The 60,948-nt window shown below is 41.5% G+C and overlaps 7 protein-coding genes across 14 annotated transcripts; 2 read left to right on the top strand and 5 right to left on the bottom strand.

Annotated features, from left to right (window-relative positions):
• Positions 1–1,436: 1,436 nt before the first annotated feature.
• LOC115676800 (uncharacterized) lies at positions 1,437–5,719 on the top strand. 4 transcript variants are annotated; one of them, XM_030599806.2, is made up of 7 exons: positions 1,437–1,621; positions 2,360–2,600; positions 3,124–3,462; positions 3,550–3,596; positions 3,957–4,019; positions 5,056–5,188; positions 5,361–5,719. In XM_030599806.2, the coding sequence occupies exons 2-7, from the start codon at positions 2,489–2,491 to the stop codon at positions 5,375–5,377; spliced, it is 711 nt and encodes a 236-aa protein (XP_030455666.2). In that variant the 5' UTR covers positions 1,437–1,621; positions 2,360–2,488; the 3' UTR covers positions 5,378–5,719. The 4 variants fall into 4 exon arrangements, with proteins under 4 accessions (XP_030455666.2, XP_030455668.2, XP_030455669.2 ...); XM_030599808.2 differs by having other exon boundaries at positions 1,438–1,621; positions 3,124–3,459; XM_030599809.2 differs by having other exon boundaries at positions 1,438–1,621; positions 3,550–3,584.
• Positions 5,720–5,841: 122 nt separating this feature from the next.
• Positions 5,842–10,300, bottom strand: LOC115676799 (ankyrin repeat-containing protein At5g02620-like). The gene is made up of 3 exons (XM_030599805.2): positions 9,613–10,300; positions 7,216–7,733; positions 5,842–6,677 (listed from the first exon to the last, which is right to left on the bottom strand). Exons 1-3 carry the CDS (start codon positions 10,238–10,240, stop codon positions 5,949–5,951), a joined length of 1,875 nt encoding a protein of 624 aa, XP_030455665.2. The 5' UTR covers positions 10,241–10,300; the 3' UTR covers positions 5,842–5,948.
• Positions 10,301–17,906: 7,606 nt separating this feature from the next.
• LOC115676801 (ras-related protein Rab11A) lies at positions 17,907–20,270 on the top strand. The gene is made up of 2 exons (XM_030599811.2): positions 17,907–18,180; positions 19,609–20,270. Exons 1-2 carry the CDS (start codon positions 17,948–17,950, stop codon positions 20,051–20,053), a joined length of 678 nt encoding a protein of 225 aa, XP_030455671.1. The 5' UTR covers positions 17,907–17,947; the 3' UTR covers positions 20,054–20,270.
• Positions 20,271–21,194: 924 nt separating this feature from the next.
• On the bottom strand, positions 21,195–32,083 carry LOC115676798 (uncharacterized). Of its 3 annotated transcripts, XR_008814897.1 has the most exons (16): positions 31,718–32,083; positions 31,533–31,621; positions 30,900–30,966; positions 30,682–30,797; positions 29,217–29,283; positions 29,025–29,073; positions 28,117–28,202; positions 27,705–27,970; positions 27,565–27,620; positions 27,015–27,100; positions 25,803–25,895; positions 24,698–24,992; positions 23,956–24,467; positions 22,299–22,533; positions 21,924–22,218; positions 21,195–21,669 (listed from the first exon to the last, which is right to left on the bottom strand). XR_008814897.1 is itself a non-coding variant. In XM_030599802.2 (15 exons), exons 1-15 carry the CDS (start codon positions 32,036–32,038, stop codon positions 21,992–21,994), a joined length of 2,565 nt encoding a protein of 854 aa, XP_030455662.2. In that variant the 5' UTR covers positions 32,039–32,083; the 3' UTR covers positions 21,787–21,991. The 3 variants fall into 3 exon arrangements, 2 of the variants coding, with proteins under 2 accessions (XP_030455662.2, XP_056161160.1); XM_030599802.2 differs by lacking the exon at positions 21,195–21,669 and having other exon boundaries at positions 21,787–22,218; XM_056305185.1 differs by lacking the exon at positions 21,195–21,669 and having other exon boundaries at positions 21,787–22,218; positions 31,728–31,848.
• Positions 32,084–34,125: 2,042 nt separating this feature from the next.
• On the bottom strand, positions 34,126–41,806 carry LOC115676802 (40S ribosomal protein S6-like). 2 transcript variants are annotated; one of them, XM_056305230.1, is made up of 6 exons: positions 41,786–41,806; positions 41,625–41,689; positions 35,346–35,403; positions 35,148–35,256; positions 34,713–34,985; positions 34,126–34,571 (listed from the first exon to the last, which is right to left on the bottom strand). In XM_056305230.1, exons 1-6 carry the CDS (start codon positions 41,789–41,791, stop codon positions 34,333–34,335), a joined length of 750 nt encoding a protein of 249 aa, XP_056161205.1. In that variant the 5' UTR covers positions 41,792–41,806; the 3' UTR covers positions 34,126–34,332. The 2 variants fall into 2 exon arrangements, with proteins under 2 accessions (XP_056161205.1, XP_056161204.1); XM_056305229.1 differs by lacking the exons at positions 41,625–41,689; positions 41,786–41,806 and adding exons at positions 36,728–36,792; positions 36,899–37,001.
• Positions 41,807–47,006: 5,200 nt separating this feature from the next.
• Positions 47,007–48,671, bottom strand: LOC115667330 (histone H3.3). Its single transcript, XM_030588926.2, has 5 exons — positions 48,578–48,671; positions 47,947–48,018; positions 47,759–47,835; positions 47,579–47,669; positions 47,007–47,477 (listed from the first exon to the last, which is right to left on the bottom strand). Exons 2-5 carry the CDS (start codon positions 48,016–48,018, stop codon positions 47,307–47,309), a joined length of 411 nt encoding a protein of 136 aa, XP_030444786.1. The 5' UTR covers positions 48,578–48,671; the 3' UTR covers positions 47,007–47,306.
• A 3,956-nt stretch (positions 48,672–52,627) lies between these two features.
• LOC115666343 (uncharacterized) lies at positions 52,628–57,955 on the bottom strand. Of its 2 annotated transcripts, XM_030588079.2 has the most exons (9): positions 57,192–57,953; positions 55,967–56,173; positions 55,620–55,865; positions 55,102–55,168; positions 54,820–55,011; positions 54,587–54,678; positions 53,664–53,846; positions 53,453–53,589; positions 52,628–53,220 (listed from the first exon to the last, which is right to left on the bottom strand). In XM_030588079.2, the coding sequence occupies exons 1-9, from the start codon at positions 57,678–57,680 to the stop codon at positions 53,034–53,036; spliced, it is 1,800 nt and encodes a 599-aa protein (XP_030443939.2). In that variant the 5' UTR covers positions 57,681–57,953; the 3' UTR covers positions 52,628–53,033. The 2 variants fall into 2 exon arrangements, 1 of the variants encoding a protein (XP_030443939.2); XR_004003892.2 differs by lacking the exon at positions 52,628–53,220 and having other exon boundaries at positions 54,583–54,678; positions 57,192–57,955.
• Positions 57,956–60,948: the final 2,993 nt, after the last annotated feature.

Below are 60,948 nucleotides of genomic sequence, written 5' to 3'. Positions count from 1 at the left end.
CCATTCAATTTGAAACTAAGTTAAAAAGAGAAATCTATCATAGCTACGTATATAATATACTAGAATACATGAATTTATGCATGTAAGCTAACGTTAGTAAAATAATTTGAAAATGATAGCTTATCTTATACGTACATAAATTTCACTTAATATTCACTAGCTTTTCTTGTTACGACAAAAGTTAATTCCTAAAAAATAAAAATAAAAATTACAATGATGAAACCTGTATAATCGAAGGGTATCCCTTGCCCACGTCGCCATCCTCCAACCTCAGGCATCGCGTCTCTCTCTCTCTCTCCCCACCCCGCGCCACTGCCTCTCTCCTTTCTCTATAGCTTCCTTGAGTTCACCACCTTGGCCCCGTCGGCCCCATCTCGCCATCAAATCCTTCCCCCTCGCTAGTTGGTTGTGAAATTCATGAAGATATATGCATTTGTTCTTACCGACTAATTGTTTTGCCCTGTGCATTTGTGCTCGTGTTGATGTTAACAAACTTTTATTGATCTTGACATTGAGGGAAATTTCAAATAAAAGCTTAAAATAAGGCCATTTTCTTAAAAGGGAGTTCAGAGTGGATTCTGTCTCGTACAAGAGCTTGGAATGGTCAAATTAGTTTCAAATAAGAACCCGAACTCACAGAGCGACCAAATCTTCACCAGCCGGCTTATTCAAGCGGACAACATCAAAAGCCATACTATTCGAAATTTTCTGCTTTAACCCAATTTGAAGAAGCCCCAAATTGATGCTAGGGTTCTTAGAAGTTTTTTTTTTCGGGCAATTTTCCTCCTAATATCACTAAAGTAGCTTCAATTTAAGGCTCTTTAGTTCATATTCAATGATCATTCGACCCCGACAAGACCCTTAACCTTAGATAAGAGTCGCCAACATCTAGCTCGAATTTCGAATTTTATTGAGGATCAAAATTAGACAGCCAGGAAAATGGGTGCCAAAAATTCTCCTCAGCACCCTCCAGTAGTCACACCACAAGGAGCAAACATTATCTTCCATTTGGGCTTCAAATCATAAAATTTTTCACGTAAAATCGCCCCATTTTGCTACTGGAATAAGCCGGCCGGTGAACATTTAGCTGGCTGGTGAAATCGTGCCCCTATTTGATATTAAATTGGTCACTTCATGCACTTATTTAAAACAAAATCCACTTTATATTTCTTTTGAGAAAATGCCGCAACTTCATATCCTTACTTGAAACTTTGCTCGATTTAAATCGTCCCTCGTCTCTCTCGCTCTCGGTTTTGTTGGTTCGCAGCCACTTTATACGTAGAAGGAAAAGAAAAAGGAGGGAAAGTGAATAGAGCCAAAAAAAATTCAAAATTACTCACGTGGAATGGCGATTTTACCCTTTTCAAGGGAAAACTGCACAGCAACTTCTGGTCTCCTTCTCGCTCGCTCTCTCTTCCCCGAATTTCCCGACCAAACATCGCCGCCTACGGTGGTCGGAAATTCGCGAGCGCTCTGCTTCTCCTCCTTCCTATCTTCTCCGAGGAGGGAACTGCGTTTCAGAGAGAGAGAGAGAGTGAGTTCACGGCTGTGGAGGCAACGCTTCTCAGCCCAAGGTTCTTCCATCGTGGACCCTTCGCCGTCAAACGAAGTTTCTTTCGAGGTTCGTCTCTCGTTCGCAATTTCTCTCGGGGAAAACTAGCGAATTCTCTCGTTTCTTCAGCGACCCAACTGATAATGACGCGCGGCGGCTGGGGTTTTTTCGTTTCTGGTGATTGGGTGATTTAGTTTTGCATTGTTGGTGTTTTTTTTGTTTCTGGGATTCGACCATTTTAGTCGCCATAGTTTGTTCATTGAGATGGCTGTTACTGATCGATACCCTTTTTCTGGTATTGGTTGGGATGTTCTTTTCTCCTGTTGTTTTGCCTTTTGGTGAGTGATTTCGCGATTGAGATACATGATGGGACTGATATTTGATTTAATTTGCAATCTGGATGTTCGGCTGTGTAAGTAGTAGCTGCAGGATCGAGCCACTGCATATATTTATCTTTTCCAAATCGTTCCGTGGCTCGAAGTTTCTCTAGACATTGACCGTGAGATCGGAGAAATTCCCTTTTGAAAGCTGATTCTGAAATTAACAAACAGAGAGAGAGAGAGGATTTTGTATAGAAATCGCGGGTTTGACAAATTCTGTCCCTGATCACAAAGATCATGGGCTTGAACGATGGATACATTTCCACAGTTCTTGCCTGCCATTCTCCAGCATTCGATATTGTGTCCCTAATGGCGCATCAAATTACTGCTTGACTTCTATAGTGTGACGAAAGTGGGTGTATTAGACGATTTTGAGAGCGCTTTTGTTAGTGTCAACTCACATTGTTAAATGGCTATGTTTCTTCAGGCTGTGGCACCATTCAGTGGTGATGTTCCTATAGCACTCTATTGAACAGCTGCATACAAGTCCATTTTGCTGGCGGCTAGTCCAATTTGCCCGTACGCGCGTGTGTGTGACGCATACTAAAATCTCTAAATGCCAAGAAAGAGAGCAAAGAGAGCTGCTAAACAACCTGCTCCACCACCCGGTGGAGATGAGGAAAGGCCATTAGAGAAAGCCCAAGACGATGCTTCGACGGACCCGGAAGGTGCATAGTTCATATCTTCAGCTGCATCGCATCTATTTGTTATGATCATTTTCGCTGTTGTATGCAGTTAATCTACTTGCAGCTTTTCTAGGCCTTCAATTTGAATGGCCATTATGCTTCTTTGATTTTGGAACTATTTGGCTTGTAAGTTCTTGAGCTTTTGACGACTTCAATATGTGCTTAGTTAAGTTGCCAATAGTAAGACTAGATATATGTTAAGTGTGGGCGTAAGGATTTTTAATCCAAAGTACATCGATCAATCGTATATGTTTACATTCAGCGGTAAAATACAACTGAGTTTTTCACTAATATTTAGGGGAAACTTGGAACAGCAGTAGGTAGTAGCTTATATCAGTTTAGGCAAAGCCAAACTGTTTAAGCACCTATCCTGGCAGTTTTTTCTTGGCTAAGTGGTTTTTCCATGAGAAGTTGAGATGGGTTGTCTTCAAATATTTAAGGTTGTGTAATTGTATTCTTGGGTCTTTCCTTATGTTTTTGTCACCTATCTAATGAATGTCCACAGTGGAAAAAAGAGTTGCAGCAATCAGAGCTATTCGTGATGTACAGATTGAGCATTTGCTGACTGAGTTATGCCTACTGCGCTCGTGTATGACTGAGGAACAGATGGGAAGTCCCGTGCTCCAGTTTTTCACAGAAAATCTTCCACATCTATCATTTGATCTAGACAGAGAAGATGGGCAGTTCAAAGTCCATTGGGGAAATAAAGATGGAAAATTATGTCTGGACAATACTGATGGAAAAACTCTACATGCTTCACTTCTCCACCGAATGTCCATAGCTCATCCTGGAAACTCTGATGCAGTTCCATTCTTTGGTGGCTTTGAGTTTTCCACCAAAGGTGGTTTGTTTGTTCTTGAAGCATACACAACATAGGAAAGATATTTAAAATCCGACTCCTATACTCAGTGGATCTACTTGATTATTGCAGGGAAAGCAGGCCTTCTTAGTTCGGAAAATTTGCAAGTAAGGGACTTTGTATGTTCTTTCAAAGCTTTCATCCTCTAGCTTTTGGCCCTATTAGATGTTGGCTTAAAGAGTGGCACCCTTAAGAATCTTTCACCTCTTATAGCTGCTGTCTTCTCCTTTTTTTATGGACAACCAAAAGATACTCAAACCAGTCTGCAATGATTATTCCTTCTTTGTTCTTGTTTTAGTTAGAGACTGTTCCTGGTATAGTAATCTCATCTCGTTAATGATGAAAATTTCGAATTTTACCCTTTTACTAATATCAGTTCATTGAATGACAGTAGGGCGTCTAAAGAATCTTGTACCTAACCTGACTTTGCTGCTAACTTCACTGATGAATTTCTTGTTATGCTTAAAAAATTGTTATAGGTTTTGGATGAGCCATCAGACTGTCAGATGCTTGGGCTGCCGGATACTCTTAGAACTCCTGGGGTTAGTTTCTGAATAACTATTCAGTACCAACTTTCTCCCCACCCCATCCCCACCCCTCTCCTTTCTCTTCTCGAATTTTGGCTATTTGAACAATTTTGACAAATAACAAATGTAAGGCTCCGAAGTCATCATCTCGGTAACTTAGACATATCTATCGTTTCAGCATGGAGATGGTTGAGAAAACAAAATCCAAGATCTTTCTTCATTTAAGATGAAGTTGTTGTGATTGTCACATAAGCTTGTATTGAACAAAATAGCAAGGAGTTAAAAAGTATAAGTCATAAATTATTTAGAACACAAATAATTGCCTGCCTAACTTCCAAGCGTTATGTTTTGACCAAAAAAAAACTTTCAAATGTCATGAACAACCCACCTTGTCATGTCTCATAAAAAATTCATCTCCTCGACCAATTTTGACAGAAGATTTCATGTGTTTCAAGTTTCATGTATAATCTATGTCACATTGCAGCTATGTAGATATTATCATTTATATCCAAGGCCAGTGAGCCTTTTCCAGTTCGAATTGTAACCTTAAATTTATTTTTCAATTTGAACGTAAATTTTTCTGCCAAAAAAGCCTTGATGTAAAATTGAGGTTGGCACTCTGCATCATTCTAGAAGTAAAGCATATAAACTATGTTTCTTAGGAGGTATGATAGAAACTGTGGACCTTACTGGAACTTTTGAGGCTGTTGCAGGATGTGTATTATGTATCAGAGCTTTGCAGGGATTTTATATAACTGTGGTGACATTATTGCCCATGTAAAACCTATCAGTAAAAGATGCACCAAGTTTTTATGTTCAGCCAAGACTTGTAAGGTGTACCTTTTCATATGCTTTTAAATGGTTTTTTTGGTGAAATTATTCAGTTAAATAGTGACGTTTAAAATAATTAAATGTACAGAATTACATGAGTTCTTTTTTCAGCACTAACTCGGTCTTCAAATAATTAGTGCCCTCTGTTACTTTGTAGTTGGAATTGTTCTGCTTCATATGGTATGTAAATCTCTTTCACCACGTTGCTTGTCCTCTGCAGCTGAGTAGCCAAAGGCTCTCCATAGGGATGACACCTAAAACCTTAAGGTTGCCTAAGCCTGGGGAGATGCTTCTATCTGTTCGTGGTTCTCCTCTCGGTGTCTTCAAAGAAGAGAACATGGAAGTGATAAACGGTATGATTGGATCCGTGTTAGAACCTTTTTGCATTAAGATGTTTAGACAAGGAATCTGTTTAATCAGAAGGGTCAACTGGACTACCTGCAGATGGAGGGATATTGCTTTCTTAGAGCGGGAATTTTTCTCTCTCTCTCTCTCTCTGACTTGTTTTTCTTTCATCATTTGCAGAATCTGATGAAGATTGACTAGATCCAAATCTGTCGGGAATCATGCTTTAAGAGTGGCAGCAAAATGTCGATTCAGTCTAATTGCCACTGCTATAACAGAGAAGCTTTTGCCATGATAAGCGAATCTGAGCTTGTATTGAAAATTGAATTGCTGCTGCTTATACATCGAAAATAGGTGCTGGTCAACTGCACTGTCTTGTTTCTAGGGATGTATTCTTCCTTTCTATGTCGATGGGTCAAGTAGATCATTGAGCTTATTCTGTTACATGCACCATGAAATGTTTCTGTGGCATAGCTAACTCGGGTTTGCTGATCCATTACTTTTGCTTGCCAATCTAAAAAAAAATTTCAAGCCTGAAACATTTAAATTGCAGTTCTTTTTGCGGGGAAAAAAACTTTTGTGCCATGATTGGAAAATCACGACTTCCCATCTAGCATGTGAGCCCAGTTGTATGATGTGCTAGTTATTCATGAATGCACCATTTGCTAAATTAACTGGGTCAACGATATATGATAAATTCCATTTGGACATACATGATCAAGAATGGAATCAATAGGTGTTATATTATCTGTTTTCATTCCTTACCCATCACAACTTGCACGTATATGAAGATCGAAGACTAGATTCCCTATCAATAGTCCTAATCCTCCCATAACCAGCCAACAAGTTCCCGATGGATCTTGCAGGTGGACAAGTTCGGAAACCAAATCTGACCTCTGGGTTCATGAATCGACCGATCAAGCAAATCATTACCAGTGACCCTGCCAGAGCATAACCCATGATCGCCAACCCAATGGTTTTGGCCAACACGATGTACATGCCCGAAGCAAAGGCTAGTACCATACCTAGAACAGCAATGTAAATACTGACTCCAGCAACATGCACATATCGCATTCCCACGGGCTCAAATTTGCCAGTTAGAGACAAATCGAACTGGAGGTAGATTGCAAGGACCGAGAAACAGAATGCTGTTGTGTTAAACACCACAAAGGCTTTGAAAGCCGCTTGTCTCGCGAAAGTTGCTGTCCCTTGGTCGGGCCCGTTGTCATTGTAGCCACCAGGCATTGTGAATGCTGCCGCAAAGGTGACCGTGGCAATAAACATTGCGATGAGCAGATAGTTGTCATGCACACATCCTTTTGATTTTTCGAATTTCTCTCGGTAGACCATATTCCCTGTGGTCATGGAAATGCTTGATCTTTCCTCACCATATTGCTTCTCAAGTCTCTTCACATGTTTAATAACCCGGTCTTGCATATCGTTGACACAAAACCATGCTTCCAACAAGTACTGAACTTTTGCAGCTTTAAATCCAACCTAAATGCACAGAATAAATCAATCGATCAATTATGGCATTTGTTACATAGGTGAAGGCAACATTTGATCAACCACATACAAAATGATCGTTGAAAGTGGACATATAGATGTTCCTCACTAGTTTTTCAACATGTCAAGACCCTGCTATGCCTTCCATACTTGAGATGAAACTGTTTAAGTTGTAGAAATTGAAAGTTACTTCAGTGTAAGATCAGTTTAGCGTTAAGGTCAACTCCGCACATTGGCTCAACGAAGTATGAGGTTGATGGGAAAGAAAAACCTACTCGGCACTGCATCTAAGGATAAACTCAAGGAAGAAAAGTGAGCTCATTCTGGTTATTGTTTGCGCATGCTTCATGACTGACCCTCGCCTTATGCCAAAGGCCGAGGTTTCGCCTAAGACTACAACGTGCAAATCGATTGCAAATAGAATGCATATGATGTGAAATATTTCTCGCTCCTATTTTGAGTGGATCCGACATAGAATGCATATGATGTGAAATAAATGCAAGTTGCATCACCATGCAAGAAAACGTACCTTTTCATGACCATCGAAAATGCCTAGGGCTGTCAAACGTTCCTTATTCGTGGCTGTGATGTCGACCCTCTCATCACGTGCTAGGATGTTCATCATGTCGTAGTCTCGGCAAAGAGCAGCCAAATGGAGAGCAGTGTTTCCATCTTTGTCTCGTACATTTATAAGATCCTCCAGTTTCGGTGTCTCCAACATGTGCTTGACGACCTTTATCTGTCCGCCTAATACTGCAGAGTGAAGAGCAGTTTGTCCTCTGCCATTTATCGAATCACAAGCGTCGGGACAGAATTTAATTAGCTCGTCCAGTACATCGATATGGCCAAGGAGCGCTGCAATATGAAGAGCGGATGCGCCGTCTTTGGCTAACAGGTATGCAGCGGAGACCTCATGCCGCAATAGTATTTGAACTGCTTCAACTTTGCCGAAGTGAGCAGCATAATGAAGAGGAGTCCACCCAATGTCATCTCCTTCACTGATCATGTGCGGTCTCTTGTTCACGATCGTTCTTAAGCAATCATGTCCTTCACACAGATCATAACCAAGAGAACCATCAAAATCTATCAAGACAGCTTTCCTGTGCCTGTAGAATAACTTTCATTTCAAAATGCAGCTTGATAATTTTTTTGCCTTCGGGCTAAGTACAGATTTAGGCCTTTCAAGTTTCAATGTTTGTGCAGTTTGATCCTCTAATTTTACTTTGCTCAACTAAGTTCTGTAACTTTTTTAACTTGTGCAATTTGGTCTTTTAAGTTTCACTGCAATCAAGTGCTTTAACTCTTTGGATTTGTGCAATCACATCCTTCGGTCAACCACTCTAACTAAATCGCCAAATCAGTTAACGACGTGGCATTGCTCATGTGATAGAAATGACACGTGATGTTAATTTGCTATCGAATGAGTAGAAAACAAATGGGGAAAAAGATCATAATATGTTAGTATTAGTTATTATTGGTAAACCTGCACTTGATTGCACAAATCAAGAAAATTAGAAGATCTGATCGCACAAAAAAACCTTAGAAGACCAAATGCGGATCAAGATATGTAAAGGACTTGAATGCAAAAAAAGTACCGAGTTTCCCAATGGCCTAACACTTAAAAAAATAAATCTATTCTTAGACCTTTCCTTTTGGGGGGAAAGATAGGCAACGTTAATTTACTTGCACATGGCATTGCTAATATATCTAATGCTAATAAAACTACCCAATTTGCGGCCGAGGCATACTTCATGCTTATCAACATTTCCCAGATAGACCCGTGCTAGCAATACACAATTACACGGTAAACCCGATAGTGGCCCGAGTTTAACATACGTAGCTTTTAACAAAAGTAGTGTTTTCATCGACGTGACTTGACACGATAACAAAATTCGATTGTGACATGTGAACACAAATCGTTAACCCTATCAATGGTACTTCGCTTCTTTGAAGACTCTCTTATTCAATTCTAATATGAGACGAGGACTTACACGGATACTGTGTTGAAGTGGTAGAGTTCACAGGAGAGTTTAAATGACTCCCAAGTGCTTTTGCATGGTTAAGCAATCCTTTGTTTTTGCTACATCAATGCCTTCACAACAAGTTATCTGATCAGGCTAAAGAAAAGTACAGAACCAGCCAGCCCGATTTGCATTAGAAAAGCTAGAGGTGATCGAACTGATCCCATGGTATGAGGAACTTACGTCCCATGGCTAAGTTAGCTACAACTATGGTGAGATACCAAGCTCTTTGGCCATGGCCTGCTGCTCTAGTTTCTTCTCCACTTTTTTCTCTCCTCTTGCTTAAGCTCTTCAAACTTCCAAGGATTCTTTTATCAAATGCCACATCACCCTTATACGCAAGTGATCCAATGCATGCAAAAAATCAGACTGTATAGTTCCTGCCAAGAGTATGGCCCAACTAAGATACATTAACTACTTCACTGCATTCCAAATTTCCGATTCGACACTTTTCTAACACAACTCATAAAGACTCTCACGGTTCCAAACACTGCCTTATTATGTAACTGTTACAATTGTTCCAAGTTAGCTAACCGCCTAGACGCCTCCACCCCACGCAGGAAACTTATGGTATTAGCATATGGATCAAGGAATAGACTTCTGCATGGATTAGGCGTACTGCACTTGTTCGATTTCTCACAGCATCAAGTGCGGACAATTTCCTGTTTGTGGCAACTATCCAGGCTTTTGGCTCTCATTTGATATGCTCGGCAAGATTAGTGGAACATTCGACGGGGATAAATTATTGAGTGAACATAATACATATACTAAAGTAATTCGGCTGAACCGCCAAGCCTGATAGATTTTTCTACCAAACATAGGCTTCCTCGCAAGAAGGAAAACATAGAGCGAGAAAGACTGCACGCAACTGAATTGTAAATTGCGGGAGAGACAGGCGCGCATACCTTGCGGAGTGTAGTAGATGGCCGCGTGCAACGCTGTCATGCCTTTGGGGCCTTTGGTAGAGGACGATGACGACGGCGACGGCGACGGCGGTGGAGAAGCATCTAATATGAGTTCGGCAATATCAAAAAACCCCTGCGCAGCAGCGAGATAGAGCGGGGACTCATCATCGCAGTTGGAGACATCGCACAGTGTTGGATCGGCTTCAACCAGCAACTTCACCGCCAAGGAATGGCCGTTCCTCACCGCTTGGTGCAGCGCGGTTTCCTTGTCGTCGTTCGCCTTCCGAAGAAGATCGACCAGCCTACCTCCTTCGATGTCGCCGTGCGGTGAACTTCTCAAGTAGTCAATTACGACTCGAACTATGTCGACGCACCCGACTCTTGCAGCAGTATGCAGCGGAGTGTGACCTTTGTAGTCCTCTTGCCAGAGGAGAGAGCCTCCTGAGGGGTGCTGATAGATGAGCTGCTCAACGAAACTCGCCTGCTTGTGCCGCGCCGCGATGTGGAGGACATTGTTGTCCATCGGCGTCTTCTGGTTCAACATGCATTCGGAGTGATCGTTATCCAACAATTTCATCAGTGAATCGAAGTCTCCCGACATTGCAGCCTCATACAGTTCGGGCTGCATCTCTCTCTCTCTCTCCGACACCAAGTATTCCTTATCTTCTGCCTGAAGGGATGAAGATATTGAGCATAATCTTAGATGACCAAGGAGAGAAACTTCGAAGTGTTTTCCATGAAACTCTCAGGAGTCAATGGCTCTCGGTCGACCCAGTTGTGTATGATGGGACAGGTAACAAGCATTCAAGGTGAGATCGCAGAAAACTACCATCTTGACTTTGACATGTACGGACAAGGGCCAAGTTTGGTTCAGCTTTGGGAAGGGGCCGCCCTTCCCAAAATGCTGAACCGTTTTGGTCCTGGCTTTCCGAGTCCCAGGAAGAGTCAAAGTTCAACATTTGGAATGCCGTTGGAATGCGAAGCCCAGTGGTCATGTTGGCATGTAGTTGAATCGGTTCTGAAAGCTAGTCCCGAGACCTCGCTTGAGGCCTTTACTAAGCATTCCACAACGTACTAAAAGCCTATTTTTCCACTTCCCAAAGTCACCTCTCTCAAATTTCAATTTTCCGATTTTGCGCACGTTCTCATCTTCTTCACCATGAGGGGTGGCCGGCAAGAGACCGGGCCGTGGGCGGATCTGGCCGAGCGAAGGGCCGGCGAGGTCGCCCCGACCTAGGGAGGCCCCTCTTCGCCGATCAACATCTCAATCTTATAAGGCAATTAAACATTTCGAAATGAGGAGGCGCCCTTCGAGAAGTCTGAAGACAAGCGTTGGCCATCCTTCCTTGGGCTGATCCGCGTCCAGTTTGACCAAGTGCCTACCGGTTTGGTTATTTTGTCCAACATTAATTGGACTATCTTCATTGTTTTGGCTTTGATTAGAGGAGTCAGGCTTCTCTGCATTACAATTACTGGGAGTTGACTAATCTGACCAATATTATTGACATTATTAAAAGCAAAGGAACTTTGGAAGGTACCTTATTTCCACTGGATTAACTTGGGATGGTGGTGGTTGATTGGAAGAACCTGACCTTGACAAAGCATAGTTGACAACATTAATGATTATTAGCCTCATCACATTCCACATGTGACTCAAGATATAATTAGCCAACTTAAGAAAAAAGCGGAAAAGAGAATTGGGGAATTTTTGTATATTTCTCTATGTATAATATTGATGATACATGAGCCTATTTATAAAATGTTCTAGATAACTATCTAAAGTAACAAAATATTACGATATCAAATACAATCAATTAGAATTAATCAAGAAAGATAATAGTATATCTAACATCCCCTCAAACTCAAGGTGATGTTTTTCTTCCAAAAAAAAAAACTCAAGGTGACATAAAAGAGGTCAACTCAAGTTTGGAGAAAAGATTTTGAAAACATCCAGGTGGATGGGCCTGAGTGAAAACATCAGCCGTATGATCAAGTGGGAACAAGAAGAATAGTACCACGAAGCACGTGAGAACGTATGAAATGACAATCTATTTCAATATGTTTGGTACACTTATGAAAAATATCATTATGTGCTATTTAGATAGCAGTCCGGTTATCACAACAAATGAACGTTCCACCATTATGATGGACTCCCATGTCTTTTAATATTAGCAACAACATGATGTTCTACTTCCTTACTAGATCGAGCAATAGTAGTCCGTTTCTTGCTCCGCTAAGAAGAAGAAGTAGCCTATAGTATAGCAACGATTAAGAGGGTCACTAGCTCAGTTAACATCAGAATAAACCGTCAACTCTAAGGTTGAATTAGCAGAAAAGTGAAGACCATGAAATATGACAACGAAGTATTCGAAGAACAGCAAAAAAGTGAGCCGTTCGCGGTGCGGTCATGAATTGACTTACAATATGAAGAGCATAAGCGATATCAAGACCGGTATACAAGACTACCAACCAACTGTGAATAAAGTGTAGGATTTAGAAGAGGAGTCACATCTTTGTCATCAAATTTGGCATTAGTCTCGGTGGGAATTGTAACAATCTCATTATCAACAAGTCCGGCCCGAGAAAGAAGATCAATGGCATATTTCGCTTGAGAAAGACAATAGCCGGAGGAATCTAAAGCAACCTCCAAGCCTAGAAAATAACTAAGTTGTCTGAGATCTTTCATTTCAAACTATTTACTCAAATATTGTTGTACTTTTTGTAATACCATTATGATCAACACTAGTAATAACCAGTCATCCACATATAAGAGTGGCAGAATATACCCGCGAGATGTTCGTTGAACAAAGAGAGCACTGTCATAGGGACTAGATGTAAACCTAAGGCCTTCCATGGTAGAACTAAACATGGAATACTATGCACGAGGAGCTTACTTCAATTCATATAATATTCGGCATAATCGACACACTTTATTAGGAGTTTAAGTGTATCCAGAAGGAGGCTCCATATAAATTTCTACGGTGAGATAATTGAGGAATGCATTTTTGACATTCATCTTAAACAGAGGTCATCGCTAGCAATGACAACAAGGAGGCTGCAAACAGAAGTAAGATATGCAACCGGAGCAAACTTCTCATTATAGTCAATGTAATAATCCTAAGTGAAGCCTTTTGCTATTAGTCTAGCTTTGTAGCGTTCCACAATACCATCTTCCTTTGTTTTGATCTTGTACACTCATTTACGACCTATAGCCCACTTTTCAAGAGACAAATCAACCAAATCCCAAGTGTGAGATTTTTCTAATGCTAGCAACTCATCTGCCATTGCTTGTTGTCAAGGAGGATTAGAACGAGATTCTCCAAATGTGTGAGGCTCATGAAAAGAAACAATGGTAGAATAACAGTGAAAATCACGAAGCCGAACAAAAAATTGACTTACACGGGTGGAACGATGAATGGGAGAAGAAGGATCGTGCAAGGGTGGAGAATCCGCGGATGGCACAGACATGTCAAGAACTGCCAAAGTGGGATAACCGGAGATACTTACATCAAGATTAGGAGAGGACAATTGCAAAGAGGAAGATTCAACTGTGTCATCTTCAGGAAATAAATCGACAGAAGGATTGGCGAAGAAGCGAACAGTTGGAGAGGATGCAAAAGGATTGAGAGACGAGAATATCTTATGTCCCTAAAAAGTAACATGACAAGAAATGCGAAGTCAATTAGAGACAGGATCCCAACACCTATACTCTTTATGCTCAATGCCATATCCAAGGAAGCAACATAGACGAGCTCGAGATGTTTATCCGATGGTGAAGAGTGTTTTTGGGACAATCTCAATAAGTTGAGCCATGTTCATGCGCTTGATATTCTTTGCTAGTCTCTCATGGTGAAGTAGGCAGGGATTAGCTTTCCTCTAGGTTCTGTTCCCAGATTGGAGATGTCTTCATGGACCACTAGGGCTCTCCCTGCGACCTTTTTTTTTTAAAGGTTCTTTACTTTTGTTGAAAGTCCCTCTGCTCATTGGACCACAACGTGGGGTGATAAGCTGCTTTGGTGTGTGCCTGTGGTTTGGCTACATGTAGCCATGCGTTATTCAAGCCAATTCTTGTGCATGACCCCTTACAGTAATCAGAAGCCACAGGGTATATAAGAGTCTGCACACCAAACCTCATAGGCCCGTGACTATCTCTCTCTCCTCGGCTCGAAAATTTCTCCAATGATGCAATTTTGAGTGGAGGGGAAGGCCAAGTATTGTTTTTTCGGGGGACAGGCTGTGACCTGTCTCTAGTGAATAATGTTCTTAGTTTTGTCATTCAACATGCAATCAACCCATTTGCAAGCGTGAACTGGAGAAACTCCAGTACCTTTGTGCAAGTGCTCTTGATAGATGCTTGTCCTTGAGAAAGTTTAGCAGCTTCCACAGAGTGGCTAAAATACCCATAAGCCATAACCCTATGTTATGTCCTTCAAAAATAATGGTTTTGCGGTATTGTCTGACACCGACGCTTTTTGTCAAGCACTCTGCAAAGCACACTTAAATCGCTACATCATATCGAGCAAAACGTTCGCTTAACTATATGCATAATGTGCTTCCCAGCTACAACTAGAGATGGGCAGAAGAAAAAGGTCTCCTCCATGTCCCGGCTATTTTCTGGAAATGAGAAAGAGATGCTAGCTACCGACAATTACGTGATAGAGAAGGTCCAACATTAAAAGATCGAAGGGACATGATACACATGCTTTCTTCTCTTGCCTCAGGCACGTAATTCACTCGCTTCTCAATAGACTTGACCTGATATCAAATTCACTGGTGCAGACAAGTCGAGAAGAATATGGTTGTGGAGGCCCTCCATATTCATCAGCTCATTCCTTTGTTTGGTCAAGGGAAAAGGAAAAGAAAATTCTGGGGCTTGATTCATTAGTCGTGAAATCAAACAATCATTCTTCATACACCAGCCAGCTAATGGTCCGAGAATGATGTCAGAATATGGAAGTCTGGTCTTAGTTATCTCCACTCCTCACACTTTCAATAAAATGGCGTCACTTGATACTTAGGACGCGTTTGGCAACCGGCCAAACAGTACCTATTTCTATTTTTTTTGTTCTCAGAATCAGTTTTGGAACAAAAATCCGTTTGATAAATATTTTGTTCTCGGGCACAAATTTGCAAAAATTTATTCCCAGAATCAAAAAGCAAAACAAAGTTGCTTCTTGATTCTGGAAACAAGAATCAGAAATGAAAAATAAATTTTTTTTTCTTCTTCTTCTTCTTCCTGGCCTGTAGCCGGTCGCCGACCGCCGGTAGCCAGCTACCGACCAAAGACAAGGGCCGGCGAGGGCGTCGCGACCCTCGCCGGTGGCCAGCGAGGGCCACCCTTGCCTGATCTAGCGTGGGCGACCCTCGCCCAGGCCGCCAAGGGTAGCTCTCGCCCTTGCCGCTAGCCGCCCTCGCCGCTAGCCACCCTCGCCGGATCTGGCAAAGGCAGCACTCACCTAAGCCACGAGCCACCCTCGCCTGTGGCCAGCGAGGGCCGCAACACCCTCACCGGCTTGGCCTGTGGCCGGTCGCCAGCACCGGCAACCTGGCCATGGCCAAGGAAGGGGAAGAAGAAGAAATAAAAAGAAAGAAATATTAAAAAATTCAAAATATTATTAAATATTATTATTAAAAAGAAATTTTGTGCAATTACCAAATGCATTTCTATTCTTTTTCTATTCCAAAAATATAAATTTTGGGCAGTTACCAAACACTTTGAAATGCTTAGAAATTATTCTTGAGTACTGAATCAAAAAGAATCATTTCTGAATAGAAATTATTTTCGGGAATAGAATGGTTGCCATACGCATTCTTGTTAATTAGAAGGGTCATCTTCATCCTATTCTTTTGGGTTTGCGGTCCCAGATTCCAAGTCGTTCACTTGCCTGTCAACTCTTTTCCTCTAGGCAATCAGACCCAATGAACACAGACAATAAAATAACATCTCAAGCAAGCTCATCCACTTAGCCTAGAAATAAACAAAAAGATGCAAAGGATAAAAAGAAGAATCGCACAACAACTTTGCGACAATGGACCCAATCATGCATCAGTAAGAATCGAGGATGGACCCTCACTCGCCTCCGCCACAATATCCCTCGCAGATATCGCCGATGTCGCCGGAACCCCAAATTTCAGCGCCGCCACCGGTATATCCAGCCTCGTAAGCCTCTTCCACTTCAGAATCATTGGCGACATACCCGAACCCGAAATCGGGACCAAATTAAGATTACAAGACGAAGAAGAGTTCGAGAGGCCAGTCGGCGGTTTCTGGAGCCGGAGCCGGAAAAGCGACGAGGACGAAGGCGAAGAAGGAGGAGGGGAGAGCTTGAGGTGAGTGAGGGATTGAGAAAGGGCCTCGCGGGAGGCAGAGAGAATGGAAGCCTTTGCTGTAGAAGAGAGATATCAAAACGCATAGGATTTCATCGAGTTTTGTTACGTAGAAGAGAGAGAGAAAGCAAGCAATCAATGTCGTCATATATTGTTGTTTGTGCTCAAGCCTTTCCGTAGAATACGAGAGAGAAAAGAGAGCATATATCGACGTAACCTTTTGAGTGTAGCTGACTAGATTCACGCACATCACGTGACCGGATGACGTGATACCTTGAAACCACCAAATATTTTCTCAATAACACGACCCAAGCTAGATTTAGTCTAAGGTCGTGCGATCCCCGCCAAGCAAGGCAGAGGATCGCGTGACCCACGCCACCAATTGCTAGGGTCGCGCAACCTTCGACTTTTGTCTCAAGGAGGTCACATGACTCCCGCCGGCGACGCTAGGTCAGGGATCACCAACCCCAAGTCTGATTTGGCCTGGGTTGAGATCTTTCTTTTTATTCAAATTTTCAGTTTTCGAACAGAAAAAATTAATATATGTAACTTAGAGGCTCAATTATAATTTTTTTAAAAAAAAAGTTCAAGCACCTTAAATGGACAATTTTAAAAAGTTGAAGAACCTTTCATCTCTTTTTCTCTCTTTGACAAAATAAATACTGGTCTTACTTTTTTATTCTCTCTTAATTTTTGTGGAGCGAAATTTGAAACTTGTTAATTGAGCAAAGCAACCCCAAAGCCTTCCGACAATGTCGAAAACAGGAGACAGCTACAAATACCAATCAAGCAACATGCGCAGAATTTTCGTCGCACGCATCCCCATGCCACTACCCACCCCTTAAATCTCCTCTGTTAAAACACCAACCCCAACTCCCTCTGCTTTTTCGAACACCAATCCTAACTTTAAAAATATATATTAAATATTAAAAAAAAAAATCAATTTCGAAAAGAAAATATGGGCACCGAACAAATTTTCTATTTGAATTTTTGAAATTCTACCTTTTTTCCACGTGTCGCCGTCGCGCGCGACGGACTTTAACATACGAAATAGCGGGAGGCTACGATGTGCTCCCGGGCGCGAAAAGCTACTATGCATGCCTAATCGAAACTGATGTCGAGTCTACCTTTCCATTCCCACCTGGAGCCTCTAAGTTCCCTCCTTATCTTTTTTTTTTTTCCAGAAAGAGAAGGAATACGAAGAGAAATTATGAGGAGTTCCTTCCTTATCTTCTCTCGAGTCTTTTAAGATCCTGCTCGGGATCATCAAACGAAATTTTCTAACTTGAATTTTGAAATTCTACCCTTTTTTTCCCCACGTGTCGCCGTCGCACGCGACGGACTTAACATACGAAACGCTCCTCCGTGGAACGTCGAGAGCACGGATCTAATTTCCACGACGAGAGGACTCGCGATTTACAGCTACATATGCTGCGGTTTCATGTCGACCATCGCCATCGGAAAAAGAGAGGATGTATTATTATTATTAACAACGAGCGTTTTCACGAAAGAAAAACGCATTTTCATTTCCGATGTGCCAATTATATTCGACACGAGAATAACTCTACTTATAAACCGCAAATTTATTTATCGAAACGCTCATCGGTGTTCGTCTCCGTAAAACTCGAGTCAATTTTCGTCGGAAATCGGTCGATTAAATTCCCGTTGAATTGAAAAAACATGAATAAAAGGAAGAGGCAAATCCGCAGGCCCCGCAGTTATCGGGGGTCATTCGAGTCTAATCATCTTCAACATCTCACCAGAAAAAGCTGCTCTCCTTCTCTCTCCTCCTTTCGCTTCCCCCCCATCAAACATAAAACACAAGAACAGCAAGCAGTTCATCTCCCTCTCTGTCTACCCCTGTCTCTGTCTCTCTCTCTCTCTCTCTAGCCTCGGAGATCTCCACAGTGACAACAACTTAGAGAGAGAGAGAGAGAGTGTGTCTGTGAGTGCGTGTGACGTAGAGAGAGAAAGGAGGGCGAGCCCCGGAGTTTGTCGTCGGTCGTCAATGGCGAGCGGAGGAGGCTACGGGGATGCGAGCCAGAAGATCGACTACGTATTCAAGGTGGTCCTCATCGGCGACTCCGCCGTCGGCAAGTCCCAGATACTCTCCCGGTTCGCCCGGAACGAGTTCAGCCTCGACTCCAAGGCCACCATCGGCGTCGAGTTCCAGACCCGGACCCTCCTCATCCAGCACAAGAGCGTCAAGGCCCAGATCTGGGACACCGCCGGCCAAGAACGGTGATTCCTTCCCTTCCTTCCCCTCTTCTTCCCTTTTGTCGTCGGTGCTCTCGTGGGTTTGTTTCTAATTGCCGGATCTTGATTTGAATGAGATCTGAGAGGGAAATGCGCGTGGGCTTGGGCTTGTGAATCTTGTGGGTGATGGCTGATGATGGGTTCGGTTGGCTTTTTGCTGATGCACTTGTGGTTGAAGCTCGGGCAATAGTTGTGGCACTCGGGTTAGTCTGACGAGGGTCTCTAAGTATATGCTGTTGCTAAACGAGTGTTGTGGGATCTGAGTGTTTTTCCTCTTACATCTTAGTGTTTGAATAATTTCGCGAAGTGAAGCATAATCTACTGTTGTTCTTAGTTCGTGAGTGGATTCTTCCAACTAGCTTAACTGGTGGTGCAGTCATTCTGTTAGTTTGCAGACATGAATGCGAAGAAATGTTCGAAGTGGGAGAAGTAGGCATGAATGGTCTTGAAAGATACGTATCCATAGCGGCTTTGTTCGTGGGTGTAGATTCCTATGTTTTCTCTTTCAAGATCAGCAAGTAGTGGTAACTTTAACGAGTGGATGACAGGGGAGGCTGTTTGGACGAGTTTTCTCCATCCCCCACCCCATAGTAATAATTGTTCATTTTTGTCAAAGCTGCTTAAATGTCCATAGGTGTGTATGATGTCACTTTTCTGTAAAAAGACAGACATTGCATAGAGGTGGTGAATAACTGGAAAGGCGAACAAATACAGTAAATTTGATGTTGTATCTATTTGTGGCTGGAGTAGAGCACGGTCTAGTCGTCTTTTAATGTCATTTTTTATGGCAAAAGATGCTATTATGAAGTATTATATGCTAGCGCACATGGTAGGATTCAGGAATTTTGTGTGGGTTTCTTGGGTGCTTTGTTTTCTTGAATTAGTAAGTACTTGATAGGCCGGAAGTCAGAGCATAGATGAATTAGTTCCCCGTTTTACTGCTTGAGTCATCTTGAGATGCTGTTTCAATTAGCAAACTAAACATTTACTTCATATGTGATCCACATCTTCAGAAAAGAAGGATGCTTGATTGAGTATATGATGCTATTTTGACCATGACAGGTTGTGTATGCGTTACATATAAGACTCTCCTATCAATTTTTTTTTTTAACATATGCGAAAGGTATACAGATTACTAAATGTCAAGTTAGTCTCCTAACAAGGTTTTCAAGCTTCAAAATCACCCAAATGCATTCCCCAAGTATCAAGACTTGAAGACCGAATATAAATTAAAAATGGAACTTCTTTTTGTTGTAATCGTAATAGCCATTGGAACTGATGGGAAGACTCTCTTTTTCATTCAGTGCTCTGTTAGAGCTGGCACACAATAACTTCTTCGCATTGTTAATTGTGTGCACTAAAGCGATAATATTTTTCTGCTGATCACATTTTTCTTTTGCGGGTAATGAGCAGATACAGAGCTGTTACGAGTGCATATTATAGGGGTGCCGTGGGGGCAATGCTTGTTTATGACATAACCAGGAGGCAGAGCTTTGATCACATACCTCGCTGGTTGGACGAGCTGCGTAGCCATGCTGACAAGAACATCGTCATCATTCTGGTTGGTAACAAAACCGATCTTGAGAACCAGCGTGCAGTGCCCACTGAGGACGCCAAAGAATTTGCCCAGAAGGAAGGGCTCTTTTTCTTGGAGACCTCTGCATTGGATGCTACCAATGTCGAAAGCGCATTCTTGACTGTCTTGACCGAGATATTCAACATTGTCAACAAGAAGAGCCTAGTTGCTGGAGAGAGCCAAACTAATGGCAATCCTGCATCTTTGGCTGGCAAAAAGATCATCATCCCGGGTCCTGCCCAAGAAATCCCAGCCAAGAACAAAATGTGTTGTGGATCATGATGGTACTTCGATGTGATTTTCCTCTTATGCTCTAGCAATTTTTCCTCATATGTGTCATGTGTGCTTTATATTCGATGTATATCTACATATTAGAAGAGTGGTGGGGTTATACTGCTGATTGTAATAGTGTGTTTCGTGAGGTCACAGAGACAATAGACCTAACTGGGGTGCATATTCATTGAATGATTTTTGTCTTCAAAAGTGATATTTCATGCAAGCTCCCATTTTGGCCCTTTAGGGGACTTTGGACGTAGTAGTGGATTGTTGATGCATGCCGAGCACGGAATATCTTCTAGAGCAGCTTATTACCTGAGAAAGTTTGGGATGTTATTGACCTTCTCTCTTATTTGTGTTTAATTTTCTTCTTTTTTTTTAATTGAAGAGAGATTGGTGGTTTGGGATTAAGTTTGGGATTAACTAATCTATCGGACAAATTAAGAAGATCTCTATCTCACTCGTCGATTGTTTGGCATCTGGGAAGCTCAAGTTACAAGATTGACGGATTAATTACTTTTCCGACACAATATTGGGCAATCAGGTGGTTGTGATAAATCGAAATCATCATTTAAAATGCGGCGTGACAGTTTATAATGTATCGTTTTGGGCCAAAGAGTTAATCTCATTCTCAAATGTGTGGTGCAACCCACATTCAAAGGAAATGCAGGTGAGTTGTCAATTTGGATGTCACATCATCGTTCATCATTATACACAAAGGTGGATAGCTACGTCGTGCATGACAGACAAAGACATGTTTCTCATGCATTTAAAGGAAGTGTGGTACAGAGGCTATAGATTAGATCCTGTTCCAAGTTTCTCATAGACTGAGGCAATGTCACCGACGTTTCTCACCACCCCCTATTCCCAAATCACTACCAAAAACCTATGCACAAAATGTTTATTGATTGTTTTGGCCCCCAAAAAAGAGAAATTCCAATTGTCCATGTACCGTTTCGACATTTGCTCTCAAAACTCAAGGACACGAACATAGGGACCCAAGGAACTCGGAACGGAAAACTCATGAATTACCTTACAAGTCTCATAAACATGCCAAGTCCGGGTTTTTTTTGCCCATGCAAATGACTCTGACTCATAGCAATTTGCATATAGCTTGTGGATTTGAATAATTGAATTGAATATCTCCTTAAGTTCAACCAACTAGAACCAGGGTCTCATAACTCTTGAAAACAAAAGTTGGGCTTTTCTTCTTCTTTCGAGAATTTTGCCCATTCTGTGTATGTTACATGTTTTGCTTCAGTCCATATATTTAGCATGATAACATGTGTATCTTAAAAATCAAAACCTACGGTGTGTTTGTTTGTTTGTTTTGGCCTGCGAAACCTACCATGTGTTCATTTACTCTCTTTTCTAGAGTCTTCTCTTGTGGAAGGAAAGAAAGGTATTTCAAAAAAACTAGTTTAAAGTTTTGCCCTCTAGCATTCTTTCTAAAGCACCGTGTCCTGAAAATGGAATAATCACTTTCAATTTCCCGGCTCTGAAACCTGTAATACTAACGATTTGCCGAAGCAGTTGACATGAAATCCAACGGCCAAACCAACGCCCCTTCAATCTGTTTTTGTTTAACCCTTTTGCTTGCTTCCAGTAACAACAGGGCATGCCTATGAAAGTTGAAAAGGGAGTTAAAAAGATATTTCTTGCTATTGCCATCAGGAGCAGAGCATAGAGGCATCAGAAAAACAGAACAGATATGATGCGGCCGACTGATGAGACGTAAATTTTGAATGAAAGACGAGATTAGTTATGATTTGTCCTTTATAGGGAGGCAAATGATCAATAAATTGTATCCGAGTCAAAAGAATCATCGCCCAAGTGGCTAGAGAAGTAATATAAGAAAACACCAGGACTGACCGACCTTGTGTGATCAATAGGTAGGACAAAAATTAGCAGAACCAGAGTAGATGGTCCATGAGTTCAATTAAGTCAGCAGAGTAGATCTTTCTTTTCATTGTCTCCATCTGAATTTTCAGAAGGCTTGTTAACATGTAGAGGAGACTCCTTTCCGCTTCCTTCACACAGTCGAAGCCTTTGTAGTAGTTCCTGGCAGTCATTATCACTGGCCATCACATTCAAACTGACTTTACCCTTCCAGCATAAAATTGCTATCATGGATTCATCCACCCGAGTGTCACTGAATGGCAATTCACCATCTGCACAAAACGGAATGTTCAAATACTACATACGGACATTTCGAATACTAAAGCATGAACGGTGAATTGATTCTACTGACCTTTCTTCAGGACGACCACGCAGCAACCCAGCTCTAGCTTTGATGCCTTCTCCCCAAACTCAAAATTGACAAAATTTTCAAATTTCCTGCTCTTGTAGAGCAAAAGATGCCCAAAGTCTGTGGGCGAAGCATGCAGGATTTGTTTAGTGACGTGTGGGAGAATAATAGGCAATCCTTCAGAAGATATCCGGAATGGGCACGAGGCAGAAGGATCTTCTTTTGACTTCTTTCTCTCCTGTAGTTTAAAAGAAAAAATCAAATTGATGTTTCTGGAAATACAGGTACCTAGTTTTTCTTTTGTTTGTTGCCAAGCAGGTACCTTGATGTACAAGCACAGATTGAGAAGAGACTCAAACAACGGACCAATATTGCATGACACCAAGCACATATTCAAATCATATTGGAAGAAGAGACATCTGCTAACTCAACATCAACCACCAAACTAATAACTAAAAGGAAACAGAAAGGTTCCATCTGATCGAGGAAAAAATTCAGTTTTCATGTAGAAAAAAATCCAGTTTTCACGTCTGATTTCCTCGAACAGATTAGGTAAAAGTATTATGGACATACTTTTCGTAAATGAACATCATGGAAAGTGTAAAATGAAAATCAAGAACTTTTCTTAAATGAGTCTTCACTTTCTGTTTTCCTCCAAACATATTTGGTACCTGAATCATGGACATTCTATTCGAAAATGAAAATGATGAAATGTAAAACTTAAGAGTCAATAGATCTAAAATAATTCAATATCTATGTTAGCACATTCCGGTTGGAGAACTCAAAGAATGATGAAGTAGATTGTTCATGTGAATTGTTATCTTCTCAAGGACTACAAAAGCAATGAAAAAGCTTATCCCACTAAATTCTGATTTCCAATTTCTTAGCTCCACTGAGGTTGTCAACAAAATTATCCACACTAGAAGGGGCTAAAGTCGATAATTTTGTAGGAAGCCTCCTATCATCACTAAGCCAAGCAACTGGAGTTTATAGCGTGATAAACTCAATAGTTAGAAGCCATAGTTGAGATGAATTTTTCTCCAAAGAAAACATGAGGTCAACAACCCTCAAAAGCAGTTCCAGTTTGAACCAAAAGGGGAAAAGTTATGTGTGCCCACACATGTGAGAGAGAGAGAGAGAGAGGTAGGGAGAGCACAGGGCTTTTATGTGTAAGTTTGGTCTCACAGTCTGTATTGGGAGAGTAGACATGCACAGCACGAAGACGAAGTGGGATCATACAGATAACGAGAGGCTTGGTCATACATTTGGTCTCTTAAGATCATAATGAAAACATGGAAAACGGGTTTCAGATGCATGCCAATACAAAGCCAGTAAAAGTGAACCTTCCGTGCTTTTCCATTAAAAAGGTTTCGAAATTTCCAAGAAGCGTGTTCTCTACGTCATTTTCCATTTTCCAATGGCAATGAGAGAGAACAGAAACCCAGCCAGATACCACTTATTACTCAGTGGATGCATTGGATTAGATTTAGAACAGTCTTTAGAAGAAATAAGATGAGTTTTATCTGGAGTAGACCCCTCAAGGTGACCATTATGTGTCAAGCTGTAAAACCACCTGAAAGGACCTGCTTTCATTTCATGATATAAGCAAAAGCTGCAGACAGATTAAGCAATAGATAAAGAACATAAAGTAGATACTTACAAACATCTTCTGGCCTACATAGGCTATCTTTAGTTGCTGCCCAACTTGAAAATTCAATTCCAGAAGATCCTTGACTGACTTAGAAACATAGTAAATTCTCTTCACAAGGTCGGACTCAGCATTTCTTGTCACAAGGTGGCCACTCAATGGGAATGATTCGTCAATACCATAAAATGTCCTGATACTGTTGATAACAACTTCATCTTTTAAGAAAACAACCGGATCAACTCCATTCCACTTGCTTTGATTCTGGAACATTCTTTTATCTTCTGCTTTTTCTTGGTCAACAGGAGCCTTGATCTTCGGAGGGTGCTGCTCCGTGCAAGGATTGCAATGGCCAGACTTGAGAGCAGACTTATCAGGAAAATCAGTGAAATCAGTCTCCAAAACTGATTTCGAAAATACTTTAAGCTGCAAACTCTCTTGAAGGACCTGATCTGGAAATTTTTTTAGCTGCCCAGTGTTTTCAGTGAATAGTGTGCCTTGTGAACTTGTTGATTCTACATGTATGGCTGCAGAAAACAAGCGAGCTCAAAAGGTTAATCAAAGAAACACTAATTTTTTCTTAAGATCAACGAACAGATCAGCTAACAAGGGTAGGCTATCAGCTTTGAAAGCCCGTTTAAGATGTCTGAATGGCCTCAAAAACTTAGAGAGGCAACTATTATATGATGCTAAAATCAAGGACTTAAGTTTTAGCTATTCCTAAAATTAATAGCTTTCTTTAATATAGTACAATTACCTGGTGAGGCAGCAAGTTTTCGGAAGACAGCAATGAAGAAGGCACCACCATTCTGATCATGAGGCATTATTCTCATACAGCGTTCCAAAGGAAAATCAGAAATTTCATTATCAGCGGTGAGGCAATTCTCCACCTTCCGAAACCCATTTTTAGAATTTTTAATGTTGCTAAACTCTCGTTCAATTGCCTCATCCATATGTGTTCTACCAGAAGGAAACATACTGGAAGCAACTCCACCCCTGCGAGCTTCAGGAACATCTAGGAAGGAATAAAACCAAGAGAACTTGTCACGTACCTGCAATCCAAAGCAAAATATATGAAAATCTACGGAAGCGAAAAACTTGTTACGTACCTGCACTACCACAATAACTTTAAATGTTTGGCTAAATGGACATTATCAGATTTCAAAGCCTAAAACTACACTAAGATTGCCTAGTGCATTAACTAGTTCACAAGATTTCTTTTAGTCAAGTGAGACAAAGATTAGAGTGAAAAATTCAACAATGCATAAATAAGCTTTCCTCTGCACTTCATCCAAGTTAAAGATCACGTCAACTCAAAGTAAAGAGCCTTCCTTCTTAAAGGTTTCTGTTAGTCAACACTTTTCAAAATAATCTCTCTTCTGTTGATCGACTCAATTATAAATTCCAGCTAGGTTCCAACAACCTGGAAAAAATAGAGGATTGTGGCACGAACTACTCCAATATTAACAGCAATTTCATGCAGTGAAACTCGACCAAATAAGCTTCTTCTGCTAAGAAGATTGTAAGCAGGCAATTATCCTCTCTTTATGCTTAATTGGATGCAATATACATCCTGTTAACAACATAAACATTCTCCATTAACAGCCGATGATGAATGTACATTCAATATCTGTGCCACATATTCATAAATTATGAGAATGGCAAATTTGCGCAATCATCAGCCGTCAAAAGATCTGAACTATCTTATCTACTGATCCCCTTGAATGTGAAAATTCAAGCTTGTATGGCATGTTCAACATTTACAAACCACCAGAGATCTTTTGAGACAAAGTGATGCAGTCAAAATGCAGATTCTACAACTATAGCACACAAACAAATAAAGTCTGATTGCAACACCTAACCTTCCATTTTCGAAGGCCAGGGCGGCGAACAAGCTGGGGGAGCTCACTGGAAACATCAGCAAGTTCAACTGAGTCTCCACACCTTCTTAATATCTTCAACATAGGAGATGAAAATAAGATCACACCTTGTGGAAAGAAAAGTGGTTACACAAATACCAGCAACATGAAAGACAATTGGTTACATGCTCATTGATCAAAAGACACAACCCATATAAGCAGAGCACGAGAAATAAAGAAGGCATAAAAGCACATGTTGCGCATAGCACAATCAGGGATAGAATAATTTAATGACGCCCAAGAGCTAGAAACACTCCTTTGTCTATAAGCAGGGAAGCAACCCTTCCTCTTAGGGTCAGGTCAAATAGGAAGATGATGGATCGTCTATAAAAATAGTCAAGCTGGATCCCGCATTATAAGGAAGCATCTCTACCACGTTACAGCTCCCCATATAAAAACTGGAAGCTAGGACATGCAAGGAACCTTCCCATAGTAGGAAAACTCATGCTTCATAAGGAAGTATGCTGGGTAGCTAAACTTCAAAGTTGGGCAATGTTAGTCAATAACAACGACACCTGAAAATTACTTTCTTATGCTGCTGTACAATTTATATCCATCCTTAACTTAGTTAAACTTGCAATTAGGGCATCTATTATGGCTTCCTGACTGCTCACACACTTTGCTCAAGCATAAAGTCAGATTTCAAGTTTCTCAGTAGAAGTTGCTACTATCACGGGCAGTATAAAGCCCCTTATACACATGGACTCTTAGCTTAAATCCACTAAGTCACTGTTTCCAAGCTCATTTATGGCCATGAGATAATATGTATAATCTTTCACGTAGAATACCATATTTTTCTGGGAAAGCCATGACAAATACTTAGACAAGCAACCCTCCTAGCCAATTGCACTTTAAGATGGATTAACCCAACCTTATCAGCCACTGAAGAGGTTTCGGTCAAGTAATTTAGTTGAAATAATATAATTTGAGTCCAAGTACACCCAAAGTGTTTCCCTGAATCGTAGTTGAAGACCTACTTGAGAGAAAGTTCTACATAACTATTACCACAGCTGATCATTATAAGACAATAAAACCAGCCACTTGAAAATCGAAATGGTAATTCCAAAAACAGAATAATGGCTAAATATTAAGGATGTCATCGAGAAAGATTTTTGGTTTTAAGAATTGGGCTCTTTCCCATAAGTGAGACGCTACCTCTGCAACCACTGCCTCGTTCTCAACCGGATTCATGGAGCAGGTTGAGTAGACCATACGGCCACCAACTTTAAGTAATGATATTCCTGGCACAACCAATATGAGTAAACATGACAGGATTGGGCATCTACGAGGACAAAATAATTATAAAATCCAGGGAACTTCTCAAAGAAGGAACGTGTCAGTAAAGAAACAAGACCATAAAAACCAGAATAATGACCCGGTATTATAAAAGATATATATAATGTTTTGCTCTAGAAATAAGCAGATCCAACGCCATTTACAAAAGATAACCTTGCATAGACCTTTCACTAATTAATTCAATGGGAATTTCAACTTCTGGACGAAAAATTTAACAGATGCCTACATGAGAAACAGAAAGTTCTCTGGAGATGAATGACAGTGAAAGAATCTAACAGAAACCTCAAAGAGGAAAAAAGATCTCAGGATTGCTAACCACATTGAAACAACAATATAAAATACCATTAACTAAGAAGAGAAACAGAAGGAAAGAATGGCGTTAAAGTATCAAGTTTCCTATAGCATGTACCTCGCATGACTATCTGCACTTGTAGGCCATGAAGTCCATTGGCAATTCCTGCCTTCCTACAGGACCACAGAAAGGATTTTAACAAGCTGTAAGAAACTAGGGGACAGAACGTTAATGAACCTGAAGCCCCAGATAAGTACCATCTCCACCAAATATTTGGAGCTTTCCTAAGAGTACCATCTCCACTGCATGGCACATCACATAGCACACGATCAAATAAAATTTGACTGATTTCCCGATCTGATAGGCTACCCTTTTCAGAAGCATTAGAATGACTTGTGCTTGTAAGGCAGCCTGGGAAATTTTGAGCTTCATGGTTTGTGACCATTAAGTTGGCAGTGCACATTCTTTTCATTTTGTGAATGAGAACATCAGATCTTTTGAAACCAACATCATTTGCCACAATCTAACAAAAAGAACACAGACAACATTGAAATCAAGTCTAAGTTTTTTAAGCTATCAGCATGCAGTTCATCACAGATGAGAACAGAAATTACTGCAGACTACCAGGTTCTATGAGAGTGTAAGACACCATGTTGTAAGGAAGCCTACCAGCCCCTCAGGTAGCAATCTTGAGTTGGTGGACTGATTCATAATTTCAAGCATTTGGTAAGTTTTTGAGCCAGGCGCAGCACACACTGCATAGAATTAAAAGAAGTTATCAGAAAGAGCTCAGGTTTGGCACATTATCAAAATGCTTGAGAATAATTTTTATTCCTTAAAATATTTTCTTTTGGGGGTACTGAAGTACATTTTGCTTTTAACATTTCATCTTTGTGCTTTACATATGCTTGCTCTCGTACAGAAGAAAATACTTTGATTTCCCTTTCAAAACCTCCTATTCAGGAAGAATGTTTAGGGACCCTATAGAAGCTCTTTCAACACTCCTAGTATATTTAAAAATGCTTCCTCCTATAACCATTCAAAAAGAAAGCGGTACAAGATTTAAAAATGAAGAATCTATAAACTAGTGAAGGAATGACAAAGTAACAATAAACAATATAACATGACAAACAATTTACATGGGTAAACAACAAAAGCATAGAAAGTACTAGATTTTGTCTTAGGCTCTCTCAGGGGTGTAACAAGAAGGGAGGAAGTGGGCGATGCAATTTGAATTCACAATGAGGTTTAAAAAGTTCTTCAATCTTCAAGTGTGAGACGCTGCATAGATGTATTGCTTATTGATCTTTATATATTAATTGCTATCAATTAACAAGGTTATCAGTTTGGTTAGGTTTTATTGGATTTGCAAAACAGCAAGAGCCAAATGAACACCCTGGTCAAATTATTCTCCACCCCAAACCAAACAAACCCAAATTATCAATCGAGTTCAGTGCAGTCTGATTGGGCTTTATGGTTTTCGGTTTTCTTTTTTCAACACCTATCTCAATATTCAGAGGAAAAGTCAGCGGGATGGAGGGAGTATGAAATCTATCCATGCATTGTAGATCGCTCACTGTCAAGTACGAAATGCTCTGGAGATATATCCAGTAAAAGAGGAGGTACCTGCAGAAAAAAGAGACCATGAACCAGAAGTGAATGCAAAACTTTACAGTAGAATATCCCAACAAAAGCAAGCAAAAAGAAAACAAGAAAGGCTAAGAACAATAACAAGACCAACTAAAACTGGAAGGCTTCTGAAAAGTTACCATGCTGACTGCCTCCTGTCGAGTGATGTTTCCAATTTTGTTTTCTAGCTTTAAAAACTCATGAAACCTGAAATTTGTCAGAGAGAAGTGCAAATGGCCTTACTCGCAATATAATGAGTCCATTCATAATATGGAGATAAGTAACTGAACTTGTAATATCATGACAGATGCAGGTGACAATTCCAGATTGAGTAATTTAGCTAGAGAAAGAGAACATAATATGTTTCTGTGACGGAAAAGATTTGAACGAAAGTAGAGCAGGACGAATGCAAAGTTGAATATACAACATAAATTTTAATATCCAAGGTCAAGACTTTTAACTCAAGAAGGCCGAAAACAGAAACATTACATGCAAATTCAATAAAAAGGAGGTTGGAATGGACGAGCATGAGTTTTGGAGACTAAGAAAACACCGAATTCCACACAATCTGGTGTCTTTTCTTCCTTCTAAAGAAAGATGCCGAGATAGGTGAATGGATCATCCACAGAGCATAAGCACGACGTGTGCAATACAGAGATTGATCACAAGAAGGTAAACTTAAAAGACTAGACTAACAAAGTTTTTGGCAGCAGTTCTAAAGTCACAGCGCCCTAAGATCCACAGTGCAATAGAAGCCACAGCACTCCACAAACGGCTTATAGGAAGCACCTCATCAGTGCTTTTGGAGCAGTGGCTTTTATGGCTTTCGAAACTTTATTCATATATTGACAAAAATATTAAATCTCTCACTTAAATAATTTAAATTAGAACGCCCATGAACATATGCCAGAAAGCACATTTAACAACCACAGTTAGAGCACCTCGCAACACAAGATAGCTACTGTACCAAAGCAATTAGCTAGAAGCTAACAAGCTCTAGAAACCTGCACCGGCAAAGATCTGATTTTGTTGTTTCTCAAGTCAAAAGGAAGGCCTAAAAATTGGTAGATTGACTATTTCATTTAGAAAGATTTACCACTAAAAAGAGGACCACTATCACAAGACGATAATATCTAAAATTAAGAGGTCTTTTTTAATGCACATACTTAAGAGAAAACCATGAATTTCTACTTCTTGCGCTGCTGCAATTTGGATTCATTTTCACCAGGCGGCACTTTACCAGTGAAATGTCAAGACCGATATATAAAAATAGGTTCCAAAATTCCAATGAGCTCCATCAGCAGAGAAAAGTAAACCTAACATTTTAAAACTCCTGGACAGGCATCAAAGATGGAAAGTCTGCTAAACTAAACTAAACATTTAGGAAATTCCCAGGATCACTAAGATTTACACTAATTTAAAGTAAATCATGAATAGGGAACATGCACCAAGAATCTCCACTATCAATTATCTGACTATGAGAAAATGGTCGGCACATGCTCCGCCATGTCAATTCCTGGGTGAGTGTATAATTTATTGCCTCAGACACATTCATTTCTACTTATTTCAATTCCCGCTCCTAATTAATTCAGTATAACAGATTACCTTTCAAGATTTGGGTTCTTCCTCAATTGCTTTCGACAAAAATTTGATTGCCATGCTAGATTGTCAGAATACCAAGGCAATGGTCTGACAGCCTCTACTTCATTTCCATCAATGAACTGGAAGAGAAAAAATGGAAAAAGGTAAGTAGAAAATAAAAGGAAAAAGGCCCAAATAGTCGAAAGGGTGGCAAAACATTTTCGCGGGTGAACGCAGCTTACCTCTGCTTGAAGATTATTTGAGAATTCACTCTCCAACTGAGACCGGATATTGAAACAGAATCGGCTACTGCAAAAGAAAACAGGCTGATAAAAAATGGATAATGAATCTCACTGCAAAGAATTTACAGTGTCACATTGACATAAACGAAATCAGTTTGAACAAAAACAAGTGAAACAGAAAAATTGGAGAGATCATGCCTCAAAACAATGAAAAAAATTGGTTTTAACTGTTCAATTTGATCCCAAAGAACCAAAGGAATTGACAGCCGACAATGAAGCACTGAATAGCCAATTGCTATCAGACATCTCACTCCCTCTAATCACAACCCAATCAATCCATCTCGAACTTGAAATAGAGTTAATAAGACCCAGTCGTCACCGGTCTACCTAAACGCTTAAACTAATAGAGAAGGGAGTGGTCCAATATGCAAAGTACTATCCCAGTTAACCCAATGCATGGAGTGGCATAATTCCATAATTCCATAATCCCGAAATGTCAAAACTAGACCATATTACAAACTTATAACAAAAAAAAAGTTCCACAGTCCCTGTTGAAGCTACTGGCAGACAAAAAGCATGGCTAGATAGTTATAGTCATTTACATTGACAGGTGGGAGAGGATCAGACAATCACCAAGAATTGATTCTGAAGGTAGCCGGCAGCGGCTTCCGGAGATACTCCATGAAAGCATCCCACTCATCTGCTGAAACTACCCCTTGTTCCTAAAACCACACGAGCACGATGAGTCCACAACAACTAGTAAGTCTTGGAGATATCAACTTCATTCCAATTGAACAGAACAGAACAGAGAGACAAACTTTGTAGTACTCCTCGAAAGCGCGGTTCTGAAAGAAGGGAAGGTGCCAAGGAGGAGCATCGCCGTCGGTGTAGTCGTCACTTTCGTCGCCGGAGCCATCCAATGTCGGACGGGTCGAGACTCTCTCCCGCCCGCGCTCGAGCCGCGTCCTCCGGGGTCGTCCTCCGGGTCGTCTTCCTCCTCCGCGACCGCCCACCATCTCCGGCCTCCGTTGCTTGGGCGGCGTCGACGCCCCGTCGGTCGCGAGCTCGGTCGGAGAGTGGCAGTGAGGCACCGTGAGCGGCGGAGGTGGACGGAGGTTGAGGAAGGCGAGAGGTTGCATTGCGGGATGGGGCTCCGAGGCCTCTCCAAAGCGACCAAGATAGACGCCTGCAGCCCTACATGACCATATTTCTTTTGGTCCCGGCAAGTAATTACTTAGACAAGTTATAGAAATTCTTTTGGACAATAACAATAATGGGAAAATCCTATAATTTGTTTATACTTCACACTTTAGTCCTAAAAAAAATTTCTCATTCATTTAATCCCTAAAAATTCATTATTGTCCTTCAGAATAGTTAAAGGGGCGTCATATTATCGCCCCCTTTCAAGCCCTCGCCATCCCATCTCTCTCTTTGGTTTTTGCCGTTTTTCTCTTATTAAAAAGTATTAACTTTTTTTTTCTCATACAATGCCTTTTGTGTGTATAAATCATAAAAAAAAAAGATATCACAATCTAAGAAAATCTTTAGTGATTTTAAAGCACCGTATCAGTATCTGACGTGGCGTGCATCTGCTTAATAACATTCACACATATTTAGGCTCGTCCACAAGAGTAGACATGGCCACGGTTCGGAACCGGCCGGTTCTGGTTCGTGGCCAGTTCCAGCCCGGTTCGGAACCGGCCGGTAAAAATTGAAAAAATAAATTATGAAATAAAAAATAATGAATTATCAAATTATGAAATAATGAATTATTCAATATAAAATGTAATCAAAATGTACATTGTAATCAAATTTGGGGAAAAAAAGAGTTTTTCCACTTATCTGCAGTTTTTTTTTTTGGAACCGGGCCCGAAACCGGCGATTTCAGGTCGGTTCCGAACCACGGGCCGGTCCCGGGTTTGACCCGAGCAGATTCCGAGCCGAAACCGGGCCATGGCCATGTCTACACAAGGGTGTCTTCATCCTCAGCAACGCCCTCATCCATGGATCTGGATGACGACAGCTCGAGTAGTCGGCCATGGACAGTAGCTCATCCACATATCCAGTGACAACGACTCAAGATCCCGTTAACCATGGACTATGAGCTCAAAAGCAAAAACAAAAACAGAAACAAAGTAGAGGCTAGGGGTGTGTTTGGTAATCATTCTGTTCCCGAAAATAATTTCTGCTCAAAAATGATTTTTTTTATTCCATTCCCGGAAACAATTTCTAAGCATTTGAAGGCATTTGGTAACTGCCTAAAATTTCTATTTCTGGAATAGAAAAAGAACATAAATACATTAGGTAACTGCACAAAATTTCTTTTTATTAATAATATTTTGAATTTTTTAATATTTTTTTCCTTTTTTTTTTCCTTTTTTTTCTTCTTCTCCTTTCTTGGCCCATGGCCAAGCCGCCGGCGTCGGCGACTGGCCACAGGCCAAGGCCGGCGGGGCGTCACGGCCCTCACCAGCCACAGGCGAGGCCAACATCGCGGCCTGGGCGAGGGCCGCCCTCGCGGCCTAGGCAAGGGTCACCCTCGACCAGGCCGCGAGCCACCCTTGCTGAATCTGGCAAGGGTTCGGCGAGGGCGACCCTCACCCAGGCCGCGAGTGTCCAACCCTCGGCAAGATCCGATGAGGGAGGCTTGCGGCTTAGGCGAGGGCGGCTTGCGGCTTAGACGAGGGCAGCGCACACCCAGGCCATGAGAGTCCAACCCTCGCCCTCACCGGCCAGAAAAGAAGAAAATGAAAAAACAAATTTCTTTTTCATTTCTGATTCTTGTTCCCGTTCTTGAACCTGTTCCAAAACTAATTCTAAAAACAAATTTGTGCCTGGGAACAAAAAAATTACCAAACAAATTTCTGTTCTTTTTTTTTTCCCAGCAACAAAAGAATAAAATCAGACATTGTTTGGCCGGTTACCAATCAGGCCCTAAATCTGAAGGCACGACTCCAAATCCAAATCTAAACGGGCAACAGGCAGGCCGCCAAGACCACGAAGGGTTCGCACGCCAGATCTGGACCACCCGCATCACCGGCCAAGGTCAAGCAAGGCTTGCGTATAGCATATTATCAATTTTTATTTATCCAATTTCACATCAACGAGCATGTGTCAATCTATCAATGGATGCGAGCAAAATATGCACGCCACATCAGCAGCTTTGAAACCCATAAATATTGTCTCCACATTCCTATTGCCTAACCTAAATCACTCAACCCGCATGTGTGCCCAACTCAACTTTCTAAAAATAAAATTTCAAGTTCAAAGACTTAAGGAACAAGCAACAACCCAATGATAAAACGTCCCTGAATTCCAAGGCAGAGCGGCTAAAAGCTATATATAAAACAACTCCACATTGACAATCCCCCTGAATCCTCAACAGCCAAAATTTGCCTGAACTAAAATTGCTCATCAAAACAGTAAAAACAACCTAAACTGCAAGAGAAGGCTTTGAGGCAGCAGACAGCCTGGATCTCTTCTTAGCCAAGCTCTCGCTGCGGCGCTCGCGCTGCTCCTTCAACCTGGTAGCGAGAAGCTTCTGGTAATCAGCTGCCTCCGCCTTTGCCTTAGCGATTCTTTTCTTCTTGTCAGAAATTCTCGCGCGCTTCCTTTGTAATGTCAATGGCGTAACCAGCCTCTGAATCTTCGGAGCTTTACTGACCTTTTTCCCTGTCGAAAGACGAGAAAAGAGAGCAGAACGTGTTTATAAATCAACATAACATTAAAGAATCAAAGTCAAATCAGAATCGATGCCATTTAATAAGCCAACAGGAAAAGAAAATTAAGATGAATGATGATAGAAACCCTCACCAGATTTAGTAGTGAAGGTCCTGCGATATGTATTGACATATTTCCGGACGTCATCTTCATTCGACAGGTTAAACAGTTTCCGGATCTTTGATGCCCTCTTTGGACCTCTCATTCTTGGCTTCTCAGTGTCAGTCAAACCAGGCAGATCATTTTCTCCTTTTTTCACAATAACCAAGTTCAGAACAGAGAGGTCTTGACTGACGATGCATCCTCGAACAGACTTCCTTCTCCTCTCTCCATTCCGCCTGCCATATCCACGGAAGCAAGGAGTACCTGTCAGACAAATCAATTTTGTTTTTCAACCGACTTTTTTACGCAAGATGATCACCTAATCAAGATGTGCAACAAGTTTGCAATATACATAGCCGACATAACTTCAGCCTATAAAAGAATGGCCCAAGTCCTGTATATTTACACTTGCACAGACAAACGAACCTCGATGAAGCAATAGACGAACACGACCAGGAGTCAGCACTCCCTGCTTCATTGGAAAGCCTTGCTTGTCACAGCCTCCCATTATCTTAAACACGTAGCCCATGAATTCCTGCAATAGATAGAAGATAATCAATAACGTAACTGATCAAAAAAATGGCCAAAAGCTCCATACTCCATAGAACTATTGCAGACACATACCTCCCCCAGAGCATCTCCACTGACTTCTTGTGAGATCCTCTTGTCGAAGAAAGCCCGACTGCATGGAAAAGATTACAAAGAAGTCATTAGCACACATCACCTTTATTTTGCTACAGAGACAATTGGCCATCAACCTCTACAGATCATTATATTTCTGAAGAAAAGCAATAAGATAAGACTTAGGACTCAGGAGATCTATTAAACTAATACAGATCAATCCTTTACTATGAAATGGGAGTAATGCTGGTTTAGAATCCATACATCTAATGCCGCAGCACGGCCTATAAGAACATGGGTAGCCAGATAGAACCAAATTGTATCCAAAATGTAGGAAAAAAATTACCTTTCAGAGATAAACTAAATTAATATACATAGTCTACATGCTTTGACACATATATAAGAAATAAAACATTAGCTTTTCTTTAATGCTAACAAAATGGGTCAGATATATATATGCAAAAGGGTCAAATCTTATGCGCAGTGTACTCCTGAACAAGGCTAATCTTATGCGCAGTGAGGTTGATCTTGAACAAGGCTAAAACCTATTGTTGGAATTTTACTAAAAATCCAGGTTTTGCTAATTGTATCGCTAACTAGATTAGAAGAACACCAATTGGCTACCAAACCCATTGTAACATCACAAGCTACCTATGCTTCCACATTCGCAACATAATAGACAACTCAGAAATGTATCCATCATCAGCAACTTTCACTTTCTTTCCCTCGTTTAGAGTTTAAATCAACAATAAGCAACTTTCATAAGTTGAAATAACCCCCCAAAATAAACCCTATCGGTCATCCCACCCTACAATCTGACCCTAATATTCAACAATTAACATTTCAGTATTGGCAATTCAGGGAATTAGATCCTAGAGTTGTGATATGGTGTTCTGGCCAACAAGATACATCACCCAGGTCACCACAGAAAGATCGAGGGACCACGAAAAATGAGCACCCAAAGGAATAAAACTCAAATTTTAGGCTCCAGATACTAAAATGCAAAACAGAATTAAACGTTGAAGACCACGTGAGCGCTAATTCCACTCACGTGAATTGTGTAATCACTTTACGAGTATGTTCACTCGAATCAATAAGGCAAATTGAAAAGCAAACATTTACATCAGGCTCGACATCACATAAGCGAGAACAGCAATAGTTCCATCTATGAATATATAAAATACTAGCAGTAAACGCCCCAACCCAAGCAATTGAACAGGGGCCAATACCCACTTGACCAATTCAACAATACCCAAAACAAATCCAATCACAAAAATGGAAGAAAACAAGAAACGAACGAAGAGGTTCGAAGAATTCCGCATAAGAACAGCCACAACCCATCCAAAACACCCAACAACTTCAACCCAGAAAAGGGTTCAACTTACAGTTTCTGGTCATCGTCGATCTCGAGCTTCTTCTGGCAACCAGTGGTCGGGTTCGCTATGTTGAACTTCAAGATCACAGAGCGGGGGGAAAAAATGCATCAGGAAAATTGCAAGTCTCGAGCGAAAAGTAAGAACGAGAAGAGAGACGAGAGAGAGAGAGAGGGGGGGTACCTTCATGTTGATGGTTGAGAGGATCCGAAGAGGTTTCGCTAGAGCGAAGGACCGATCCGCACCGAGAAGAAGCCGCTGTTCACCGCCTGAGCAGCTAGGGTTTTCGTCTCTGCTTATATACAGTGTGTCTGGCGGTTGAATCTTTTTCTGGCTCCGTTAGTTTGGCTCGGAAGACATTTTCCTGAAAAATATTTTTCCGAAACATAATTTTCTGGTGTTCGGTGATCAATATAAAAAAATTTCGGAAAATATTTTTCGCCGGCGGCGGCGGCGGCCCGATGGCGACCGGCGGCGGCGGCCGGCGGCGACCGGCGGCGGCGGCCGACGATCTTTAGTGAAGAAGAAGAAGAAGCAGCTCCGGAAAATGATTTCCGCTTTTGAAGAAGCGGAAGTCATTTTCCATAGACTTAGGCTATTTTGTGAGGGGGGAAGGAAAATATTTTCCCACGGAAAACGTTTTCCGTCCCCCGAACACCGGAAAACCCGGAAAATATTTTCCGGGAGAATATTTTCCGCCAAACGAACGGAGCCAAGAAGTAGAATGACCTGTTTTTCCTTCTTCTTTTTTCTCTTCATTTTGGTGTTTGCAAAATTGTGTACCCCAAAAGATAAAAATAAAATATAAATAATATAAATATAAATATAAATAAAAAAAATAGACGCAGTTTCATTAAGTAACTCCATAATGCCAAAATGGGTTGGCTCTGCTGATAAGGTTTGATCTCTATGCACATCTCTAAATCCACTGTGAGACATTATAGGCTTGTGATATGCCCTGACCTTGGAATGAAGTAGCCTCTTCTCTTCCTAAATTTGTTCATCTTAATAGAAGTAACTCTACAATTGGATTTTTCTCGAAATACCCCCCCGAAGTAAATACCATATTCCAATGGACCTCCCAGCTCATCGCCAATGATAAACACCATTGCCGGCACATGTTACAGACGGGAATTATTCGAGGTAGAATAGGGCAAGGAGATGGCCAAGATGGTCGTGCATACTTTCGAGCTTCTAGAGGTCTAGGCTCTTTTTTTTTTTTGGATCTTCTAGAACATTCTCGGGTGTAGATGGTAGATTGAAAGATTGGATCTCCAACATCAGACAAGGGGGAAATCTAATGTTACAATTCGATGGGGTCATGTATATATAAGGCTCCTTCTGTCCTTCATTTGGAACACCCACCAATCCAACACGAGAAAAGCAATGGAGCATTCTCTTCCTAAGCATTATATTCACTCTCTACGATCCGAGGGAAGCTAAGCCAGTGAGAGAATAGTGACAATGGGAAGGCTAAGCCTAGATGACTCTTAGTAAAGGGTGAACGAGTCAAAAGGAGTCTAAGTGTCTCTCAAGTGTCAATCTATGACAGGTGGTATCAAAGAAAGTTATAAAGCGCGATTGAGAGAGTTTGTGGTGCATATAAACTAATTCTAGAATGTTGAAATCGGAGGTCACAATTATCTCTAGTATTTGAGATTGCTCAAGAGAAGGACTCTCGCGCAATTGACGAGGGAGGCTAAGCCCAGACAACTCTAGTAAGGGGTGAAACAATAATGGTAATCCTATAATTTGTGTTGATTTGACAATTTAGTCCTAAAATTTATTTTCTTGTTCATTTAATTCCTAAAAAATTTTATTGTCCTTCACGTTAGTCCTTTCTTTAGCTCCATTAACTTAAGTAAGACTGAAAAATCCGAGCTGATTATTTTTACTTCTCTTTTGGTCCATGTGGTCATAATGTAATAAACAGAGTTTGATAAAATCCAAAACGTGTCTTTTAACACAAACAATATCACTTTGTTCAATTATAATATTAAAAATTACATTGAAAATTTGGATGCGAAAACAACAAAAACAAAAAAAGAAAGAAAGAAGCAGGGTAGAGGCTTAGATTTGGAGATTCGAGATCAGGTGGGGCAATGGGCGAGCTACCAAGATGACGAAGGGTTGGCACGCGGTGGTCATCTTCGGGTTCGTCTTCCTCTGTGCATCGGACCATCTTCGCCTTCATCTTCCTCTGTTTTTCCCTTTTGTTTTTGAGCTCGTAGTCGTTGTGGCTCATCCGTGGCCGTTCGCCGGACTTGGAGGAAGTCGTCGTCGTTGTCCAGATCTGGAGGCACGATTCCAGATCAGGACCACCAGCATCACCGGCCAAGGACAAGCAAAGGTTCCTGTCTGTGGACGAGTTGCCTCGCCGGTCATGGACCAGTGGCGTCACCGACCAGATTTGGTCGGTCTCGCCTTCCCGCCACCGTCACGGCTGCCTCTAGATGCATCCTCAAACTCACTTCGCCTCTCCCCATTCCGCCTACCATATCCACGGAAGCAAGGAGTACCTGTCGGACAAATCAAATTTGTCCTTCAACAGACACTTCTATACAATCTGGTCTCCTATAACCAAGCTGTGCAACAAGTTTAAAATATACATAGCTGACATAACTTCAGCTTATATGCAAGAATTGCCCCGACTATGTACCCGTGCACTCGAAAAGTCGAACCTTACCTTGATGGAGCAAGAGACGAACACGACCAGGAGTCGGCACCCCCTGCTTCATAGGAAACCCTTGTTTGTCACAGCCTGCCATTTTCTTAAACACGTAGCCCATGAATTCCTGCCTCACATAGAGGATAATCAATAATGGAACTGATCAAAAAAATTGGCCAAAAGCTCCATAGAACTATTGCGGACACATACCTCACCCAGAGCATCTCCACTGACTTCTTGCGAGATCCTCTTGTCAAAAACCGCCCAACTGCATGGAAAAGATTATAAAGATGTCATTACTCCACATCCCTTTTCTTTAGCTATAGAGACAATTGGTCATTAACCGCTACAGATAATGATATTTCTGAAGAAAAACAATAAAATAAGACTTAAGATTTAGGAGATCCATTAACTTGTTATGATCCAATCCTTAAGTTTGAAATGCAAGTGATACTGGTTTCAATTCAATAAGATCTGGTGCCGCAGCATGGCCTCCACGAACATGGGTAGCCAGACAAAACCAAATTGTATCCCAAATGTTAAAAAAAAATTCTCAGTTAATTTCAGAGCTAAACTAAATTAACAAATATAGTCCGCCTGCTTTGGACATATTATCTAAGCGATAAAGAATTAGCTTTTCTTTAATACTAAAAGTTGGGTCAGATATTCATGCCAATAAAAGGTCAAATTTTTATGCGCAGTGTACTTCTTAAACAATGAGGTTGATCTAGATCAAGGCCAATATCTAGTGTTGGAATTTTACTAATAATCCAGGTTTTGCTAATTGTACTAGTAACTAGATTAAATGAACACCAACTGGCTACCAAACCCATTGCACCATCAAGAGGTACCAATGCTTCCACATTCGCAAGATAATAGACAACTCAGAAATGCATCATATCATCAGTAACTTTCTCCTTCTTTTCCTAGTTTAGAGTTTAAATCAACAATAAGCAACTTTTCTCACCTAATTTGGAATACCCCTAAAAAAACTCCCCATCGATTACCCCATCCCACAATCAGTCCATAAAATCCAACAATTCAACATTTTAATATTGGCAATTCAGGAAATTAGATCCTACGGTTGTGATAAGATGTTCTGGCCAGCAAGATACATCACTCTGGTCACCAAAAAAAGATAGAGGGGGACCACGAAAAATGAGCACCCAAAAGAATAAAAATCAAATTTTACGCTTCGGATACTTAGGGTGCGCATGACAACGATTCTGTGCCCGAAAACTGATTCTGCTCAAAAATGATTCTTTTTTATTCTGTGCCCAGGAACAATTTCTAAGCATTTGAAAGCATTTGGTAACTGCCCAAAATTTCTATTCTTAGAATAGAAAAAGAACAGAAATGCGTTTGGTAACTACACAAATTTTCTTTTTATTAATAATATTTTAAATAATATTTTGAATTTTTAAATATTTTTTTCTCTGTTTTTTTCCTCTTTTTTCTTTTTTTTTCTTTTTTTATATTCCTTTCCTTGGCCATGGCTGGTCACCGGCGCAGGCTAGGGCCGGCGAGGGCCTCGCGGCCCTCGCCGTCACCGGGGGCGGTGAGGGCCGGCCGCCGGTCGCCAGTCGCCGGCGGCGTGCCGGTGGCAGACCGGTAAGAAGATGAAGAACAAATAAAAAAGGATGAAGAAAACCAAGAAGAATCAGAAATGGAAAAATTGTTCCAGAATCAAGAAGTTACTTTTTTTTTGCTTCTTGATTCTGTTCCAAAACTGATTCTGGGAACAATTTTTTGCAAATTTGTGCTCGGGCACAAATATTTTAACAAACGGATTTCTGTTCTCAAACTGATTCTGGGAACAAAAGAACGGAAATTTTCACTATTTGGCAAGTTGCCAAACGCCCCCTTAAATGCAAAACCGAATTAATCGTCGAAGACCATGTGAGCGCTATTTCCATTCCTGTTAAATCGATATAGTAAGTAATTCCAACTGAAAAGGCAAACATTCATATCAGTCTCCACATCACATGAGCGAGAAGAGCAATAGTTCCCATCTATGAATACACAGAATACTAGCAGTAGACGCCCAAACACAAGGAACTGAACAGGGGCTAGTACCCACTTGACCAATTCAACATTACCCACAATAAATCCAATCGCAAAAATGGAAAAAAAAAAAAAAACAAGAACCGAACTAAGAGCTTCATAGAATCCCGTATAAGAACAGCCACAACCCATCCAAAACATCCAGGCAACTTCAACCCAGAAAAGGGTTCAACTTACCGTTTCTGGTCATCGTCGATCTCAATCTTCTTCTGGCAACCAGTGGTTGGATTCGCTGTGTTGAACTTCATGATTACAGAGAGGGAAACAAATGCATCAGGAAAACTGCAAATCTCGAGCGAAAGTAAAAACGGGAAGAGAGACGAGAGAGAGAGGGGTACCTTCATGTTGATCTTTGAGAGGATCTGAAGAGGTTTCGCTAGAGCGAAGGACCGATTCGCACCAAGAAGAAGCCGCTTTTCGACGCATGAGCAGAGTGGGGGCTTCCCAGACGGATTAAGGTTTTCGTTTCTTGCTTATGTACAAGGTGTCTGGCGGTTGAATCTTTTCTGGGTTGGGCATTACCTTTAGTCCAATATATAATATGGTACCTGAAATTTTAATTTGTTGAATGTCTTTCTTGAATTTTAGTCGTGTAACGTGATTTTTGAACTTCTAATATATTCAATATAGTCCATGAACTTTTGATGTATATTCAATTAAGTCCCCGAATTATACGAAAATATTCAAAGGTTTTTGGTATATGTTCATGTTCAATTAAGTCCTCGAAATATACAAAAAAATATTTTCGTATAGTTCGGGGACTTAATTGAATATACACCAAAATTTCAGAGATCACATTAGATAAATTAAAATTTCAAGGACCATATTGTATATTGAGCTAAAATTTAGGAATACATTACACGTTAAGCCAAAATTTAAGAATTATATGCATCATTATCCCATATTTCTAATAAGAACTAAAATGACCAATTTTCCTTTTTTTTCTTCTTTTGTTGATTGTAGAATTTCAAACCCCAAAAAATAAAAAATAGAGGGATTTTCGTGTAACTCCAAAGTTGGACTTTCCTCAAAATACACCCGAAAAAAATACCATGGTCCAAGGGATCTCCCTCGGCCCATCGCCAATGATAAAAACCATCGTACGACACGTCAGGGAGGGAAGGAATTCGAGGTACAATAGGGTGAAGAGGTGGCCCTGGATGGTCGGGCATACTTTTGTAGCTTCTAGAGGTTTAGGCTTCTTCTGGATACCCTAAAACATTTTCAGGTGTATCACGGGATAGATGGTGATTAAAAGATTGAATCTCCAACATCTAATGGAGGAGAAATCTACTGTTATAATTTAATGGACATGTATATATTAGGCTCCTTTAGACCCTCATTTGGAACATCCACAAATCCAACACGAGAAAAGCAATGGAGCATTCTCTTCCGAAACATTTCTCTCAATAATCACTCTCCGCAATTTAAGGTATGCTAAGCGAGCAAGTGAGCAATTGACGAGGGGAAGGCTGAACCGAGATGACTCTAGTAAGGGGTGAATGAGTCAAAAGGAGCCTAAGTGTCGCACGATCGCAATCTCAAGTGTCAATCTGTGACAGGTGGTATCAAAGTAAGTTATAGAGAGCACAATTGAGAGAGTTTGTGGTGCATATCAACTAATTAAGAGGATGTTAAAATTGGAGGTAGGACTATTGCTGGTGTCGGTGACTGCTCGAGAGAAGGAGTCTCGTGCAATTGATGAGGGAAAAGCTAAGCCTAAATGACTCTAGTAATGGGTGAAACAAGTCAAAAGAAGCTCAACCATTGCATGATCACGATCTCAATTGTCAACTTGTGGTGCTATTAAAGTAAGTTGTAGAGAACACGATCGAGAAAGTTTGAGGTGCATATCAACTAGTCAAGAGGACGTTGAAATCGGGGGTTACTATAATTGCTAATGTTGAAGATAATGCTGGAGAGGAGTCTCGTGCCAAGAGGACTCCATTGAGGGTTATCATCTCCTCATTTGAGGAGAATCTCATCAAGGTCTTGTTGACCGCAGGCGTATTGTAGAATGGATTCGAGGACTTGAGGAGCGAATCGATGGGGTCAAGGAGATGCTTCGCGATGATTTCTCGATCGCCTTGTATCAATTCACAGGCCCATTGCACAAGAGAGTGATGCTCTTGAATTCATGGTGGAAGACTTTTGAAAGGAGTTAGGGATGGTCAAAGAAAAACTCAAAGGGTTGCAAGACAACCATGCGGAGCGGGATGATATTGAGTCTAAGGGCGGACGATCTGAAATCGAAGGAGTTCAAGGATGATCGGTTTGCCAAAGAGGTGGACAACTTCATATAAGTTATCAAACAATACTTCGATGCCTTGGTACTAAGGCATGGAGTGCTGCCATATACTCAGCTCATGCTTTTGGTGGTGGCAACATAAGTGAAACGATGAGAGGCGGTGTGCCAAATGCCAATAAGTCGAGCTCTTGCAGACTTGCACTTTCAAATCAGCCTTAACTTGGGGCCGCCAACTTCCTTCACACCCTTGCCACATATTTGTCAAGGTCGGCGTCAATGAAGATGTTGAGAAGCTGCTCTATGATTATAGCCTCGACATCACCAATGCGGTGGACCTGAGGGCCCTAGTCGCAAGGCAGCTAGGGCTAAGGGAGCCGAAGAGCACTAGGTTCGGCAAGGACATCCTCCATCAAAGCCTCTCATTATATCGGTTTCCTCTCTCTCTCTCCCAGCTGACCTCGTCCACGACTTCTCTCGACGGAAATTCCAACACCTTCAGATGGAGGTCGACCCGAGCTTTGGACTACGATAGCTTGCTTGCAAGAGGAGGAGAAGAAGAAGATGATGATGATGATGATGATGATGATGGTGGTGGTAGTGACAACAACGGCAATGACGATGATCAGAAAAAAAAAAATTGCCTTTAGACAATCTCCCTAATTGTCACTTGGAAAGTGCCAGTTGAGTCGCATGTGCTCAGTTACCGGTGAAGATTTGGCTAACCGGCGAATTTGTGACCATATTTGGAAGTTGGAACTAAGTAAAACACTTATTGATTTTATTTGAAACAAGATTCACTCCAAACCCTCGTTTGACAAAACAGCCTCATTCCAATCCGTTTATATGGACATGTTAATTGATAGGTAAATTTTCACTTTGTTAATCATAACGGAATTTTTAATTTTTGGCTTGAAAGTCAATGAGTTTTTACTCAGTGAGTCAAAACAAACAGAGACATAAATTTAAAACCTAAGAAAGCCTTAAAAAGTCAATCAAACACTAAATCGAATGATAATAGTAAAGTGCTATAGAAAATAGTATAGGGGGAGACCTCACTTGGCTTTCAGGCATGTAGATCGCCTTTTTAAAGGTTTTATTGCCTCACCATGGTGGGAGAAGAACATAAAACAACACACCCCCGGGATACGACAAAATCTCTAGAAAACTCTCACGATAAAACTGTGTGAAAATTTAATAAATTGTATACACGTCTCAAAATAAGATTTTTAAATTTTCATATCTATTAAGAATCGCACTCTTTTAATAAATGATTGTTGAAATGTATCAATGTGCGCGTTGACAAGTCACACTTTTTCATTATATGATTCTTGGAATGCAATCAAGATGACTAATCAAAAATCATAAGTTTTCACTAGATAAACTTTGACATACAATAAATATCACTGTTGACAAAACATCCTCTTCTTTAAGATCAATATACTTCCAATACTACGATCTACTCCAACATAAAGCACGACGAGGTGTCGAAATTTGCAAAAGTGGCTAGTTGTCACTTGATTGCATGAGGCAGAGCTCAAATAAGCTTTTTCAAGATGTTCGGGTAGTTTTATGACAACGCTCAGATCTTGACCCGTTCATGTTGACATTCTAGAAAATCCTATCTTTGAATGACATCTGTATAAAAAAAAAAAAAAAAGAATGACATCCGTAACATGAGACATTAAATTTTTGTAACAAGTATTATATTTAATTATCTAAATTTGCAAAACGGGTTTTGAATTTTGACAAAGCAATGAGTAAGAACAAAAAAAGAGGATATCTGGCCTCTTAACCTATTCACGCCTTTCGACAAAAAAAAAACCTATTCATGCCTGAAAATGCTAGACCCAACTGCCAAAAGTTTTCCTTTTGCCGAGCTGGTTCCGCCATAACCCTTCCATTCAGAATCCACGGATTGAGCCTAGGAAAGACGAGCCCGTGACCGGTTTCCTCAGCGGCCGAGCCCGAGGTCACAAAGGCTAGGCCCGAGTCCCTTGAGGCTAGGCCCGAGACTATGATTCTTGTGCCCAGGTTCCCGGCTCCTATGCCCAAGTCACCGATGTCTGGGCCTAAGTCCATTAAGACCAAGCCCGGGTCCACGAAGGCCAGCCCGAGGCCCTAGTGCCGAGTGCTCGGGTCACCGTGAGGCCATGTTAGGGTCCATGCCCAAGTCGTTGGCGCCCGAGCCGGACCATGCCCGAGCCCAAGTTCACAAAGGCCTGGTTCCAAAATCCAGTGCCCGTGCCCGAATTCTCGATGGCCATGCTCGAGTACCCGGCAACAGCCAAGTCACAGACCTACGTTCACCTAGGCCGGCTCGAGACTCGGTGCCTGTACCTAGGTCCATGACAATCATTCTCGATGCACCGATCTCGCGGCCCATGTCCCTGGCTCTCGAGCCTAGTCCATGAACAGTGGGCTCGAGTCCACTAAAGCTGCATTTACAATCATTCACATGCTAGGGAACTATTTCTACTCGTAAATGATTCTTTTTTATTACGTACTTAAACAATTTGACGGCATTTGAAGCGTTTAGAATCTTGTCCAAAATTTCTATTCCCTGGGATGAAAAGAGCATGTAAATACGTTTGAAGTAACTACACAAAATTTCTTTTATTAATAATATTTTAAATTGTTTAATCTAGGTCCATGACAATCATTCTCGGTACCTGATCTCGCGGCCATGTCCCTAGCTCTCGAGCCTAGTCCCTGAACAGGGGCTCGAGTCCACCAAATATAGGCTGGCTCCCTCGAGGCCAAGGCCCAAGATCCCAGCGCCTGTGCCTAGATATTCGATTCTAGTGCCCAAGTCAAGGCCAGATTTCCAGTATTTGGGCCCCCAAAACCACAGCTCCTGCGATCAGGACCCCGCTCATAAAGTATCTCTTATATCACACGAATTACATACGACTTTCTTAGGAAAACAAGGTAAGCGGATTTTTACAAAAGCCAGAGTTCTGTTTTCAAGAGTCGGAGAGAATAAGGGATGAAGAAAATGTCACTATTTTCTCCTCTTCCTCATTGAAAAATTTATAAAGCAAAAGACAAACGGATGGCGCCGCTCGTCGCATCTTTGAAAACCAGTTTTCAACAAAACTTTCTAAGGACCGTCGCTTCAGTCCTTCCTTTGACCAGTCCAACAGAAACACAAATCGAATACGAATACGACCACAACCAGTCAATTGTGATGTGCCCACATTGTGATCGAAATTAACAATTCGCTTAGTCCGAGACATTTTTGGGGTTGGGACAAAGTAATTCTATTTCATCACCCCTGGCTCCTTCGCAATTTATCAATCAAAACATAAGAGTCGATCAAAGATGATGGCACATTAAACATTAAGTCGACATAAGCATATCCCACAAAAGAAAAACACGGTCATACGCAAATGTAATGTCAAATTAGGCCAGCCACTATTACACAACCCATTTACCCCAAAGGCAACATCATTGTCTTTGCCCTTCTGAATCCACTAAAAAGAACTACGATCCTGCCTATATCATATCATCTGAAAAGTCCTAGAAGTCCCAACTTAACAAGGAAAGAACAAAAGAAACACCACCATAACACCACCACCAGATTCAATCTCTCCCATTTCAAGAGAAACAGCCTAGGCACGCTCGCCGCGGATTCTTCGGGCAAGCTGAATATCCTTGGGCATGATGGTCACGCGCTTGGCATGGATAGCGCAGAGGTTGGTGTCCTCAAACAGTCCCACGAGGTACGCCTCGGCCGCCTCCTGAAGGGCCAGTACAGCATGGCTCTGGAAACGCAGATCGGTCTGCACCCAAGAATAGGCAAACAACACATTTCAGTTTCAAGGTGCCACTTCTCCACCTGTGTTTTTACCGTGCAACAATCGAATGAGAGCAGAGACATCACCTTAAAGTCCTGGGCAATTTCACGGACAAGCCTCTGGAATGGGAGCTTCCTAATCAAAAGCTCAGTGCTCTTCTGGTACTTACGGATTTCACTGCAAGATTACACTGGACTTGTCAATTCAAAGAGAAAGAAACCATTGCCTGAGAACAAAATAAGCACCCGTAGAGGGCGATGTCTTACCGAAGAGCAACGGTACCAGGGCGGTAACGGTGAGGCTTCTTCACTCCACCAGTGGTAGGGGCAGACTTACGGGCAGCCTATAAGCACAAAAAAACACCTCATCACAACCAGGTCACACTACAGCCAAAAAACAACCCACCCAACAAAATTGTAATAAGCAAAACAGACGATTACGGAAATTGACATACCTTGGTAGCGAGTTGCTTCCTCGGGGCCTTTCCTCCGGTCGACTTACGGGCAGTTTGCTTGGTACGAGCCATCTGTTTGACGTTACAACGATTATATTCGAGCGCGAATTTCACATAACCACACAATCAGGACACAGACCTCAACGACCCTCCATGTCCTAACTAGTATACCGACATGAAGACAAACCACCACACAAATCACACAAGAAAGGAGAAAACACGCCCACACGCTTAACAATAGAAAACTTCCCCAATATCAGACCAGAAAGCAGCCTCCCAGCAACCAATGCCAAGCCCTAAAATCTTTTCAGCATCAAAGCGCTCACCACCATTCACAAATCAATCTCCAACCCAAACCCTAAATTGGCCAGATCGTTGCCTCCTACTATACGATTCCATAACCATTAAGGACTAAAAAGCGCGGGATCTATCACCAAAAAAAAAAAACCCTAACCGAGAGGAGCGAAATCAGGCGACAGGCGAAAACCCTAGATTTCGAAGGAACGCCCCGTGGCGATTCCCATCACCACACGCGCCATCGAAGCACGAGCGACAAGAGGCGCGCAAGATCAGATAACAAATTCGACCTCATCATCGACTAAGGTTAAAGAGAAATCGCACGGAGACTTGCCTCTCTCGATCTTCTTCTTCTTCTTCTCCTTCTTCACCTTTTCTCTTCTTCTTCCTCGGGAAACGGAACGCTCTGCGGAAAAAGTTTGGAAAGAAGACCGGTTGGTTCCTATTTATAGGGGCGCGGGGGAGGGCGAGGGCGATGATGTTGAACGATCCGACGGGCGAGGCGCGCGATCCTTGTGCTTCTTTGCTCGACGGATCGCACGGTGGGGAGGCCCCCGGTTTGTGTTTTCTCGCCCCCGGATGGACGGCGACAACAGGAGGGTTGGAGCGCTGCCACGGATCGTGGGGCCTGCGTGGCGCGGCCTGATTGGCTGGGCGGAACCGCTGTTTTGACTCGGGCCCGATACGACGGAGCGGGAATCGAAAACGTAGTACTCCGCGTCGGAGGATCGAAAGGGGAGACCGGCGTGGTTTCGGAAAATTCGGCGAGACGCGTTCGTGCGAATTGTGAATAACGTGGACTTTGCACGACTTTTGATTATTTTTCTTTCTTTTCTTTTCTTTTTTTTTTTTTAAGTTAATGAGGGCTACTTTACCTTTTTATTTTTCAGGAAAAATGCCACCAAAAATCCCAAAATATATCATTTGTGACAAATTTGCCCTGAACTTTTTTTTGCGACACGAAAAATTTGTGACACATTTACCCCACAATACTTTTCTCAAGGGCATTTTAGTCTTTTTCCTTTTTCTATTTTTTTTTTCTTTCTTCTCTCTTCCCTCCGCCGGACATGGCGGAGGAAAGCCAACAAAGGCGGCCCTCATCAACGTTGGGTTTGGGCGAGGGCCGCCCTTGCCGGCTTCCCTCCGCCATGGTCGGTGGAGGGAAGAGAGAAGAAAGAAAGAAAAAACAGAAAAAGGAAAAAGACAAAAATGCCCTTAGGAACAGTATTGTGGGGTAAATGTGTCACGAGTGGTATAGGTTGGGGTTTTTCGGGTCGCAAAAATAAGTTCAAGGTAAATTTGTCACAAATGACATAATTTTGGGTTTTTTGTGGTATTTTTCCTTGTTTTTATCATACTTTACCTCTTGCTTCTTTATAATATCTATAATTTCTTTATCGTATTCAAATATGAAATGGGTAGAATCACAGATAATGTTATGGTAGTTTTTTTTAAATTTAGGCTCCGCTTGTTTCACCAAGAGTGTGACATTTTGGCAAATATTTTTCGAGAAGTCATTTTTCAGAAAAATGACAATCTTTTCCATATTTTGCCAAAACCTGAAAATGTACTTTCCGTCATTTAGGCTCCGTTCGTTTGGCGGAAAATATTCTCCCGAAAAATATTTTCCGGGTTTTCCGGTGTTCGGGGGCGGAAAACGTTTTCCGTGGGAAAATATTTTCCTTCCCCCCTCACAAAATAGCCTAAGTCTATGGAAAATGACTTCCGCTTCTTCAAAAACGGAAATCATTTTCCGGAGCTTCTTCTTCTTCTTCACTAAGGTCGTCGGCCGCCGCCGCCGCCGCCGGATGCCGGACATTGGCCGTCGGTCGCCGCCGCCGCCGCTGGACATTGGCCGTCGGTCCACCGGCCGCCGCTGCTTCGGCGCGCCGCGCCTGCCGCTGCTGCCGCTGCCGCCGCCATCCGCGCCGCAGACCGCCGGCCGGGCCAGAGCTGCCGCCGGCCGCCGCCGGCGAAAAATATTTTCCGAAACTTTTTCATATTGGTCTCCGAACACCGGAAAATTATGTTCCGGGAAAATATTTTCCAAAAGGAGAATATTTTTCGTCAAACAAACGGAGCCTTAATATAGAAAATCAAATCTAAATAAACATATACTAATAACTTGTGTATTGGCAGCATGAGAATCAGGTACGAGCACTAGAGTCTCGGGTTCTGCCTCAATGGACCCTGACCCGGGTGCCGGGATTAGGCACCTGGGTCTCGAGCACGACCTTTGTGGACCTGGGCTCAGATGTTTGGGATCAAAGATCGGGTATCGGAATGCCTCGCCCGGCCTTTATGGACCCAGGCCTGGATGTTTGGGATACGAGCTCGGGCATCGAGATGCCTCACTAGGCCTTTGTGGACCTAGGCCTAGGTGCCAGGGCATTAGGCACGGACACCGGGATTTTGGGCCAACCTCGATGGACTCAGGTGCGGGTGTCGGGAGCTTGGGCTCGACCTCGATGAACCCAAGCGCAAGCGCCGGGAATCAGGGCGCAGGCGCCAAAGACCTGATCTTGGACATTAAGGACCTAGAAACCAGCGTTAGGATTTCTGTGCCTAAGCGTAGAGTTTTGAGTCCAAATGCGGATACTTAGTTATATATTTGGAATGATTTTCAATTTTTCAAGAGGAAATTCCCAAGATTAAACATAAGTTTTCCGTTGATTCATTTTCTTAAGCGAACCACACGACAAAAAATAAGAAAAAAAAAATTTCCGAAAATGTTCTCCTCAAAATAAATGGAGACTTAGAAAACTTTTCATCCTTAAATTTGGACAAACAAACTTTCATTTTCCCAAAAGATTCCACTTATCAACTAATTTCTGTGCTAGTACTCGAATGTCGTGACTTTCTCGATTAGGAAATAAAAATAATATTTAAGCTTCGAAAAATTATGAAAGCTACGCATAATTTAGTATGTTGATGTTTGAGTATTTTGAAAGATTTTGAGTGCTTCGAGTTAAATAAAAATCGGAACGTAAGTGTCGCTAAGTGTCACTGAATATACAAAACGTCGAGAATTTCTAAATTTGTCCCCGACTTTGATTTTAAGAACAATTTATTTTAGACAATTAACCAATCAAACCTAGTTCCATTTCATGCATATTTAAACGAGCGAAGAAAAGTAAACAAGAAGCTCATCAAAAGATGTGTTATAGTTTTAACTCAAATCGAATATTCTGATCGCTTGTGAAACTTGTATGGTTATCATCGAGGGGTTGCCGAAGCTAATCATCCCTTCCCACCGTTCTCATTAATAAAAAAAATGCTAAACAATTTCCTCCTATTAAAAAATAAAAAATGCTAGTAATACAAGTATAGTTTGGTAAAAACAAGAGATTTACTTTTAAGAGATAAGGGCAATCACAGCAGAAGCCCTAAAATTTACGTCCATCCCATACTTAAGTCCTATTTTTAATTTGTGCATTTAAATCCTGGTACTTGTCATTATCCTCCATTCCAGTCATTTCATTAGCTCCATCTATTCTTCTTGGATGCAAAACCACGCGGTAAGTTTTTTTTCTTTAACTTTTCGGGCAGGCAACACTTGGCTAGGAGCCAAATAAACGCAATATTAAATTTAAAAACTAAAATCAATAATAAAAAGACTAAAATTTAAAAAAATATCAAAATAGTAAGGAATAGAGAGAAATTGCAGAAGGGTGATGGCAAAAAAAAGAATAAGAAAAATAGCGGCGGTCATGTTTGCATTGTAAAAAGTGAGGATGACAATCGTAGAATTTAAATACGAGGAAGGTATTTGAAAGGTAAACTCGAAAACGATTTCTATAATTTCTTTCTCTACAATTGATATCGAATCACATGATAGTCACTCAACTCATAAAGTATTTTGTTTCCCCTAGACACGTATTTTATACCTTCTTCTTCTTTTTTCTGGTCGAAGTGTATTTTATATCTTACACCGCATAAAACGCGTGCTTCTTCTCATTAGTTCCACGAAGAAACCGAAATTGGAAGCCAACAATATGTGAGAACTCCCTCATTGCACCAAATCTCTCGAAATGTGCCGGAAAAATGTCCAATCCCAAAACACAATGATTACTAATTTTTGTTCTCACGAATCCCATTTTCTTCGGTATACCAGCAAAAAGAGCAAAATTAATCAAGAAGTCGTCCTCGTTCGTGGAGGAAATTTCTTATGAGCCACATCGTCTCCCACGAGTCGAACGAGCCGTGAAACAACCATACAGCCATATTAGTCTCCCCCTAGTCAAAGATCGCGATGCTCGCCCGTGGCGGGGGAAATCAAAAGCGAGCGGCCTAGGCCAATGGAAATCTGGAAACCGTGAACTAAGAGAAAATATGCAAATGGACTCGTTGAGAGAGAGAGAGGGAGAAGGAGAGAGAGGATCAGTTTCTGTAAGTTCGGTCAGCGACTATTAACTCTCCAATCAAAGAATACCCAATTTACACCCTACTATGGAACAACTTCTCCCTTTGTTCATCATAAAAAGCCCTAAAACCGAGGTACACAAATCAATCTCATTCTGCCTCCGCCTGCTTTTTTTTGGCCTTTTCCATGGTGATGTGAAACGAATTAGTAAAGGACAACACTATTGAAACCCGCCCAAGCAATACAACAGACCACTAAAGTATAATGCTCAAATGGATCCAAAGAACAAACCAAACTTGGCTTGGTTCATAACCTCTTCTCTAGCAATGCACCTCTACCGTTCCCCAAAGGCAGCTCACCTGACAGGATTTGTGTGGGAATCTCACTGTGGTGCTCAGTATTTTACGGTCATGTCTGCGTGGCTGGTTTATACATCGGCGAAGTGAAAGCATTCGGCTACCTGGAAGTGATTTGCGATCCGAACCACAGCAGAACGCACGATCTCGGATGTTGGAGAGAGTGACTCGGGCAAACAGGGCAGGCAAACCGGCAGATACTGTTCCTTGTTTCCTGACGGACAAAAGAAGAAAAGCACGGACCTGCAGAACACGAATCTGCAGTACGTGACACCATTAGTTTGCTTTTCATACTCATCGGACATGCTTAAGGTCAAAGGCAACGAAAAAACCACCTAGAGGCTATAATAATCCCAAGTTTAAGTTTACGTAGGGCGGTTTCTTTTTATTCATATACATGTGAAAGACTGATCAAAGGTACAATCAAACCTTAAATAACCCAACCAAAGTAAAATCGAACAGTTTCTCTCCAGGAAAATAACATGCATACCTCAATATTAGACGGCGGATAAACGGATCTGATAGAACTTGAGCCCAAACTAGATCCAGGTCAGCTGATGTACAAAGAGTGACTTCCCATCCAGAGAAGGCAGAGGCAAGTATGTTCTCCGCATCCTTATAAACATCCTAACAAGAGAAAGCAATCAAATAAATTATCAAGAGTTAAGACTAAATCTTCTTACCAGGGAAATGTGCCATACCTCATTGTGACTGGATGAAGAGAGACCTACTAACTGGCAAAATGCTAAAAGAGGAGCCGTTAAGAAAAAGGTAAATTGGCTGCCGCTCTCTCCTACTTCAGCACCAGACATATTCTTGTTTGCAGACCTCAAAGGTGAAAGAAACAGGGCAGCAGTCTCTCCTCTCTCTGCACCATGAACGACCTGGAAAACAATCTCCAGCAAGTCAGAAACATCAAAACATCTCATGGACAAACATGCCCTGCTACGACCCTTCAAAGAGTTTTAAAAAAATGTTTCGAATTGCTGCAGCAAACATATTCATGCATGGAAATCATAAAAGCAGAGGTTAAATTAATTCACATTTTTCTGGAAATTCATTTTTAACATCCTCATTCATGCACTTATCAATTCATAATTGGTTTCTCTCTTAAGAAAAGGCTTCAATTCCCCAAATCACTCAGCAGGTGCAGATATAGTCACTCTTTGATGTGATTCCTGTTGAGATGTAGTGTGTAACCAGGAGAAACCGAGATGATCTGCTTCATTCTCGGTTAGAACAGAGGAAAGTGGTAGAACAAGTAAGGAAAACCCAATTTTCATGAATCCAAAGTCTCATAGCTTGCAATTGAAGTCCTTGTCGAGCAATATGCTGGAGAAATTAAAAAGGTCACCGTGACCATTTGGACTTTTGGAGTGTGCAATTTGTATGTCATTGTTTGTGGGGAACCGGAGGTCAGTCATGTGCACAAATCGTATCTAGATGTGATAAGATTATGAGGAAAAACTGAACCACTTACTGTGACTGTAAAAGAGCTTATGAATTGACAACAAATAAAAGTAACTAGAAGAAATTGGAGTTCATCAAACATGGACAGCATCCTAGTTTAACAGCAAAAGAACAGTGACTAACCCTACAGATGCACAAGTTTTGACAAACCTGCCTTGAATGTATGGCTGTTGTCACTATCAATGATCAAAAAAAGGGGTTTCCTGGTGAAAGGAATTATATCAGCAGGGTAGAGATTGAACGAACCTGAAATATTAAAAAAGGAAACAAAATTATGAGAGCGAAAAATCAATCTCATTGCAAGAGCTCAGAGAAAGTGATGAACATGCAAAATGCAATGTCCATAGTTCTTGCTCCGAAGAAGCAGTATCCAGTTTAGATACCTACCCACAGTTCCTCTTGGTGCTAAGCACAGACAACCATCACAAAAGTCATTTGACATATTCTTCTCATCGACAGAAGATTCGGATGTGGAGGAACTTTGTTCACGAGAAAATTCACAAACGAATTTTGTTCTGGAAAGCTTCGCCGAAAGCTTGGAGTTTTCCACCTGTGAATTATGATGATGGCCCGTCCTACCTGGGTATGGTCATTCAGTCATTGAGTTATTATGTCAAAACATGATAAGCCGCACTATGCTATCAGCAACCATTTTATATTAAGTATTACCTGGAGCTGAAAGATATATCAGCATCACAGTATCCGGCCGGAGCTCCTCACAGATTGTAGCAATAACCTACACCAAGATAACATTGTTCAGCATCATCTTCATTTGTTCAAATATACGTGGACAAATGTCAACTTTTCAAGCACTGTCTACATGGTTTATCTTTCCTAATCACCAGAAAAGCATTCGCTGAACGAAAAGCAAACTTGTGTGACCGCGACCATGCTAAGCCACATGTCCTAGCAATGTAAAACCATAATTCACCTTGAGTTTTGAATTACAGCATGCTAATACTGTACTGTTTTATAAAGTCCTGTAGCTATCATGCAATTATAATGTCAATCAAGAAGCCTCTAACTATGCGGACAAGATGATCAAATTCCTTCAAATTAGCAATCAAGATTTCTGAAGTGGAGGTGATCAAGCAAGGCAATTACTATGGTCAAACCCAAGCACTGCAATGAGAACCGCAAAGTAAATGCCTCAGATCAAAACTATGACAGGTGGACCCAGAACTTACTGCAATCAATTGCGTCACTGATGGACGGTATAGAATGGCCTTCCTTGGATTGCGCGGCAAGGAAGAATCGGTCAAATCTATGCCTAAGTTTATGTCAATAATCGCGGACGCTCCAGAATGATCGACAGCGGAACCATTCTCATTTGATTGGACAGGCTGTTGTTTTTGGGAGAATAATCCACTCGGTTCCCACTCCAGACACTGCAGCATTCTATAAGTATCCAATGTAAGCTCTGCAAATTTGACCTGAATGTGAGAGCACATTATAAGGTTAGACTAATAAACAACCTATTACAGGGCTAAGCAAGTCCGCATCAATATCAAATTTAAGTCACACTTAAGAGTACCTCATTCCGGTGGTAGCTTGTCAGCACCGCATCTTGAAATTTTAAAATCTTTTTTGCATGGAATCGAGTTACATAAGGAAGAGACTTTGGGTGGGTATCATAGACGGTACAATAACGTAAGGGCCGGACTTTCACGAAAGCATTTTCTACATCCATGAAGCGAACAATTTCCTGCACCACTAACTTCCATTCTTTGAAGCTAGTTTCCTGACAAGTAATAATCAGAATGTAAGACGTTGGGCAACATTTCAACCAATTCCATATTTCAATATTTCAACTCGCATATGGTAGACTGACTACCGTGTCATCCGTTACTCATGCAGTACGATGCAGAAAGAAAGCCGATGACAGCGTATGAAACCAATCAAGAACAAGAAGGATAGAACAAGCTTGAGTACAAAAAAGCTTAGGAACCACAGAGACAGGAGATAAAATAGAGTGGCCCAACGATAATGTCGAAACGTCCATCACAAGGCGCTATCCTCAAAACCCAGCTTGCAGTTGAGTCAGACCAAATTTAGAGTTGCTGCTGTTTTCTAATGATCAAATGGTTCTTGTGTGTAAAGTTTGAAGGGACCGCCAATAAACATCCATCTAAAGACTATGTTGGCTTTCGACTACATATGTTGGTAACTTACATCCGGCGCTGCAACTAATTCTCGAAAGGAATAAACTGTACATAAGATACTCCCTAAACCAGCCTCGATCATCTGATACCTTCTTGTAAGATCGTAGCTCAAAACCACTCATGGTCGTGAGTAACTTCTCTTGCCTTCTCCATTAGTAAGACAACAAACACGACTCAGCATTGACATGGTTAGAAAGGTACACGGGCCCTAACTATTTTCTATAAATTTAGGCCAAAAACAGCTTTAACCAATAAAAAAAATGAACTCGCCATTAATTTTTCGCTCTAACATTTGAGCACGAACATAGCCTATAGGGGGTCTTGCCTTCCTGAATCATCATTGTCCAGTCACATGTCGATAGAATCAGAGCAGAAGAAGCACAAATTCATTGTTCTCCGCATATTATATCTCTAATTATCTACGCAGGCAGCAATTTGTTCTCATTTTCCCCCCTTTTGGAGCACCAAACACAGCTCGTCAACCCGCATCAAATGGGTGGGGGCGCGCGCGCCCGCGAGAGAGCAAGAGAGGGAGAGAGAGAGAGAGAAAGAGAGTATTTTGTTGCTTCTGCCGCTAAAAGAGTTTGACTAATTTACCCGAAAATTGACCCTGCAATCGTCGAGCACGGCCTTGAACCGCTCCACGAGCGACTTCACCATGTCGGTCCGGTTCAGGATCAAGGAAACCAACAGGAACCTGGCGTAGAACCTCAGCTCCTTCGCCCTCACCCCCAGATCCCTCGCGCCGGTCCCCTCGAAGTACCTCCGGCTCAGGATCGCCTCGTAGAACACGTAGGCCTCCACCAGGAACCTCGATTCGCTGGTCCTCATGTACTGGCTGAAATACAGCTGCCCGATCCGGCTCGCGACCTCCCCGATCTCCCAGCGGTTCAGGCCGGACTCCACCAGCCGGGCGCGGTGCTCCTGCTGGTACTTCCAGAGGCGCATGTAGGACTTGAACACCTTGGGGAAGTAGTGGCCGAGGCCCCGCTCGTGCGGCGGCAGGTCCCGCACGCGCCCGAACTTGCGGTCCGCGTTCTCCACCAGCGCCCGGAACGTCTTCCAGACGACGTCCTTCTCCGACATGGCTGGCGCGCCCCCCAACCGACCCGCGGCGGCGGCGAGCGTCGGTCGCTCCCTTCGATCAGCGGAGGCGGAGGGCGGCGACGGCGGCGGCGGCGGCGGCGGGGGGGATGGGGGCGGGGTTGGAGCCGGCGGTTGCGGTTGCGGCTGGGGCGGTGCTGGGGGGCGGCGCGTGAGTGAGTTGGCATCTGCGTCGCTGCGTGTTTGTGCGCGCTGGTGCGTCGGAGAGGAGAGAGAGAGGGGAGAGATATTAGGTGGAGAGTAGGTGGATTTTATGTCGTCAAGAAAAAGAGAATATTTAATTTAATTTATTATTTGTTCAGGAATAACAGTGGCGGCGTCGGGGAATAAAAGCCGAGAGGAGTGGGATTGTTTGGACAAGACAGCAAAATGATAATTATCTTGTTACATAATTGCATTTTGGGCCGGAAATAGATTTTTTTATTTTTTTACTCTTTAGATGAGTTTTTGAACAAAAATAAACGATATAAAATTTGGGGCCAGAAATGCATTTTGGGGCCAAAAATAGATTTTTCTATTTTTTTATTCTTTGGGCGAGTTTTTGAACAAAAATAAACGATATAAAATTTATCCACCTTATGCTCTTTTCCATTCATCGATGGGTGGCGGCTGGCGGGAGGTGACAGCTGGTAGGGGAGGCGGCGGCGGGAGGCGGGAGGCGAGCGATGAGAAAATTTTATATTTCTTTTTTATTTAAGAAATATAAAATTGTTACTTCATATTCACTTCCAAACCTATTTCTGTTCTGAGCATGTTCACAAAAACAGAAAAATAAATTAGTTTCATGCATGCCCCCGAGAAGGCCCAAAAATCGATTTTGACTCGGGGTAATTTTTTTATATTGAAATAGGTGCACTAAAAACCTTAAAACTTTTCACGAAAATACAATCAATTCCTAAAATTTTCAAAAAGTATAATGAACTTACTTAGACCAATTTGATAAGTTTTAACATTGATTGCACTTTTTGAAAGTTTTAGGACTTGATTGCACTTTCGTGACAAATTTTAGGACTTCATTGCATTTTCGTAATAAGTTTTAAAACTGAATTGCATTTTTTATATTTTTCATTCATTCATATTTTTAAGCGACATGGACGAATACTTTTTAGGAAAATATCATCAAAATCACTTATTTTTCACGAAACAAACAAAGCTTAAACCATACATTCATATAATAGAGAGTCAGCTTTTTGAGCTTAACCTTCCAGCAACCTCAAAGGTCTTTTTAGCCGTTTTTGGCATTGGCGTGCTAAGCACCGCAACTCGGCTTTTATCTTCCTTGTCCATTCAGGAAACTTTATTCGTTTCATATTCTACTATTACTCTGTTTGTTTCACAGAATATAAATGATTTGACAAATATGTTCCTAAAATCGTTTGAAATAATTAGTCAATAGAAAATATTTCTATCATCGACAACAATTTGTATTTGATCGTTTTCATTGAAGATGAAAATTTTCTATATAAACAACACAAACGATCATTTTAAAAATATATTTTTAATATTATTTATTTTTTGCGATAATCCGATTTCCGAGAAATTTCTTCCCAACCACCACGTACAACCATCAAGTGAGGTTATTAGCAGTTAGACATAGGATTCTCTTTTCTCGGCTGTTCATAAGGGTATATTAATATAAAACCAAGAGCGAATCATGACGGTGGCTGGAGGTTCAAGTATTAATATTTTTGTAATTTGTAGTACATGTTATTTTATTACATGAACATATTTCACTTATTTTTTTGATATATTTTTTAAATTCAAAATAGTTATGAAAAAAGATATATATGTGTGTGTGCATATGAAAGTGGATAGGAAAAGGAAACGTTCATTTATAACTAAGTACAGCTTATGGTTTTGACCGAATAAGTTCCACTCTGAAAGATACATGTTGTTGATAAGTATGTTTTCATTGATTAAAGCATAATGATTTTGTTTAAGTAATCTGATTTATGTATCCGAAAAATTACGGTGAACAAAAACTGACTTCACTTATTTTGAAAAATGTATGAATTTTAATAAAATTATGTATGGTCTGTAACACAGTTTATTAAAGTTATTTCTTTGAATTACGAGGAAATTAAACGGAATTGAATTAAAAGTGCCAAAACAGTCAAAGTTATTTTTTTGATATTTTCATGCCAAGTTCATATTCCCATTTGCCCAAATAATCGAACGTTTAAGCCAAAATATCGAACAAATAAACACAAATAACGAGCAAGCAAATTACCACACACATGGCGCGCGTAAAGTAAAAGAGATAAAGAGCGAAAGAGAAATGCCTAGCCGATTATATAGCGGTTCGGCCTCGATCAGTGCTACTCCATTCCCCGAATCTATTCACGAGTTTTGCCCAGTTCACTAATCGAAACTTGATTGCCATGGTCGGAAGATCTTGGAGTCCAACTCTCGATACGCTCTCGACGTGGCAACGGAGCTCTTACTTAAGTATTGCTCGCTCTAGTACAATGAATTTTGCTCAACGATATGATTGCAATGTCGTTAATAAGAGCCAGAGTAAGTAAGAGGTTGGGTCGCGTTCATGTTCCAACTTCGGACAATCTAGAGAGCGACATATTTATACTAATCAAGCTTAATTCACCAATAAATGGCTAATTTTTAGATCTCTATCACCATTGATGGGGGCGCTCACACAAGTATCTCCAGTCGCCCGAACCACGGTCAGAAAAAGGATCGGGTACTCCACGCTAGTAATCGGATGCCCCCGACCTCGAAGTCCGGTCACCCGGGCCCCGCATCTCCATGGAAGGCTCAATCAAAGAGCAACAACAAAGATCCAACCGGACCACCATAAGCTCAAAAGTCCAAAGACATGCACAAGAAAAACTATGGCGGAGGTTGAGGAAAGGGACGGGGGGATCTTGTTCCGTGTGGGAAAAGTTAACAGAGCTGCTACTATTAGGCATGCTGCGAAAAGTTCATTCACGAGAACCTTCGACCCCACGAGGAAAGGATGGGGAAGATGATCCAATTCGATGTCGGGAATAGAAAATTAGAGTTTGGTGTGTGCTCTTCTCCTGTCAAATTGGGTTATAAACCGGAGAGGTTTTGTATCACGGTGACAAGGGATGGTCATATGACCCGAGGAACCCGTGCCCCAAGGGGCACAAACCCCGAGCGGCCAAATTTTTCTCCGGAAAAATGCCCCGATGGGCACGGGGCGAGGCAGCGGCCAATATTAGCCCTTCCCACCCCTAGCCCTACCCCGCCTCGCGAATCCTTCCCATTT

The sequence above is a fragment of the Syzygium oleosum genome, unplaced genomic scaffold (genome assembly GCF_021117445.2).
Source record: "Syzygium oleosum isolate NSW1041296 unplaced genomic scaffold, Sole_v2.1 Sole_v2.35, whole genome shotgun sequence".
NCBI classification, from domain to species: Eukaryota; Viridiplantae; Streptophyta; class Magnoliopsida; order Myrtales; family Myrtaceae; genus Syzygium; species Syzygium oleosum.
This window is presented reverse-complemented; position numbering and strand designations above follow the sequence as displayed.

What these genes read in the sequence shown, in the direction of transcription:
- LOC115667330 (XM_030588926.2), bottom strand. Translation starts at nt 48,018, where the DNA reads ATGGCTCGTACCAAGCAAACTGCCCGTAAGTCGACCGGAGGAAAGGCC. An exon ending in GGAAGCAACTCGCTACCAAG is followed by an intron (nt 47,836 to 47,946) that starts GTATGTCAATTT and finishes TTGTGCTTATAG; the next exon opens with GCTGCCCGTAAGTCTGCCCC. An exon ending in AAATTGCCCAGGACTTTAAG is followed by an intron (nt 47,478 to 47,578) that starts GTGATGTCTCTG and finishes TCTTGGGTGCAG; the next exon opens with ACCGATCTGCGTTTCCAGAG.
- LOC115676801 (XM_030599811.2), top strand. Translation starts at nt 17,948, where the DNA reads ATGGCGAGCGGAGGAGGCTACGGGGATGCGAGCCAGAAGATCGACTAC. An exon ending in GACACCGCCGGCCAAGAACG is followed by an intron (nt 18,181 to 19,608) that starts GTGATTCCTTCC and finishes GGTAATGAGCAG; the next exon opens with ATACAGAGCTGTTACGAGTG.
- LOC115676798 (XM_030599802.2), bottom strand. Translation starts at nt 32,038, where the DNA reads ATGCAACCTCTCGCCTTCCTCAACCTCCGTCCACCTCCGCCGCTCACG. An exon ending in AAGAACCCAAATCTTGAAAG is followed by an intron (nt 29,284 to 30,681) that starts GTAATCTGTTAT and finishes GACAAATTTCAG; the next exon opens with GTTTCATGAGTTTTTAAAGC. An exon ending in AGAGCATTTCGTACTTGACA is followed by an intron (nt 28,203 to 29,024) that starts GTGAGCGATCTA and finishes AATTCTATGCAG; the next exon opens with TGTGTGCTGCGCCTGGCTCA.
- LOC115666343 (XM_030588079.2), bottom strand. Translation starts at nt 57,680, where the DNA reads ATGTCGGAGAAGGACGTCGTCTGGAAGACGTTCCGGGCGCTGGTGGAG. An exon ending in ATTGCAGGGTCAATTTTCGG is followed by an intron (nt 56,174 to 57,191) that starts GTAAATTAGTCA and finishes ATTACTTGTCAG; the next exon opens with GAAACTAGCTTCAAAGAATG. An exon ending in CAGTGACGCAATTGATTGCA is followed by an intron (nt 55,169 to 55,619) that starts GTAAGTTCTGGG and finishes ATCTTGGTGTAG; the next exon opens with GTTATTGCTACAATCTGTGA.
- LOC115676800 (XM_030599806.2), top strand. Translation starts at nt 2,489, where the DNA reads ATGCCAAGAAAGAGAGCAAAGAGAGCTGCTAAACAACCTGCTCCACCA. An exon ending in TGCTTCGACGGACCCGGAAG is followed by an intron (nt 2,601 to 3,123) that starts GTGCATAGTTCA and finishes GAATGTCCACAG; the next exon opens with TGGAAAAAAGAGTTGCAGCA. An exon ending in TGAGTTTTCCACCAAAGGTG is followed by an intron (nt 3,463 to 3,549) that starts GTTTGTTTGTTC and finishes TGATTATTGCAG; the next exon opens with GGAAAGCAGGCCTTCTTAGT.
- LOC115676802 (XM_056305230.1), bottom strand. An exon ending in TCGTCTATTGCTTCATCGAG is followed by an intron (nt 34,986 to 35,147) that starts GTTCGTTTGTCT and finishes TTTGTCTGACAG; the next exon opens with GTACTCCTTGCTTCCGTGGA. An exon ending in GACCTTCACTACTAAATCTG is followed by an intron (nt 34,572 to 34,712) that starts GTGAGGGTTTCT and finishes GTCTTTCGACAG; the next exon opens with GGAAAAAGGTCAGTAAAGCT.
- LOC115676799 (XM_030599805.2), bottom strand. Translation starts at nt 10,240, where the DNA reads ATGCAGCCCGAACTGTATGAGGCTGCAATGTCGGGAGACTTCGATTCA. An exon ending in CATCTACTACACTCCGCAAG is followed by an intron (nt 7,734 to 9,612) that starts GTATGCGCGCCT and finishes ATCTGTGTGAAG; the next exon opens with GACATGATTGCTTAAGAACG. An exon ending in TTTTCGATGGTCATGAAAAG is followed by an intron (nt 6,678 to 7,215) that starts GTACGTTTTCTT and finishes CTGTGCATTTAG; the next exon opens with GTTGGATTTAAAGCTGCAAA.